Genomic DNA, 71,816 nt, shown 5'->3' with positions numbered 1-71,816 from the left:
TAAGGGATAAAAATATATTTAACTTAAAAAAAATAATTATATAGATTCTTAAATAAAAATATTTTGAAATCATAAAAATTATAAAATAAAAAATACATTTTAAACTGTACAAGTCCAAATTTATTTTTCAATAAACATAAAAAAGAAAATTATCTAATTATTATAGATAGAAAATGATTGGTGTTAATCGAATATTATAATTGGTATATTTCAATTAAACTTTTAATTTTGATTTTGAAAACAAGTAATAATATGTGACCAATCTCCACTCAAAACATCTTCTTAACATTCATTGTTTTTCTTTTCTTTTTTCTTATTAGGTTATATCAATAATTCTCTATCTCCTATTTCTATCTCCTGCATTGTAGTCCAACACGTGTTGTCGTAAATACGAACATGATTCACATAATCGTTAATAACTTAGACATCAAACCTCCAAAACTGCTCCACAAAACAAAACCCATTAGCGTTCCTCTATAATTTTTCCTCGTACAATCCTACCCTTTGGAGCAAAATATTGATAAAAGAAGGTAACATTCTTCAAATTTGATTCTTGCATGTATGTTTCTAATCATGTTGATTCATTCTTATGAGATCCGTTGATTGAATGGTTAAATTCTTAATTTGGAATTCTTTTTCGAGAGACATCCATTGTTGTACGTTTTAGAAGTTGCTATGATGAATGTGAAACCATGGAAATCAAAGGATCAGATTATGATGTCAAATCATGTACCTTTTCAAAAAGTAATGGATCAGGGTCATGTACTGTAAGAAATATTAAGGAAAATTATGATGGAAATGGTGCAAATGCAAAGAAAGTTTTAAGCTTAATGACATGAGTCTTGTTGAATATGTGTGAATGAAGGTAGTGATAGAGATGAAGGTAGCGCTATCAAATTTTGCCACTGCAATGGTAATCTTTTCCAGCATGAATGCGGTGCTTGGGATCAGATTTGTGATTGACAGACGTGAATGTTTCTCTCACAATGTTGAGCACGAAGGGGATAGAGTTCATGCTTCATTTGTTGTCATCAAGATTGATGCATCTTGGCAATTTACTGATGATGGTGTAGACCTTGAGGTAACAACTGTGAAAGAAATTTCGGACCCTTTTCTGTGAAAATGTTTTCCAGATCATGCAGATTCCTCATTTGAAAAAAATGATGGAATCATGTATGATTTGAAAAACTCAAGTCACAGTACAGTACATAGAAATTAGTGAACTCTTAAATAAGTATTATCTAGGATTCTGACATGTTTTTTAAAGTTGCTTTCGATGTGAGAACAAAATTATGAATTCGAAGAAATTATTACATGTCCTGTTACATTATAGTTCTTGAGAAATCAACTGTGGACACAATAGTTTTTGTTGGATTTTCAGGTGAGGGGACCAGCTGGTGAACCAATTCGAGATTTTCTTGACGTGACAAGTGAAATATTCGAATTTGTGGCTCGAAGCACTGGACCCTATCGCTTCTGCTTCAATAACAGGTCTCCCTATCATGAAACAATCGATTTTGATGTCCACAGTAACCACGTTGAGTTTTCTGATCATCATGCAAAAGATGGTGAGACATAAACGATTGATTAATTAATTTCATAGGTTTTTGCAACTGTGGACCCTCCTGAATTGGTGAGTTACTGTTTACATGGTCATCTTTGCAGAGCATTTAGCTCCTTTGTTTGAAGAGATAGTAAAGTTAGAACGAGCTCTTTTCAACATTCAGTATGAACAGCATTGGCTTGAGGCTCAGACAGAACGCCAGGCAATAGGTACATTTCATATCATAATGAGGTTCTGTTGGTTTGATTTCTTGGATTCATATGTCTATAGAACTAAACAAATGTAGTTGAATAAAAATGTGGAAACATAGTGATAGAAGAAGATGAGGACAGGGGCTAAAAGGGATGAGGAGTATGGGTAAACTTATTTTAATAAACTGATATTGTTACCCACGACATTGAGTCTAATAGAAGGGATTAGTCTTTAGTAATAAAGATTAGTATTTTTTAACTTTATGTCCACCTAGTATTCATGTTTTAAACGGGATTGACCTTTTAAGGAAGATATTTGAGAAAAATAATTAGTTTAAGGCTTAGAAAAAATTGTTTTAAACTTGACGTTGAACCACTATTCATTCATATTCAACTCAACTCGTCTACTTAGGTTTTGGAAACATTCAAATTTCCACAGAAACTGAGTTTCATTTTGAATTTGTGGTCTCCTCGCATCTTGCTGCTTAGGAAGACTATAAAACCTTGTTGTAGTTGGACAGGGCACCTAGGACTAGGTTTAAACGAAATTAAGACAACTTTGGCATTTTTTTCTTCGTGCAGAATTTATTTAATATATAATCTTACCAGCCGTAATGTTATATTCACACAAAACATGTTTTGTTTTTTTTTAACATGAGATTTCAGATTCGATGATTATAACTATTCCCTGCAATCTGTGTTGATAATGTTTTCACTGACAGGTTTCATATAAAATATAGAACTGAATAGCATGGATGTAGATAACATGACAAAACATATCTAAGATTTTAATTTATATTGTTCATTGCAATTACAGTGGGCAGTGCAATGAGCTCGAGAACGATTCACAAGGCGCTACTTGAATCAGCAGCACTAATAGGTGCCAGCGCCCTCCAAGTTTATCTTCTTCGTCGCCTCTTTGAACGAAAGCTTACTGTTTAGGATGAATTTTGTTGGCCTTTATATAGGCTACAGTCACATAGCATGCATTGGATGTTGGAACAGAACCACCTCATTGAAGATGGGCATTATTTAGTAGCTTGGCTCTTCTATTTAGGCAGATGGGCATGTTTTGCCCACTAATGCTAGAGTCATGTTGACGTTCCTGCCTCCAAGCTTACTAGTTAGTCCAGTCCTCTTAGATTTTCGCATTCAAAGAGGACGAAATAAATGATAAATAATAGTCAGCTGAATTCTTTGAAAGGAATTTCTGCAAAACTGTCAACTACAAAATGAAGAGAGAAAAAAAAAACACATGCAGAACATATTACTTGTATGATGCACAGGTATATGTCATGTCTTGTAGAGCAAAAGAAAGAAAGCACAAATTTGTCTCATTCATTCTTGTTTTTTAATTCGTCTTTCCCAACTTGGAAGATAACCCAAATTGGTCGAACTGGAAAAGAATAGATTGTTGTAATAAATAGCAAGATAAGCCAAATTGAAAACATGATCGGGGGAACGAAATCAAAGGAATAAAATGAGTTCATAAAATAGGATTTGTTTGATAATACAAGCAATACAATGTGACAAGCAACGCTCTAGCTCATAGCGCAAGACAAGGCAAAACAGGAAGCAACCCCGGCTCCTAATAATAAACCACAACACTGATACACACACAAATAATAGTCTGTCTTCTTCCCTTTACCCCATTGCAGCTCACTTTTACAGCACAAAATATAAATTCCGTAGAATTCGCTCATGGCTCTACAGCTCTTATCTTTGCGAAAATACTGTGAAGCTAGTTACACATAAACATTGTTCTTCTGTTCAGGCTTTTCAAATGAGCAACCATTGCTATCCTATCATTCGGCAGAAGGTTGCATGCAGCAAAACCATTTTTTCTGAAACCACGAAAAATCATTCATCAGGATAAATTAACAAATATATAAACTGACTGGATTATTTTGACTGCTCCACATCTTAATTACATCTCAGTATGACTATCTAAACCTACCACAACCTAATGCAGATCAATTTCTGAGCAATCTGCTCAATCATACTTCATTTCAAAGGTTTACAAATAATCAGCGCTGGCCAACAATAGACAAATTATTAGTCCAAATAAAATCAACTAAAACATATGCACATCTTTTCCTCTTTTGTTTTGGATTTGGACACTCTAATCTTTTTAATTTCATCTAGATCACAGTTTGACACAAGACCAAATATATTTTAAGCAAGAGTGAAATACTAGTAACAACTGAAATTGATAACCCAACCAAGGTTATAACTCAAACTAAAAATCATGGTTTCAATATATCTGGGATTTAGTAGGCCAGAGCTTTGTATTCTTAGTCTAGCACATCTTGTCAACATACATATTGAGTTACTTTGCTGTCCAACAGTTTCTCATTCATGCCAAAAACACAAGCATATATATGAACATGGTGCACACGTATCACAATCAACATTTTTTTGCAAGGTTAAACTTACTCTTGTAGATGGGAAAAACATGCCATGTTTAGATTATGAATAAAAAGGTTGTCTGCGTGTCAGGTTAGTGAGAGAGGTTTAGTAAACAACATCTTACAGTCTGAGTTTTCCCAGGATCTACTGCAGGTTTGCTATGAGGATCAGCGGCAGTCTTTGCTGGTGACTCAGGATTGCCACCTGTTTTCTTTTCATCCCTAGCCTTATTAAATATCACTGTGAACCCCTCAGCCGAGGCTGGATCATTGACATCCCAATCACCAAATTTTGGTAGTGGCCGACCCTTTTCCTGTGTAATAATTAGATTAGCCAACGCAAAACAAAGACTAAAATACATTAAATTAATTCCTTAAGATTCTTTTGGACTTGATGATTATAAAATCTAGACAGAAAGCAGATAATATAATAGGTTTTCTACATACTGTAAATGTTTGATGTGAATACTAGTATAGATTATATGGGTGCGTATTAAGAATAGAAGAACAGAGACCAAACATAACACATAAAAACAGAGAAATTTAAATAAATGCTAGACATGATGCCATGTAAATTGTTCTTCTGAATTCTTATTCAATCTCCCGAAAGAGGATTGGTTCTAATTACAAGACCCTTTTTTGCTTATCCATGATACACCAATTCCACAAGGTCAAGTCATCATTTTGAGTTTGAACAGCTTTCTTGATATAACTAATTACATATGATTTGCAGTTCGTCCACAAACCACATAATGTTCCCTCTACTTTCAGGTTTTTCCGTTCTCTTACTAACAGTCATTCATTACTACGCTGCCCACTGATTTAACACTATGGTTTGCAAACTAGGCATCCATGAGGAATATTGGATTTGTCCTGCTAGTTAGGAAATTGAAACAACTTCTACAATCTATACCTTCTCAAATATTAAGTGAACATAACCAGGGTAGGGCTATATGACATTGTACAATTTGTTAGTTATTTGTCTAGTCTTCCCTAGCTCATTTTCACGTTTTTATGGTAGTTTTTTTAGCACTCTCGTTTCCTTTATTCGGATTACTTATTTTCAAGTTATAAACTTCCCTATCGCCCTTTTTTATAAAATTCTATTATTCGCTAACTAGGAAAAATAAAGTCCTCTGGCCAAGTTGTTAAAGCAACAAGAACAGAGGTTCACATGTCGTAATTCATGAAAAAAAAAGGAGGAAAAAAATACAACAAACCATGAGGCAGTAATTCAGAAAGGCCATGTTGTGCCAGAACAAAACAACTGAAAATACTGTAATTTCACCCCATTCAAAAGAAAAAGGAAATCAACTAGAAATCACAACATATCCGATCTACGAACAATTCCGATACTGATAAACAATAACAGCCTTCACGATTGAGAAGTTAGTAGAAAAGAAATCAACCATAGCACACGGTGTCAAATATAGAAAGAATATAACAGTTAAACCACGTACTCAAACAAAACCTTCGATTAACCACAAAATTAAAGGCAAAACTAAAACATCTAAATTATTTACTTAACCACCACTCAGCAGCAACATCCCAAGACTATTCAATTCTTGCACACAACCTACAAGGACCGAATCGGAAAGGCACACAAGCTCCACTAAAGAATAAAAGCATGCTAATCAGAATAAATCAAAGACACGAAACCAAAACGCAAATAATCGAAGAAGGATCACAGCATCAAAATCCGGAAATGTAAAACAAAAAGGAGAGAACAAACAAAAAATATTGCGAAAAAGGGGTAAAATTAACAACAAAAAAACAATATCGGAAACGCGAATCAACGACTGAGGAATCGCATACAACAGCTCAATACAATAATCAGAGAGAAAATCAAATCAATTGAGAAACCACAAATCATTGCAAACACAACAACAAAAAATAGAGAGAGAACAACACATACCGACATCAATACTAAGAAGAGGTGTTCTCAGGGAAGAGAAGGAGCAAGAAAAATGAAATTAATAGGAGGAATCGGAAAGAGAAGAAAATTCTGAGAGAGAAAAAAGGAGGGTGAGAAAGAAAAAGAGAGAATGTTGGAGAGAGAAAGTGCGCGATGACGATGAAGAAGACAGAAAGAAGCTGTAGCAGTAGAAGAGGAAGAAGACCTTGTTGTGACTTGGGGTTGGGCCGAAAGTGGGCCTTACGGAGTTCGTAACGCCATTGGCGGAACGTCGTTACGTGTTCCGCGGGACGAAACAGATGCCGTTAGAATAAGCGTCACTACTGACGTGGCGTGGGGAAAAAAATGGAAGAGTGAGCTGGCAAACGGTGACGGCGTGAGGTGCCGTTGGGTTCTTTTTTTCGATGCGTTTTCTTTCTTGGAAGGGAGCGACTTGGTTCTGAGTTGGTCACTTTTTTGATGATGAGCGTATAAAGATACCTTTTCAATTAAGCAAATTTATTTGCACTATGTTTCATTCATCTTCATGAGTGTATTTCAATATAAGAAACTCTGATCATCTTAATCATAATTATTAGATACATCCTTTCTAATCTTATTTCTTTTCTTATAATTAAGCTAACTAATACTATATTTTGATATGAATATCATGTTATAACAGCACCACTGTCTCAATTATTATAATTAAACCTTTAAATCCATTTTAAGATTCATTCTTTTTAATGATAAATTTCATCTTAATTTCTTTCACATATTTAGCACTGCCAGCTTTTTTTATTTGGATGTTATGAGGGTTTCTCACATGGACGATTTACTAAATGTATTTTTTTTATTAATGAATACATTACATTAATTTATTTATTTTTTGATGAAGGATATTACTTTATGTTTCGACAGGATTTAGAACCCTAATCTAAAACATTCAAAGTTGTCTGCTCCAATGTCCAGTTGTGATGTCTTCTCTTTTCTCCTTGTCTAAGCCGCGAGGGAGGGTGCCTGCAAAACACACTCCGACGCTCAAGTCAGTGACCTCGCGTAGTAATCTTGTAATCAAGATTAGTTATCAGAGCTCTCAGTTTAGTTCCAGTTTTTAATTTCGTTTGCCAGACAAATATTTATAAATTATAAAGAGCTTACCGTTAGTTCTGACTCAATAACCACCAATGAATAACAATAAATGCCAATTGTTTTCATTAACTCCCCGACAGTTATTACTATTAATTACCTCAACGACTAATTTAACCGATCGGTTCACTGACCTGAGAGGTATCATCGGTCGGGCTGACTTTACCGATCGGTTCATCGACCTGAGAGGTATCATCGGTCGGGCTGATTTTACCGATCGATTCATTGACCTGAGAGGTATCATCGGTCGGCTATGAGCCCATAGTAACATAAGTCTCCCAAGCCCTAGCAAATATTTTGATGTTGCGTTGGGTTTATAACGTTATATCGATCAGTAGAGGATTTTACCTGAGTTTCAATTCATACTAGCATGCGTTCTTTATCATTCGAGCGGGTTTTGCGCTAAGAGTTCCTTTGAAATGTTCCAGACCAAAGCGGGGGTTCACGAAAGAGCTTGCTTTGCCGCTTGATTTAGGCCTTAGGAGCTCTCTAGAAGCGTGCCCTAAGCCCAAAGGTGAGAGTTCACAAAAGAAATTTGCCTCACCCGCTCGATTTAGGTCTTAGGAGCTCTCTAGAAGCGTGCCCTAAGACCAAGGTGAGAGTTTACGAAAGAAATCTGCCTCACCCGCTCGGTTTAGGTCTTAGGAGCTCTTTAGAAGCGTGCCCTAAGACCAAGGTGAGGGTTCACAAAAGAAATCTGCCTCATCTACTCGCTTTAGGTCTTAGGAGCTCTCTAGAAGCGTGCCCTAAGACCAAGGTGAGGGTTCACTAAAGAAATCTGTCTCACCCGCTCGGTTTAGGTCTTAGGAGCTCTTTAGAAGCGTGCCTTAAGACCAAGGTGAGAGTTCACAAAAGAAATCTGCCTCACCCGCTCGGTTTAGGTCTTAGGAGCTCTCTAGAAGCGTGCCCTAAGGCCAAGATGAGAGTTCACGAAAGAAATCTGCCTCACCCGCTCGGTTTAGGTCTTAGGAGCTCTCTAGAAGTGTGCCCTAAGCCCAAGGTGAGAGTTCACGAAAGAAATCTGCCTCACCCGCTCGGTTTAGGTCTTAGGAGCTCTCTAGAAGTGTGCCCTAAGACCAAGGTGAGAGTTCACGAGAGAAATCTGCCTCACCTGCTCGGTTTAGGTCTTAGGAGCTTTCTAGAAGCGTGCCCTAAGACCAAGTTGAGGGTTCACAAAAGAAATCTGCCTCACCCGCTCGGTTTAGGTCTTAGGAGCTCTCTAGAAGTGTGCCCTAAGACCAAGGTGAGGGTTCACAAAAGAAATCTGCCTCACCCGCTCGATTTAGGTCTTAGGAGCTCTCTAGAAGCGTGCCCCAAGACCAAGGTGAGAGTCCACAAAAGAAATTCATCTCACCCGCTCGGTTTAGGTCTTAGGAGCTCTCTAGAAGCGTGCCTTAAGACCAAGGTGAGAGTTCACAAAAGAAATATGTCTCACCCGCTCGGTTTAGGTCTTAGGAGCTCTCTAGAAGCGTTCCCTAAGACCAAGGTGAGAGTTCACGAAAGAAATCTGCCTCACCCGCTCGGTTTAGGTCTTAAGAGCTCTCTAGAAGCATGCCCTAAGACCAAGGTGAGAGTTCACGAAAGAAATCTGGCTCACCCGTTCGGTTTAGGTCTTAGAAGCTCTCTAGAAGCGTGCCCTAAGACCAAGGTGAGAGTTCACGAAAGAAATCTGCCTCACCCGCTCGGTTTAGGTCTTAGGAGCTCTCTAGAAGCGTGCCCTAAGACCAAGGTGAGAGTTCATGAAAGAAATCTGCCTCACCCGCTCGGTTTAGGTCTTAGGAGCTCTCTAAAAGCGTGCCCTAAGACCAAGTTGAGAGTTCACGAAAGAAATCTGCCTCACCTGCTCGGTTTAGGTCTTAGGAGCTCTCTAGAAGCGTGCCCTAAGACCAAGGTGAGAGTTCACGAAATAAATATGCTGCACCCTCTCGGTTTAGGTCTTAGGAGCTCTCTAGAAGCGTGCCCTAAGGCCAAGGTGAAAGTTCACGAAAGAAATCTGCCTCACCCCCTCGGTTTAGGTCTTAGGAGTTCTCTAGAAGCGTGCCCTAAGGCCAAGGTGAGAGTTCACGAAAGAAATCTGCCTCACCCGCTCGGTTTAGGTCTTAGGAGCTCTCTAGAAGCATGCCCTAAGACCAAGGTGAGAGTTCACGAAGGAAATCTACCTCACCCGCTCGGTTTAGGTCTTAGGAGCTCTCTAGAAGCGTGCCCTAAGACCAAGGTGATAGTTCACAAAACAAATTTGTCTCACCCGCTCGATTTAGGTCTTAGGAGCTCTCTACAAGCGTGCCTTAAGACCGAGGTGAGAGTTCACAAAAGAAATCTGCCTCACCCGCTCGGCTGTTAACACATGACAAAAATTCTCTGATAAACAATGTATTATTATTATGAAATAATGAGTACAAAGCTCTTAGCTGAAATAAAATTTTAAATGAGACGCGTTCCATGTATTGGGTATAGCCTTTCCCGTCAGGTGCTCCAGGCGGTATGCTCCATTTTTTCAAATTCTCTACAACCCTAAAGGGGCCCTCCCAATTTGCAGCTAATTTTCCTGCCGATCAGTTTCGTCGGGCTTCTGCTGTTTTTCTCCACACAAGGTCTCCTTCAGCAAATTGTCGCGGCTTGACCTTGGTGTTGTAGCGCCTCGCCAGCAGTCTCTTTTTAGCCTCCGCTCGGATCATAGCTACTTCTCTCCGCTCGTCCAAAGTGTCAAGCTCCACGCGAAGTTCCTCATTGTTATCTTGGAGATTTTGGACTTCCCTTCGAATAGTAGGTTCGCCTACTTCGACTGGTAACATTGCGTCCATTCCGAATGTTAAGTTGAACGGGGTTTCCCCCGTCGTACCGTGCGGCGTGTAGCGATATCCCCACAGGACCTCCTGAAGTTCATCCACCCAGAGGCCTTTGGCTTCTCCCAGCCTTTTTTTCAACTCCGAGACTATTACCTTGTTGACCGCCTCCACTTGACCGTTTGTTTGAGGATGCTCCACCGAGCTCATGACATGCTTAATTCCCAGATTTTTGTAGAATTCACCTAAGCCTTTATCAATGAACTGCCGCCCGTTGTGAGGTCTCGAAAATTTAACCACTGCCACCTGTCAAATCACGTAATTATTACTCTCAAATCCTGTCCAGAAATTTTAATTAAGAAACGAACCCCCACCTCTCGTTCTTGACGCCATTTAACGCACCCTCGTTACACGTGCAGTGCAATTAAAACGCACTCACACTCATTATGCATGCAGCTGCCAAGTGTCACTTTAGAACGTTCGAAAACGTTAGTGGAATCCAAGTGGCACCAGGTGAATGGACGTTCGTCCTACGTGGGGAGAGAAATTACTTTTCTGGAAAACCCTCTCCCATTTCTCTGCATGCTTCATCTTCTTCCCCGAACTTTTGCTTCCAAATTCTCTGCCTTCTCTCTAGAACCTCCATCTTCTCTCTACCATATCTTACCTTCTTCTTCTCCGATCCAATTTCAGAGACCATATAAGCAATCCAGACGCCGTAAGCTTTCCATCAAACCGAACAAGTTCCAGTTTTGAATTCTGGTACGTTCGTCCCTTAGCTGTTCATTATTAGGGTTCATGCAAAAACCAAGTATGGTTACATGCATTCTCTGTCTCTGAATCAAATGTTGATTTCTGGTTTGATTTTAGTTCCAAGAGTTGAGTAGTCTGAGGATAGAAGTGATAGTTGGGCGAACACGGATTTTCACATTAGGACGTTCGTTCACTACTGATCCAAGTAAGGGAAGCTTTAGTAATTTAATTGATACTGTATAATGTGTGTGAAAGCATGAAGTGTACTGGATGTATGAAATGCATGACGTTTAACTGTGATTCAATGAACCCTGTTGTACTGGTTGTGTATGAGTAATATTGTATGAACTGTATGTTGAGACTGAAACATATGAATTGGAAAATGGATGATTTCTGTAAGTTATGTATGATAATATGAATTCTGTAATGTATGAGATTTATGGTGGAAATAAATTATATGATATGAATCGTATGTAAAATGTGAAGTTATTGTAGATGGAAAATCTGTAAAATATAAGAGTCCTTACTTTGATAATGCACGCTCGTCATCGAACGGTCTTCTACCGTTCTGCTTTTCCTGGAAATTGATTTAGAATAAGAGTTCTTTCATTTGGAAAGGATTCGGCTTAAGAACGAGCGTCCTCTGGTGAAAGTCTAGGTTTGAGCGTTCGGCTCATCCTAGTGGTGTCCAATGATTTTAAATAATTGAACTCAGATTCGTAACGCTCGGTCTTATATCGAGCGTTCGTTCTAATTAGTGTTCGGTCATCTACTGAGCGTTCGTCCTAAGTGGCGCTCGGTCTCAGACCGAACGCTCGTCCTTTTCGTAAATTGCAACGAGCGATAATAGCGTTCGTCCTGAATGGAAATAGCGTTCGTCCATAAAGCTAATTAGCGTTCGTCCAAACAGTAACTTTATATCCGCTATCGCATTCGGTCATTGACTGGTGGGTAGTACCTTTTATAAATTCGTATCCGTTTTAAGATCTAAAAGTCTTATGATGTTTTTATTCATTTGGATTCAATCTAATGTCCTTGAAATTAAATTATTCTAAGTATCAGTTAAATCGCTCTAGAGTCAGTCCATTTAGTTGATTCAAGTGGTCACAACGTTCGTCCTCGGAAAGACGTTCATTTTCTTTCTGTCAGAAACGAGTGTCACTCTCTGTATCATATTAACGTTCGTCCTCATTATGAAGGGGGCTGAACGCTCGACTTTTTAGGGAAGTGGAACTAAGAATGAAAATGTGATGTTGAGGGAAGTGTATAATGTGCGAACCATATATGAGATGAAACTATGAGTTTGGAATTTGAACGAGCGTTCAAGGAGGAACGTCTCTCTGATTTGAATATGATGAGTTGTATAGTATGACCATGGTAAAATTACTGATGGTTGTTCATCCTGATATTCCGTGAGTGCTCGTCCTCAAGTAGAGGGGAGTAGGTCATGTGTGGGAATGGCAGGAGGCCCTAGTCCTCTTGAGTACTTTGGACTAGGGTTATCCTCGGGTGGCAGCTGATGAGTGTTTCCAGTTACCACACCACCCGAGTGCAAGAACGCCTGTAGTTACATGGATTCATACAGTCCGGACGGTCGGTCTTATGAGAGTTTGGATGATTTATTTTATGCCTTGATGTATTGTTATATGTTTCGTATGTCAATTGCTTATGTTAAATTGTTATATGGGTTGTATGAATTAAACTACTTAAGCTTACCCTGTGTCTCTTTCCTTGTGTTGTCGTTCGTCCTTGAACGTTCGTCTTGTCTATGCAATGATCATCCGTGTGGATGTGAGCAGACAGGGAGGCGTTGCTTGATGAAGCGCTGGAAGAAGAAAATTTGGAGGACGCCAATCTGGTTGAAGTAGATGTTAAAGCCGAGCCCTAGAGCGCTCGTTAGTTGTAGCTTTCGTTTTCTGTTAGCTTTTGGACGTTCGGTTAAAGTTTGTAAAATCGTTCGTCTTTTAACTTTGGAATACTGCTGTATGGTATTTTACTTCTGTACGTGTGAATGTTCGGTTTTGGAATCTTTGCGCTTAGTATAAAACTGCATGTTTTAACTGTTAATTGTAATTAATTCTAATCTATGGTAATTACTATATTATGGGATGTTACACCCGTTGTCCGTAACTATGACTTTAGGAATTCCAAATCTGCAGATGAGCGTCCACATAAATTTTTGCACCCTCGCGGCCGTGATCGTTGCGAGCGGTTCTCCCTCCACCCACTTAGTGAAATAATCAATTGCCACCAATAGGAATTTCTTTTGCGCTCGGCCCACAGGAAAAGGGTCCAACAATGTCTACTCCCCATTGCGCGAACGGCCACGGCGACACCAAGCTGTGCAACTCGACGGGTGGAAGATTGAGGTTCTTACCATGCTCTGGACACTTCAAGCATTTCTGCACAAATTCTTTGTAGTCTCTCTCCATTGTCGGCCAAAAATAGCCCGCTCGTATGACCTTGGCACGTAACGCTCGCTGCCCTGTATGCATTCCACACACCCCCTCGTGCAACTCCCTCATCACATATTCAGCTTCCTCCACGGATATGCACTTCAACAAGGGTGATGAAAATCCTCGTTTATATAGGTCTTCCCCTATTAACAAATACCGAGCGGTCTTCTTCGCCTTAGCCACTCGGACGTGCAAGCCATTCTCCTGCCTTTGAATGACTTCCCTTATATCTTTCCTCCAGTCAGGCCGATCGGAGACCTCGTGAACGGCCAAACACTCCACTGACGGGTTCACCATGACCTGCCTTATAACCGATGACAAGTGATCCTTCCCTTTGCTGTTGGCGAGTTTGGATAGGAAATCCGCCCTCGCATTCTGCTCCCTTGGCACATGTTTGAATTCCACCGTCCGGAACTGCTTTACCAACTCTTTGATCTTGTGAAAATATCGAAGCAGCTGATCATCCTTGGTCTGGAAGCTCTCAGTGAGCTGCCCTACCACCAATTGGGAATCCGTTCGGCATCTGACCGAGACGGCCCCTAAGTCCTTAGCCAGCTCGAGCCCTGCCAACACTGCTTCATACTCAGCCTGGTTGTTGCTTATCTTGAACCGAAAGACAATAGTCTGCTCCACAACAAAGCCGTCCGGTCCTTCTAATACAATTCCTGCTCCACCCCCAGACTTTTCAGAGGAGCCGTCTACATAGAGGATCCACTCTTGGTGGCCTTCATCTTCCCAAGGTAACTTGACTGCAAAGTCGGCCAAATGTTGCCCTCGGATCGACCCTCTTGGTTCAAACTAGAGTCCAAATTCAGACAACTCCACGGACCATCCTACAATTCTCCCGGCCAAATCTGGTTTGTGCAGGATTTTCACGATCGGGTGGTTCGTTCGGACTACCACCTAATAACTCTGGAAGTATGGCCTTAAGCGCCGTGCTGCTATTACAAGAGCCAAAGCGATCTTCTCGACTCGCTTGTACTTGGTTTCAGCTGGTTGCAGAGTTCGACTGACGAAGTATACAAGCTTGAACTGAGGCTGCTCTTGCACCAAAGCCGAGCTGACCGTGTCCTCCGAGACCGCTAGGAAGAGTTGTAACGCATGCCCTACGTCCGGTCGTCCCATGACAGGTGGGCTGACCAGTATTCGTTTAATTTCATTAAAGGCTTGCTCACACTGGTCGTCCCAATCCGTTCCCGTACTCTTCTTCATAATTCTCATTATCGACTTTATCCGCTCGGCTAACTTTGGAATAAAGCGGGATAATGAGGTTAGTCTTCCCACCAGCCTCTGAACCTCCTTCAGCTTCTGCGGACTCCTCATTTCTAGTATCGTTCGGCACTTATCGGGGTTTACCTCGATGCCTCTAGTTGTTAGCAGGAATCCCAAAAATTTTCTCGCCGACACCCCGAACGTACACTTGGCTGGATTTAGGCGCATGTTGTATTTGCGAACCTGTCGGAAGACTTCTGCAAGATCCTTCACGTGGTCCTCCACCGAGCGGCTTCTCACCACCATATCATTTACGTACACCTCCATGCATCTACCAATCTGGTCAGCAAAGACCCTATCCATCAGCCGTTGGTAAGTGGCTCCTGCGTTCTTCAACCCGAACGACATAACGTCATAGCAATAATTCGCCCGCTCGGTAATGAACACTGTCTTCTCGCTGTCCGGGGGATACATGGGGTTCTGATTGTATCCTGAATACGCGTCCAGGAAACTTAACACATGGAACCCTGAAGCCCCGTCCACTAACGCATCAATACTTGGTAGTGGATAAGAATCTTTAGGGCAGGTCTTATTCAGATCCGTGAAGTCTGTACACATTCTCCACTGCCCGCTCATCTTCTTCACCATTACAACGTTCGCCAGCCACGTTGTGTACTTGATTTCGCGGATGAAATCTGTCTCCAACAACTTCTTTACTTCGACTGCCACTGCCGACCGCTTTTCTTCCCCCAATCTTCTCTTCTTTTGGGCCACCGGTCGGGCTTCTTTAAACAATGCCAGCTTGTGTGACATAACCCTTGGATGGATTCCTGGCATATCAGCTGCAGTCCAAGCAAATAAGTATTGGTTCTTCTTCAACAAAGTGCCAATTAATCTGGCCTGATCCTCATCCAGCTCACTGATAGGTGAAAAGTTTACTTGTTTTTGTTGCTTATATTGAGGGGCTTTTGAGTAAGTTTTAGTGTTAATTCTCATGAAAAGTGTATAATTGTTGATATTAGTATAATTTTCATTGTTTAAATGTTTTTGATGCTTTTGTTGTTTATTTTGATGAAAAATAAGGATTGGATATCATAAAAGACTTGGACCAGGCTTAATGGACGCTGTTTTGCCGAAAGTTTCGCGCCCGGGCGTGAGAAAAAGGACTCTGGGCGCGATTTTACCGAGAGGGTCGCGCCCGGGCGTGAGAAAAAGGGCGCCCGGGCGCCAATTTACAGAGAGATTCGCGCCCGGGCGCGAGATAAAAAGGGGCGCTTGGGCGCCACATAGAAGAAAGAGGACGCTCGTCCAGAGTGAGGACGCTCGTCCAGCGCTCGTCCAACGTTCGTCCAGGACGCTCGTCCAGCATGCAGAGGACGCTCGTCCAGCGCGCAGAAGAGGACGCTCGTCCAGCAGGGGACGCTCGTCCAGCATGGGACGCTCGTCCAGCAGAGGACGCTCGTCCAGCAGGGGACGCTCGTCCAGCATGGGACGTTCGTCTGCAGGAGGGCGCTCGTCCAGCACGCTCGTCCGCGCACTTGTCAAGAAGTTGGAACGCTCGTCCAGAAGTTGGGACGCTCGTTCAGATAGTGGACGCTCGTCCAGTCGTCCAAGACGCTCGCCCAATGTACACGCTCGTCCAAGTGGACGCTCGTCCAGCTCGCGGTCGCTCGTCCAGCTCGCGGTCGCTCGTCCAGAAAATTTGACGTTCGTCTAGCGCGCCCAACGCTCGTCCAGGGTCGCTCGTCCTGGGCCGCTCGTCCAAAAAATTGGACGCTCGTCCAGAATTGGGCCGCTCGTCCAGAATTTGGACGCTCGTCCAGAATTGGCCCGTGACTCAATTATTGTACCCTTCTTTATATCAGAATGCAGAGGCAGTTGCAGGAACGAGATCTGGAACGGGGAGAAGACCAGGGACGCTGCTGCAGCTGCTCCAAGGGGCTTCCATGGTGGAAATTCAACAATTTCCACCATCCAATCCATCATTTCTCTCTTTTATGTTGTATATGTGTAGCTAAAACTCCATTTCACTAGGGTTGAGAGTAACTTTCTGAACTCTTTGTAATTTCTCTATTAATGCATGATCTTGTATGAATTTTGTGTTCTATCCTTATTTTTCATGCTTTTGATGGAAATCTGAGCTATTTGAACGGTTAAATCATTGGAAAATGTATGAGACTGCGGACCTAGGATAGAACTGCTAAAGGATTTCGAGTCCTAGACATAGGAGGGAATTTTTAGTCATCTGTGACATTGTGTTTAAGGCAAATCTGATAATTGAATTAGCTAAGGAATTAGCAATTTAGTTTGAATGATTAAGAACTGTCTCTGAGGAATCAGGACTGCATGCGCCTAGGATGTCGATGCTTAATTTTGAGGAATTGTGTTAGTAGAAAATTACCAGAGTGATGAACTTGAATTTCAACCCCAGTGAACTTTAAGTAGACTGTTTTTACCATTTTAATTTCATCTGCATGCTAAAATTCATCTGTGTTACTAAATTACGTTTATTAATCGATAAATTAGTAAACTTTAACAATTAGTGAAACATAGCAAATCTCTTGGGAAACGATATTCGGACTTACTGATTTATTACTTGAACGATCCGGTACGCTTGCCGAGGTCTCAACACTCACTCCCGATGGTGGTAACTTGTTCTTCCCTCTGCCCGAGGCTAAAGGGCTTGGTCTCTCCCACTGGTTCTATTTGATCGTCAGTATTCGTCCTTGGATCTAAGTCTACCATAGCTACTTCTGATCGTCTCCTCCTTTGCCGGGCGGGTGGATCTGCTGATGATGGCTGAACCTTCAACCCCGCCATGTAACACTCCCGTGCGATCCTCTGATCGCCAAAATGTTTCGATAGGATTTAGAACCATAATCCAAAACATTCAAAGTTGTTTGCTCCAATGTCCAGTTGTGGTGTCTTCTCTTTTCTCCTTGTCCAAGCCGCGAGGGAGGGTGCCTGCAAAAGACACTCCGACGCTCAAGTCAGTGACCTCGCGTAGTAATCTTGTAATCAAGATTAGTTATCAGAGCTCTCAGTTTAGTTCCAGTTTTTAGTTCACTTTGCCAGACAAATATTTATAAATTATAATGAGCTTACCGTTAGGTCTGACTCATTAACCACCAATGAATAACAATAAATGACAATTATTTTCATTAACTCCCCGACAGTTATTACTATTAATTACCTTAACGGCTGATTTAATCGATCGGTTCACTGACCTGAGAGGTATCATCGGTCGAGCTGACTTTACTGATCGGTTCATCGACCTGAGAGGTATCATTGCTCGGGCTGATTTTACCGATCGGTTCATTGACCTTAGAGGTATCATCGGTCGGCTATGAACCCATAGTAACACTTTAAGTATGAGCAAATTTTGAATTCTATTTCTAGTTGTAGTAGTTTATAATGTAAGATTACATATGTTAGGGATATATTTCTTCATAATGAAAAGGTGGAGTAATGAATTAAAGGAAAAGAAGAAAAGTTAATAAATATTTTTCATTGTTGGAGAAAGTTCTCCATATAAACAGAGTATTCTATATTGTTTTTCTTTCTTTTATTTAATTTTGCACATAGAAGTTTTTTTACTAATTATGATTCAAATCGATATAGAAAGTTTAATTAATTTTATAAATCTGTCAATCACAGGGGTGAATTATATTGGCACCGCAAGTAAGTTGTAATTGAATTCTATTTTTTTATTAATGTTAAATCCATATTAATATTTATTACTTATTTAATATTTTATTGGCATCAAAATTAAAAATAATAAAATAACAATTTTGTCCCTAAAAATTCACATAATAATAATTAGAAAATCGGAAATTTATTTTTAATTCATGAATATAATTAAAATAATTGAATTCTCTCAGAAAATACTTCAATAAACTTCCTTTGTTACTTATAAATTAACTTTTTAAGGAAAATAATTATTATAGTTAATGAATAAGTAAATAAAAACCTACGAAAAACCTTTTGAGACCCACAAAAATAGAAGGCGTGACATAATTTGTATGGATAAGAAACCCACTCCAAATTCTAATATAATTTTCCCATAATAAATCACTCCAAACTTTTTTTCATTTTATGATAATCATAAAAAAAACCCATGCCATGTTAAGGCACATAGAAAAAAAAGTTATAAACCCTATTTTAATCATTTAATAAAGTACACAATAAAATAATTTATTTCTTCTTATAATTTAAAAAAACACAGCCCAAAGTAATGGTAATTTGGCACTTAAAATCAGCATTCCCTTTTGCAAGCTTCACCAAAACTTAACAACTAAACTATCAGTGGATGAAAAAAAGGAGTGGAATTAAGCATTGATTTTTCATATTTCGTTGATTATGTTGATCGATTATCCTCTAACCCTCTTTACTTTGTGCTAAATAATGTTCAAATTTTCTTACCTTGTTTAAATTAAGCTATTTTTTTCTAGTTTAAATTATGTTGATTTAAATTAAGCTATTTCTTAGATCAAGTTTATGTTGATTTAAATTATGTTAAGGATCTGACTTAGTTAATTGAACAATAAGTGTAAGTTTAAGTAAACTAATGTTTATGGATAAAAATATATATAATACTAAATTTAGGTTCTTATATGAATTTGTTTGTTTTTAATTATATTATAAGTATATATTGAATTAATATGAGATAATAATTAAAAATATATATTAATTTTTATTAATAGGCTAAAATAATATTTTTAGGTTAAGAATATATGATATAGGTAATTAGTAGTTTAAACTTTCTCCTAATCTTAACTACAAATAGAGTAACACATTTTTGTATTTCTTAATTAACATTAATATGATCAATGGAGTGGGAAAAAGATTATTTGAAATATTTAGTAATAAATTATGTGAAATATAACAAATAGGTTTACATCGAAAATAATAGAAGTGATTAAGACTTCATACAAGAAAGAGATACCTTACCAACTTTTGTATAGGGACAAGAATGCAAGGTGTTGAACATTTAGCTTGTTACTAAATATTGATTCACCTTTCATAACCCATAATACACACAGTCCAAAGAATGGACTAATTCATTATATCCGATAACCTGTTTTAATTGTTTTATTATTTTATTATCATATAGATTTGTGAAATGCATGTGTCCTTTCAAATATGATATTACTAAATATTTTTATTTATGAATATAATAATAACCTAAATACAAGAACACTAATGCAATTGTTTGTTATTTATGCGAGTTTTCTACGTTGAACAACATTGTTACATCTTCTCTCTTTCTTACCTTCCATGACTTTTATCAATTATAATTTCGCCTCCTAATTGTATTTTTCCATAAAATTTATCTTGTTTTAATTTTTATTATTAGACTTATCAAACTCATTATTATTGAACTTTATATAACTGTATAATTTTGCAAGTTTTATTCTAAATATCATTTAGACCTGAATTATATGGGATACACTTGTTTATATGAATTTGTGAAGTGGTTGACCCAAACAAAATTTATTTTATTCATAGCCTTTGTTGTTGATATTAAAATTGCTTATAGGAGAAACAAACTGAATTCCTTTTATTTGTCATCGAGGACCGTTTTATTAGATTTATTTACAACAGATAAAGTTTACTTCAATTCTCTATTTCTTTATCCTATAGTGAAATGCCACGTGTCCTTTCAAATTTGGTTATATCTGAATGATTATTTAATTTAGCTGGATTTTAATTGAATTGAATTAGTTCTATTTTGAAACTGGAAAGTTTATGTGCTAAACTTATAGCTAGTTCATGTTTGTTGGACATTTGAGAAACTTTAAAGATGTAGGTTTTGGAACTGGTAATTTCACAGGAGCAGATGATGCTGGGGATATAGCCTTGGGGACTGGAGATTTCCCAGGAGATGATGTTGGAGATGAAACCTTAGGAACCGGTGATTTCACAGGTATAAATGATGTTGGAGATGAGACCTTGGGAACCGGTGATTTCACAGGTGCGGATGATGTTGGAGATGAAACCTTAAGAATTGGGGATTTTGCAGAACCTAGGGTTCAGGTGAGCGGAGTGAGCGGAGCGAGCGGCCTGCAATCTAAACGAGAAATGAAAGAAGAAGGAGTGAGCGGATGGAATGAAGGCAAAAACTAGGGTTCAGGTGAAATTGAGGGAGAAATTATTAGAAGATTTTTAGAGGAAAATTAACTTTTAGAAAAATAATGTCTTTAGGCAGAGATGGATTTTAGATCTGGAGGGAATAAAATTTTAAAATTGCTAAAATGAAATTTAGTCTAAAATTTTTAGAGGGAAAAATGTAAAAGAATTAGAAGATGATGAATAAAAATATATTTTTATTTGAAGAGGTTATAAACCTCTCTTGAAAGGAATTAAAACCCCCACAAATATTGTCAGTTAGATAATTTAAATTAAACATCTTAAAGTATGTTAATTTGAGGGGGTTTTTTATAACCTCCCCAAAATAACCTCCTCTAAATAAGATTTTTTTTGTAGTGTGTGTTCATTTTCCCAAAGAAAAATATAATGAAAGTTCCAATGGTGACTTTGTTTATTTGCATCTAATGTTAAAGACATATAAGGAAAGAATAAGTGAAATTGAATACATTTGAGTTTCATGTACAATTATGGAAGGAAGTTGTAGATCACTAACAACATAGACCATGAATTATGTTTATTACTCAAGTTACTGTATACGTTCATTTTATTTGTAGCAAGTCCAACCTTAATGTTTCTTGGATCATTGTTGAAATTTGGAAACATCATTGTAAACCATTTTTCAGATGCCTTAAAGGACCATTTTTTTATGTGTTCACTTGCATGTCTTATAATGAGTTTGAGATCATTTACATTAAAGAATAATCATTTTAACTTTGGGATTATAGGAAAATACCACAACACCTTTGTAAGATCATCCTTACTAACATCATATTCAAAATTACTATCTTTATGATTATATCTTGATACCCTCCACCTTATGGATACCGATGTAACTTTTCAATTCTTTTATGTACAACACACAATCATTCAAACATACATGAATCTTTTTGTACTCTATATCCATCAAACACATTTCCTATTCGAATCATAATTGCACTGTGATATTATGTTACCTTGAGGAATCTAAGCCAAAATTTGAATCATGAAACTTTGTTCAAATGCATGCCTTTTTCATATTGGTGGTCCAATCAAGTTAAATAATTTGTTATATTGGAAGCAATGGGATGGATATAATGACACCATCAATGCTAATTAAATCTTTTGCAAGAAAGCATCTTGATGTTGTGATTAACAAACATTTAAGTATATTTGTCTTCAGGGTTATATTTTTGAGAATTTAATTATCACATGTGCTACTAAAACGATATAACATTTGCACAAAGATGGACGTTATAATGATTCACAGGCTAAAAATATTAATAATATTTGACAAAAAAATTAACCACTTATAGAAAACTATTAAATTATAATGGACTAGCAATCAATTGGTATTATACAAGGGTCATCTTCCTCATGGATTACAAATATTTATCACATATAACAAGAAAGAAATCAAAAGTTGATGTCAAACCTAACCCTAAAGTGTTCCTACAACTTTCAAATATTAAGGAATACCATATTTTCATAAAGTAAGAACCCTAACTACATAACCCATTCTTTATTAAATAAAAACTCATTCTCACATAATGTAAGACCCGTATTTTTGGATGGTAGGGGACATGGTGGGGACATGGTGGTCACCCACCTCTTTGACTATTAGGAGTGCATTATTGGAGGTGCAATTACGGGGAAGCTTAGCAAGGGAGGGAATTCATTTTTGGTGGGCATGTGAGAAAGAAAGAGAGAGAGAACAGCCAAGGGAGGAAACCTTCCTTCCTTCCTTCCATTTCCAGCCGTCCGAAGAGCACCCATGGAAACTGTACCAACTTCAGAAGGGCTGAGAGGTAGATCTGGGTTGGGCATCTGGTGAGGGTGGAGTTCTTCCAGCAAGATCGGAAGAGAAAGTGGAGAGCTGATGAATTTGCTAGGAAATCTAGATCTGCATGTATAGGAGGAGATAGATCCCAAAGCTTGCAAGGAAGTCTTCAAGAGGTAAGGGGAGTTTGATTTATTTCATTAATTGTTGGTATAATCTGTATTTTGATGCAAATTTGGGAAGAAGGGGTTGAAAATGGGGTTTTCTGGGTTTCTCTGGAAAATGTGCGATTCTGCAGAATTCTGCAGAATGCGCGTTCGTCCAATTTTGATGAGTCAAAATTGGACGTTCGTCCCAACAGTGCTCGACCAATTAGTGGTTGGCCTAACGTTCGTCCAATTCTGGTGAAATTGGACGTTCGTCCAAATTGCTCAGTGGTGAACGTTCGGTTCTAAACGAACGTCCTTGTAGTGAGCGTTCGTCCTTGTAGTGAGCGTTCGTCCTTGTAGTGAGCGTTCGTCCTTGTAGTGAGCGTTCGTCCTTGTAGTGAGCGTTCGTCCTTGGCGTAGTGAGCGTTCGTCCTTGGCGTAGTGAGCGTTCGTCCTTGGCGTAGTGAGCGTTCGTCCTTGGCGTAGTGAGCGTTCGTCCTTGGCGTAGTGAGCGTTCGTCCTTGGCGTAGTGAGCGTTCGTCCTTGGCGTAGTGAGCGTTCGTCCTTGGCCTTGTGAGCGTTCGTCCTTGGTATTGTGAGCGTTCGTCCTTGGCCTAGTGAGCGTTCGTCCTTGGCGTAGTGAGTGTTCGTCCTTGGCGTTGTGAGCGTTCGTCCTTGGTATTGTGAGCGTTCGTCCTTGGTGTTGTGAGCGTTCGTCCTTGGTGTTGTGAGCGTTCGGCCTTGGTTTGTGAGCGTTGGGCCTGTGATGAAGATTGATTTCAGAACGTTCGTTCAGACAGCATCAGAGTTGGAAATAGCGTTCGGCAATAATGCATAATCCGTGGGTGTATTTTGAAGTAATTATTGAGAATTGTTGGTTATTTCCTTGATCCAATATTGGTTTAGTTATACATATTATTGAGAATATGTATGACTTCGTGATTGAGCACGTTTATTCTATTGGTTTAGTTATACATATTATTGGGAATATGTATGACTTCGTGATTGAGCACGTTTATTCTGTTAGAGGTGGTACATACACTATGTTATTTACTTGTAACTTTGTCTGTCTTTTGAGCATTTTTGCTAGTCTCATGCGTGAGACTGAGATTCGAGTGTCACCTTCTTCTGCGCGAGGAGGTGAATGTCTCGCCCAATGACTTCGGCTCGTGTTGAGTATAGTGCATCGTTACGCGTAGTATCGATGTTTTTACTCGTTAGTCCTTGAGGAGTCGGAGAGATAGGTCTGAAGTCGCGATGGATGACGGCTCGGGTCGCTTGTTATTGAGAGCAGGTTATGACGACGAATTACAAGTAAACGACATCAGTTTATGAAAGACTAGTGTGCAGTGTCATGTGAGTCGATTTATCATGGGAATTGTTATAGTATTTGTAGTGGGTTTATAGTGTGATAATTCTGGTTATTCATCTTGCATGTTGTGGCTGTGGTTTCTAACCGTGATGGTCGTACGGATACGAGAGAGATGGTAGTGTAGATAAAGTTGGATTTGGAGTACTTCTGCGAAAGAGACGGGGAGTAAAACTTGTTGAGTCTATAGGTAGTAACGAGCGTTCTTATTAGTGACGTTCGGTCTTGGTGTTAATTATTTTCAGGTAGCGAGCGTTATTAGATAACAGTTGATCTTGATGTTAGTGGATCTGAGGTAGCTAGCGTCCGATCTTAATTTGGTAACCTGAGGTTTAGTTTGATTACGTTCAGTCAATACTGAGGTGTTCAACAGAGTACTCTAGGCGTTTAACCCAGACTCAAGCGTTCCTTATTATAGTGTTCTGTCTAGTAGCGATGGTTCTCAGGGAATGATCTTTATTGGTGGTGTTGCTTTGAGGTTGTAATCATTTATAGGGAGTGACCGGCTTTGATAGTCGTTGAAGTATCGATCGATTGATAAATAGTGATTAGTCGTGATGATACATGATTCAGGAAATGATCATTCATAGGTAGTGCTCGGGTCGGATGATGCCTGTCTCGGGTAAAGATCATTAATAGTTAGTGGTTGTACGTAGGGAACATTCGGTCTCGATGAGGTTACTCTCAGATAGAATTAAATTCAGTAAAATGATCAATTAAGTGTTCGTCCGAATGGTACTTAATCTGTGGTGTGCGAGATTTGATCTTTGAGCAATCGTTCGAATAGTGTTCGAAATAATAGTAATTGTTTTAGTAGAGTACACTGTCTTAACGTGAAGTCTATGTACTTGATCTTAATTAGCGTTTGATCTTTTGGTATTCGACCTAATGGTATTCGGTATAATAGCGTTTGATGCTCAGTTTCTAGCTTAAGTGATCAATCTTAATGTTCGTGTAATCAGTATCCGATGTAATATAAGTTCGTTGTTTTATCGTTTGATTCAGTAATGTTATGATATCTGGGTATGTATTGAGGTTGAGGGTACTGTAGTAGGATGTTTGATCTGTGGTTGATTGTGGACATATTGAGGAGACTAAGAATGAAATCACAAGTGGGGCACCTTCCGTTGATTTGCTCATCAACGTATCATCCGGATGAGAGTTTATTGTGTATTAGGTTGATTATTAGGTACTTTGGAATGAGTGTCCAACAAGAATTGTGGTACATTGGTTTGAGGATGTCGGACTTAATTATTATATGATATTTGTATTGAAATAACTATGCATGTTTTATAAATGATGTGTTTCAGGTTAGCTCACCCTTACTTTGCTTGTTTGTGCATGTGAATGCGATGATCGTATAATGTGTGATGTTATACGGGAGCAGTTGAAGGATTGTCACGTAATCTTGTGCAAATGGAGGAAGAGATGGAAGATCGAATTAGAAGGATTCAAGGTTATCTTTGTTGTTGCGTTTGAGCTTAAGACTGATGTATAGATTTTAGTTTATGCTCGGGATGTTATGTATTATTACAACATTTAAGTTTTTGAAAAATTTATTTGTTTTAGGGTGATTTTTTTTTGGGATGTTACAATAATGGTATCAGAGCAGTTCATCCTTAGGATGACCTCTGTGTTGTGGGTTTGCTGTGTCTTCGCTGTGAAGAATTTAGTGTAAATGGTATGATTTACCACTTCCTCCGTGTCTATATAGTAAGGTGTGTATCTAACTAGATGTTTTGAGAACAGAAAACGTCTTGATAAGAGTAATGAGGGTGCACACTCATGACTTTTACCATAGATGGTTTTCCTTTCTTAATTCTGAAGGTTAGAGTTAAGAAAGAGTTAGAGTTTTAGTGGTGTTTCCTGTAGTAATTCATGTCTTGTTCTTGCTTTTGTGGTAGTGTAGTGTGCTCGATAGTAGGAGAGGAATGCATATTAAAGGACAACTTGAGTTGTATACCTTTATTAGGATTGGTTGAAGCCTTTGAGACAAGTTCTTGCCGCGAAGATAGGAGTTAGAAGACTTAAAGTTAAGCTTCGGAGGGCGACTGAAGATATTGGAGTTTAGGAATAAGGTTATGAGTGATGAAAATTTCCAGAAATCAAGTCATAAGGTCATATGTTGTACGTTCGCAAGAATTTCAGAGGCTAGATTAAGAGAAGCTTTGGATAAATATGGTTGTAACAAGGTTGGAGAAATGAGTTGGGTTTAGAATATCAGTAACGTTAACAGTCAGAAGAAAAGGACGTGTTGGCGAGAAATGGGGTGACGCTGTGAGAGTTTGGTAACATGAACCTAGGTATTAGTGATGGTTGGAATCTGAATAAGAAAATGGAGGATGACCTAAAATTTAAGTTAAGAAAGGAATAGAAAATTCTATAGCAGACTAGGGGAAATAAGTATCAAGAAAGGAAGTAGAAGGAGAAAATTTCGAGAGGTAGTTAGAAAGGCAGGACATGAGGTATTTGAAAGAGAATGAAGTATTGTTAGGATCTTTTAGTTAAGTGAAAAATTTGAAGGATGAGATGAGAGAAACTTACCTCGACTAGTTCCGATAAGCTTAATTTTCGAGGACGAAAATTTTTGTTGTTGGGGAGAATGTAAGACCCGTATTTTTGGATGGTAGGGGACATGGTGGGGACATGGTGGTCACCCACCTCTTTGACTATTGGGAGTGCATTATTGGAGGTGCAATTACGGGGAAGCTTAGCAAGGGAGGGAATTCATTTTTGGTGGGCATGTGAGAAAGAAAGAGAGAGAGAACAACCAAGGGAGGAAACCTTCCTTCCTTCCTTCCATTTCCAGCCGTCCGAAGAGCACCCATGGAAACTGTACCAACTTCAGAAGGGCTGAGAGGTAGATCTGGGTTGGGCATCTGGTGAGGGTGGAGTTCTTCCAGCAAGATCGGAAGAGAAAGTGGAGAGCTGATGAATTTGCTAGGAAATCTAGAGCTGCATGTATAGGAGGAGATAGATCCCAAAGCTTGCAAGGAAGTCTTCAAGAGGTAAGGGGAGTTTGATTTATTTCATTAATTGTTGGTATAATCTGTATTTTGATGCAAATTTGGGAAGAAGGGGTTGAAAATGGGGTTTTCTGGGTTTCTCTGGAAAATGTGCGATTCTGCAGAATTCTGCAGAATGCGCGTTCGTCCAATTTTGATGAGTCAAAATTGGACGTTCGTCCCAACAGTGCTCGACCAATTAGTGGTCGGCCTAACGTTCGTCCAATTCTGGTGAAATTGGACGTTCGTCCAAATTGCTTAGTGGTGAACGTTCGGTTCTAAACGAACGTCCTTGTAGTGAGCGTTCGTCCTTGTAGTGAGCGTTCGTCCTTGTAGTGAGCGTTCGTCCTTGTAGTGAGCGTTCGTCCTTGTAGTGAGCGTTCGTCCTTGGCGTAGTGAGCGTTCGTCCTTGGCGTAGTGAGCGTTCGTCCTTGGCGTAGTGAGCATTCGTCCTTGGTGTAGTGAGCGTTCATCCTTGGCGTAGTGAGCGTTCGTCCTTGGCGTAGTAAGCGTTCGTCCTTGGCGTAGTGAGCGTTCGTCCTTGGCGTAGTGAGCGTTCGTCCTTGGCCTTGTGAGCGTTCGTCCTTGGTATTGTGAGCGTTCGTCCTTGGCCTAGTGAGCGTTCGTCCTTGGCGTAGTGAGCGTTCGTCCTTGGCGTAGTGAGTGTTCGTCCTTGGCGTTGTGAGCGTTCGTCCTTGGTATTGTGAGCGTTCGTCCTTGGTGTTGTGAGCGTTCGTCCTTGGTGTTGTGAGCGTTCGGCCTTGGTTTGTGAGCGTTGGGCCTGTGATGAAGATTGATTTCAGAACGTTCGTTCAGACAGCATCAGAGTTGGAAATAGCGTTCGGCAATAATGCATAATCCGTGGGTGTATTTTGAAGTAATTATTGAGAATTGTTGGTTATTTCCTTGATCCAATATTGGTTTAGTTATACATATTATTGAGAATATGTATGACTTCGTGATTGAGCACGTTTATTCTATTGGTTTAGTTATACATATTATTGGGAATATGTATGACTTCGTGATTGAGCACGTTTATTCTGTTAGAGGTGGTACATACACTATGTTATTTACTTGTAACTTTGTCTGTCTTTTGAGCATTTTTGCTAGTCTCACGCGTGAGACTGAGATTCGAGTGTCACCTTCTTCTGCGCGAGGAGGTGAATGTCTCGCCCAATGACTTCGGCTCGTGTTGAGTATAGTGCATCGTTACGCGTAGTATCGATGTTTTTACTCGTTAGTCCTTGAGGAGTCGGGGAGATAGGTCTGAAGTCGCGATGGATGACGGCTCGGGTCGCTTGTTATTGAGAGCAGGTTATGACGACGAATTACAAGTAAACGACATCAGTTTATGAAAGACTAGTGTGCAGTGTCATGTGAGTCGATTTATCATGGGAATTGTTATAGTATTTGTAGTGGGTTTATAGTGTGATAATTCTGGTTATTCATCTTGCATGTTGTGGCTGTGGTTTCTAACCGTGATGGTCGTACGGATACGAGAGAGATGGTAGTGTAGATAAAGTTGGATTTGGAGTACTTCTGCGAAAGAGACGGGGAGTAAAACTTGTTGAGTCTATAGGTAGTAACGAGCATTCTTATTAGTGACGTTCGGTCTTGGTGTTAATTATTTTCAGGTAGCGAGCGTTATTAGATAACAGTTGATCTTGATGTTAGTGGATCTGAGGTAGCTAGCGTCCGATCTTAATTTGGTAACCTGAGGTTTAGTTTGATTACGTTCAGTCAATACTGAGGTGTTCAACAGAGTACTCTAGGCGTTTAACCCAGACTCAAGCGTTCCTTATTATAGTGTTCTGTCTAGTAGCGATGGTTCTCAGGGAATGATCTTTATTGGTGGTGTTGCTTTGAGGTTGTAATCATTTATAGGGAGTGACCGGCTTTGATAGTCGTTGAAGTATCGATCGATTGATAAATAGTGATTAGTCGTGATGATACATGATTCAGGAAATGATCATTCATAGGTAGTGCTCGGGTCGGATGATGCCTGTCTCGGGTAAAGATCATTAATAGTTAGTGGTTGTACGTAGGGAACATTCGGTCTCGATGAGGTTACTCTCAGATAGAATTAAATTCAGTAAAGTGATCAATTAAGTGTTCGTCCGAATGGTACTTAATCTGTGGTGTGCGAGATTTGATCTTTGAGCAATCGTTCGAATAGTGTTCGAAATAATAGTAATTGTTTTAGTAGAGTACACTGTCTTAACGTGAAGTCTATGTACTTGATCTTAATTAGCGTTTGATCTTTTGGTATTCGACCTAATGGTATTCGGTATAATAGCGTTTGATGCTCAGTTTCTAGCTTAAGTGATCAATCTTAATGTTCGTGTAATCAGTATCCGATGTAATATAAGTTCGTTGTTTTATCGTTTGATTCAGTAATGTTATGATATCTGGGTATGTATTGAGGTTGAGGGTACTGTAGTAGGATGTTTGATCTGTGGTTGATTGTGGACATATTGAGGAGACTAAGAATGAAATCACAAGTGGGGCACCTTCCGTTGATTTGCTCATCAACGTATCATCCGGATGAGAGTTTATTGTGTATTAGGTTGATTATTAGGTACTTTGGAATGAGTGTCCAACAGGAATTGTGGTACATTGGTTTGAGGATGTCGGACTTAATTATTATATGATATTTGTATTGAAATAACTATGCATGTTTTATAAATGATGTGTTTCAGGTTAGCTCACCCTTACTTTGCTTGTTTGTGCATGTGAATGCGATGATCGTATAATGTGTGATGTTATACGGGAGCAGTTGAAGGATTGTCACGTAATCTTGTGCAAATGGAGGAAGAGATGGAAGATCGAATTAGAAGGATTCAAGGTTATCTTTGTTGTTGCGTTTGAGCTTAAGACTGATGTATAGATTTTAGTTTATGCTCGGGATGTTATGTATTATTACAACATTTAAGTTTTTGAAAAATTTATTTGTTTTAGGGTGATTTTTTTTTGGGATGTTACACATAACCTTCCTTATAATCACTCAAAATAACCTTATATCATTGTTCCAACCTTTTGAACAAAGTCAATGTATCCTCTTATCTTATTTGTAACTTCTTTGTCCTCTACATAACCACTAAAATAGGGCTAAAAACACAAAGTTTCCATAAAACACAAATCATATTAGAAAAAAAAAATCTCGAACATCATGAGAATAGCTTTAGATTGAAATCCATAAGTTAAATCATATGAGAAAAAAAATCACTTAAAAATGAAAAATAAATGTGATAAACTCATAAACATGTAACATTCAAAGTGTGAGACAGAAAAAAGCACAAAACTTGATTTTGGTTTGGGTGATATTAAGTGACGAACACCATGAAAAGACTAAAATGAAGAAGTTGAAGAATAAAAAGATCACCATAACCTAACACGAATTGACTACCACAAAATGTAATTTATGATTCAAAGGCAAGTTTGCTTTTGGAGAGGAGAAAAGACACGAGTGTTTGGAATTCGAGAAGTTTAAGTTAAGTAGGTGTAAAAACTTGAACAACTTATCATGTCACTTTAAATTTGAACCATCAATGGTTCTAAATTGAACTGACATAGTAACTACTTATTTTGTCATTTATATTTCAACCGACATAACAAATTTTATATTTATTACAAAAATGTCACACAATTTTCTATGATAGGTGCATTATATTCATCACAATAAATTTTCATTTTTTTCAATACTAAGCATTTACTAAAGTAAATTAAAGGTTTAAACCCTCAGATGGTCATCATATTTGTAGGAAAATGTCAAGTGGGTCCTGTTGTTGAAAACAATATCAATTGGGTCCTAAATTTTGAAAAATTGAGTCAATTACGCCTTTTCCTTTAAGTGTTGACAGACGACATTAACAAATGTTGAGCCGTAATTTTATTTAGAGGACGTGTTATTGTGTATTAAATTCAGAACATGCCAACTCATCATCCCTGTCACAACAACTGCCACATCAACATCATATTCTCTAAACATAAATCTTTCTCCTTCCTTGTGTCGCCACCCTCATGGCCACCGCTAGCCACCATAGAAAGCACCACATCACAACCTTCAACCACACTCCACCTAGCCCATGTTTTGCCATCAACCATGGCAACCACCGGACCGAAAACCTGCACAAAACCTAAATGGAGCAAATTGTGCCACCCTTGCCATCGCGCCACAACCAACCATAGTAGAGATTGTGACACCCGGGCACGGAGACGAGGGCGGGGAGTGACGCCGGTGCAAGAAGCATGGTGCAGGGGGCACAGACAAGGAGCGGCTCCTGGCAGCTTCGGGTGGAAGGGGTACATGGACGAATCGAACATACACCGGAATGAGAGGGATCTGGAGACTGTGTAGGTATGGGACTATACAGTTGAAGGAAAGCTTAAAGGAATTGATTTGACTACTCATATCACCAAAATGCATTTGCTTTTCGGTAGCCTGACTCATAAGAACTCCATAGTTAAGCGTGCTTAGCTTGGAGTAATTCTGGGATGGGTGACCTTCCGGGAAGTTTTCTCGGAAAGTGTGCGAGTGAGGACAAAGCACACTGGAAAGTCTGGTGGTGATCTGTGGGGGCAGTCGATGGTCCCTGTGAGTTGCCGGGGCGTTACAGATGGTATCAGAGCCTAGCCTCTCCCAGTACGGTGTGGTTCGAGGACGAACCAGAGCAAAAAACTGGTGGGCACAGACAAGGAACGGCTCCTGGCAGCTTCGGGTGGAAGGGGTACATGTTCGGTAGCCTGACTCATAAGAACTCCATAGTTAAGCGTGTTTAGCTTGGAGTAATTCTGGGATGGGTGACCTTCCGGGAAGTTTTCTCGGAAAGTGTGCGAGTGAGGACAAAGCACACTGGAAAGCCTGGTGGTGATCTGTGGGGACAGTCGATGGTCCCTGTGAGTTGTCGGGGCGTTACAGAGATCACCAGAAACCTACAAAGAGGCAAACCCAAAAACCGCACAACACCTAGACCCAAATTGCGAAGCTTCTTCGCGCATCCTCTCCCTTTCCGTCATGACCACTTAGAAAATCAAAACCAGAGACATTTCCTCGCCGCCACCACGTTCCCTACAATCATCAGACCTGCAAATCCAATTTCTTCCATTAACACACCTCCAAAAACCTGCAATCAGAAACACAAGCAACAAAACCTAGTAAACCCCTAAATCTCGATGAACCCTAATTGCGGAAGTAGGTCTCAGGTACCACCAACTACAAAATTACATGCAACCAACGTTCATCTTCAATCACAAAACTTCGAGGGAGAAAACAAATGTAGGAGGTTGTACGTGAATGATGGTGATTATTTTGAGAGGTGTTGCGATGTGATTTTACTGATTCGTCTCTTATTATGCATTGCGATAACTTTAATGCTTTGTCTCTGTTTTGCAAATCTGCATCGCGATGAAGGGTTTGTGGTTGATATGGAGTTGAAAAAGCAGCATAATGACATAGGTGATGGAGGGGCGAAGGTGAAACTCACGGTTCACTTGTGAGGTGGAATGAAGGTGATTGATTATGGTTTCTACGGTGATGGAAGAACGACTCCAAGAAGTGACCGAAGGCGCGATGCGGACTCCTCGAAGCTTCTTCGGTAAAGAAATACGCAACGGAAAGATATATAACTTGGAGGAGAAACCAAACTCAAGAACTAATTGAAGAAGACTCGAGATCGAAGCGGAATCAGAGAAGAACTCAGGAAAAACCCTAGACCTAGGTTTAAACGGTGGAAAACCCTAGAACGGTAAGAAATCACTAAACAGAACCAATTAATTGGTGAGAAACGAAGTTTAATCGGTGGAAATGTGTTAGATCGAAGCAAATGAGGGTTCAATCAGTGGAAAATGAAAAACGATGTGAGGAGAGGTGTTTAATCGGTCAAAATATGAAGAAATGGTGGGAAGAGGCTGTGGCGAGGGAGAAATAAGAGTAACAAAGACGCGAGACGTGGTTCTGCGAGATGTAGAAATGTTCTCGCGAGAGAGAGAATGTGGAGAATGAAGATGTCCGTGTCTGCGAGATGGAAGGAAATGCCAAATGAAGATGTGGCAAGGAGTGATGAAGACGATACGCATGGTTGAAGGAGCGCGCCACGCAGAGGAAGCAGATTGGTGAATAAAGGCGTCATGGAGGAGAGAGAAGCACTATGGAATTTGGAAAATGGAAGTGAGAGAGGTGCTTGGAAGGTGGCTAGAGGGAGTCTTTGGACTCTCTAGCCTGACTTTCAAGAGAGAATAGTTTCTATTTCAGAAAACCTAATTCTCATTAATCTCAAAAGTTCCAATTACAAGAGAGGGGCTGGGTATTTATAGTAACTCATGCTCCTTACAAGCTAAAATACGTACACAATAAAATGTGAAAACTACAAAAAGAGGACACTAAGGAAAGTACATCAAGATTCCATCATATGGAGGCCAATGACTAGTGCCGTGAAGATCTACGATTTTGGGTGTTGGGTTTTGCATTTCCTGGTTCGAGATCTAGGTTAATTCTTTTGTGCAGGTTGCTCAAAGAAGATGATGGGCCTAAAAAAGTGCGAAGATGGCAGAAGGAGGTCTTGGGATTGTAGAACGTTGGTCTCTATTTGCAGGTTTCTATGATTTAGGGTTTAATGGTGGAGATGGCTCGAGGGTCTCTTGAAAATAATTTCTGGTTTTGGGTTTCCTGCAGGTGATTCGTGGTAAAAAAATGTCAAATAATCTTGATAGTGTGCTTGAATGTCGAATTTCGCTAAGGCATCAACAATTTCAAAATACATCATCTCCATGGTTTTTCTTTGCCAATATAATATTGCTTGAACCGACTCAGTTTCAGGTACACCTTTAGGCCACATTAGGTTTAACGAAGAAGCGACGATGAGGGACGACAGTGAGGGAGGGGCATGGTGTTGGGTTTTGAAATTTCATAAACCTTTTTAATTTTTTTTCTTTTACTTTATTAAATTCCATGTCATAATTAAATTATTTTCATGTAATAAAATGATCCACCTTAGCATATTTACTGTGTACCACATCATCATATTTTGACGCCGTCTATCAACACTTAACGGAAATGGCGTAATTGACTCAAATTTTTAAAATTTAGGACCCAATTGAGACCGTTTTCAACAAGATAACCCATTTGAGATTTTTCTACAAATACAAGGATCATCCGAGAATTTAAACCTAAATTAAAATTAAAACTAACATAATAAATAATTTATTATGACAAGTGTACAACACTCGTTATAATAAATTTGACATTCATTATAAAAATATTATTGTACCACTTTTTATAATTGACACATTATACTCATCATAATAAGTATTATTATTTTCTATTCTACTAGTAAGTGTATATATTGAAGATAAATCATTTTAGAAGATCATGAATACTTTTCTATATAACTTAAGAAGTGACTCGAACACCATGACCATTCATTATGCCATGCACTTATTTGTTTAAGTTTCTTGGTTATTATTTTCATTTATATTTGTTGTTGAAACTCCACACATGTTAATTCAATATTATCTTAAGAATACTTGAATTTTATTCTTTTTAAGGATGTTGTCATCAACTTTAGAATATTTTTTGTGTGTTTTTTTTCCTCCAAAAAGTAATGAGACGAGACATTTGAAATGATAAATAATTATTTTATACAAATTGTGACATAGATTTCAGAATTAGACCAATACATAATTTCCAAACAAAAAACAAAATTATAAGCCAAAATTAATGCAATTATAGGCATATAATTAATCACATATCCAACATACAAAAAATAAACAACATATTAGAAAATTATAGGATTAAATTAATAATAAAATTTCAAGATAATAATAGGAACTTGGGAACGTGAAAGGCGAGGTACAATAGAGATGGATGGACACCACGTTTTGGAGAAATATTAATAATCTCACCACAATGCTATAGTACATGGACACAAATATTAACATATTAATCTGATGAACAAACATGAACACAAAAATGTAAAAGAAAAACAACATTCACGCTCACCATAGCAGTAGAGACAAACGAAGCACGATGACAACAACAAGCAACAAATGATGTGTATTCAAGGAGACATAGTCTCCAGCTGCAATGAATTAAATGACGAAACCAACATGGAAGTTGTATGTATTGGTAGTGTTAGAGAAATGACAATCGTTTTAGTGAAAATGCCAATGAATCTTTAACTTTTATGGGACAAGGTTTCGTTAAAACAAGTATCAGGTGCACTTTAGTGAAACCGTTGGAGATAGGGATGTGCAATTTGCAACTGCTTTTGTTGTAACGATTGACAAAACCACTATAGCGAAAGAAGGTGCAAAAGGTCTTACACATGCACTATAGTTATTCACTCCAACAAAACCTAATATAGTTTTAACGAAATTGTTTATAGTAGATGACATACGTTCGACATTAAAATTGTTGCAACGAAGAAGACGTTCATTACAACCAATGACATTGCCTAAAGAATGAAGTCATATTGAATGTTGCTCACCAAAAAAATCATTGTAATACCTCATTTTGACTTTCATAGTTGGATTTATTCAATGAATGTCTTAAGAATCAATGAGTAAGGTTTTCTGTATATACTTCAAATCTTGTCTTATCAAGATTATTACCATTTAATAATAGAGAAAAAAAAAGTACCATTACCAACATGAAAATAAGAAAATAAAAATTAAAGTCATCATCAATCAAAAAAACAATCTCATTGGACTACTAAACTCAATGACATTTTCTAATTTTTTTTTACTCTATCGATTTTGGTAAAAAGAATCTAAGACATAAAATTGTCGTGTTTGACAATTCACTACATAACACCACTAATACTCTTCATGGATTGTAAGGATAAACACTTGAAGAAACCAAAAATTAAATCAACCATAACATAACTTATTTCATAAAATTAAAAGAAGTAATCAATTATGGTACTCACAATATAGTTTGCATTCAACAATTACATTTCATAACCTAAAATATGTCCTATAGTCTCCTACAGTCAATACACATTTCCTTGCCTTTGCATTTCGACTATCCTTGATCACCATAGTTTACATCTCACATTTCACAAATCCTACCGGAATAAAAATGAAAATTTTCTACAATTTATACAAATTAAAAAAAAAAAATATTGTATACAGATGGTTAATATTTGATGATTTATTTCAACATTAACTTGTCTCAAAAGTTAAAAAAGAACATTTAAGCATGGAAATTGAATAGTCTACTTACAATCCAAAACATATATCTTTTAGAATTTGAAGTTACAATTCTCCTGTACAACTTAAACATATCTACATTGGTTCAATAATGAATAGAACTATTGTCATTTCCAGAGGACTGTGCTGAGAAGAAACTTCTGAGAACAAACTTTTTATATCATATGGGATGCCTTGTGGAACAAAATTTCCATTTGGGACATATATGATACCTTATAGAATTATCTTTTAAGAACAAACTTATCTTCATCTTCTTTCTCTCAAAGAGTGCAGCGATTCTAAATAAGGAAGGTGTAGTTGGAAAAAGTGGAAGCGGCAGACGTGGAATGGTACAGCAAGAAGGAACTTTAGTTTTTTTTTGCTATTAGTATGTGGTGTAGGTAGTAATCCTTGGGGTTTACAAAGAAGAACTGAAAGAAATTGTCCTCGATCCAATTAAGCTTGGCCGATCCAACAATTTAGCCCAAGCCCAATAGGCAAATCGTAACCCATCAGAGAAAACGACGACGGTTTAGATCTTCGCCTTCCCTCTATTCTTTTTCATTATCCCTCTTCTAAACCTCTGACCCAAAAAATGCAGGGCAAACAATGAAGCCACACAAACTTCCCTCTCCGTCACTCTCACGTGTGCTTGCACGTGCCCTATCCCCCGCCACCCCCGCCACCTCCGCCACCCCCGCCACCCCCACCATCCCTACGCAATGCGATTTGGCATTTCCTTTGAAGACGGTGACCACTGCAAACTTCGAACCGTCGCTGGCGGAGCTCCGTCGCCACGTCCGGACGTCGGACTTCGTGGCCATCGACCTCGAGATGAGCGGCATCACCAGCGCTCCCTGGCGCGAGTCCTTCGAGTTTGACCGCTCCGACGTGCGCTACCTCAAAGTCCGAGACTCCGCCACCAAGTTCGCCGTCCTTCAATTCGGCGTTTGCCCCTTCCGTTGGGATTCCTCTAATCACTCCTTCGTCGCGTATCCGTATGTTCTTTTATCCATTCTATCTGGACTGTTAATTTTTATACTGTTAGTTCTGTTGGTGATTTTTGGGTGGTATATTTGTAGGCTAAGTATATTTTTATATTATTTTTAAGGCTGGTTTGAATAGAGAATTGCTCCGTGGCAGGCACAGTTTCTATGTTTTTCCTCGACAGGAGCATGCAGGTCTGGGTCCGTGCGATGAATTTCTCTGGCAGACTACTTCGATGGATTTCTTGGCTAAATACCAGTTTGATTTTAATGCTTGCATACACGAAGGTTGCTTAGTTTTCCTTTTATTTCTTGTATTGCATTTGATACTAACTGTTAAGCTAATGGAAGAAAGGACTTTGTCCTTTCATGTTTTATTTCTATACATGGAAAAAGGAAGATATGTGTGTTTCATTTCTTGGTCTGTAACCTAGATGTGTAGTTTTTCAATGGAAAAAGAGGTAATATCCATAGAGCTCTGCGTATTTTGCTTTTTAGCTTATTTGCAAACTGGAAGGACTCTATATATATGGTTTAGAGTTATAGGAAATTATAGAACATGGGGACATTAAAGATGATAAAGGCCTATGATCCTTAACCAGTAACCATAGTTGGAATTGCTGGTGACGTTTTGGTGTTGGTTTATCTTCCATTTCTGTCATTGACTCATAAGATTGGTATTTGGTTGCACGTCTAAACTCATAATGACATTTATGGTTTCTATGGTTTGAGAATTTTCACCCTTGATAACTGTCAGGAATATCTTATTTATCCAGAGAACAAGAAAGGGAAGCCTTAAGGAATTTGAATTCTGCACTTGATAGTGAGTGGTCAGACATTTGTAAATTAAAAGATGTCAGGGACATGCCGTTGCACAGTGCATCAGACATTTTGTTCACTGCACGAATGAAAAACAAATTCCGCCGATGGCACGATGGGTTATTACATGAGCAAAATCTAGAAGACCAAATTCAAGGAATTACAGAAGACTCAAAATTTCAAGAGATATTTTTTGAGATGCATCCAGCTCTTAGGCTTAATGGATTCACCTCTCACCAGCTTAAATTGATTCATTTGGTAATGCTTATATATTTTTGTGCCCTAACTGATACGTTCACATTTATTTTTCTTTTCGTATTGGTATTTGATTGTGTCATTTATCAGATTCTTTGCCTCAGGATATAGCAGTACTATACATCTATTAAGTTTGTACTCACAGTTTTTCTGACTATAAGTTTAAATACTTTCAGGTCATCAGAAAACACTTCAAAGATCTTTCTTATATCAGTGTGAACAGTGAGGCTTCCGGTTTACAGCATTTAGTTGTGTATACAGACTCAAAGGATGAATTGAATTTACTTCTGGTAATAAATCTTGATATTGTTTTGTTCCTTTTAAATTGTGACATGTGATTTTACATTGGAATTGAATATAATTGTTCCTTCTGCACTTTAGAAATGATGATGGTGGTGATCTATGTCTTTTGATTACCATTGAAAGAATGGACCTAATATTATCCTTCATTTCTAGTTCAAACTGTAAAGGGCTAAGCATTTTCTTAAAACAAAGCTTAACCCTAATTATAGTGATATTGCGCACAATTAATATTAAAAAAATAATATGTTTATGCTAAAGTATATTAAAAGAGATAACATTTGTGCTTTGTCAGTATATAATATGGTATGTTATGTCTAGGTCTAACATAAGAGAAAGCTAAAATATAATGTGGTAGCAGAGTTTTATTGATACCACAGCCACCTCATTAAATTCTTCAATTAATCTCAGAAAAAAGTGAAAGAAGAAAATCATGGGGCAGAAAATATGAAAATTCAAGCTGCTGTGGGACTTCGCCATGTTATTGATCTCCTTTCATCGGAACAGAAGTTGATTGTTGGTCACAATTGTTTTCTAGGTAACAACGACATTCTGAATTCTTGAGAAGCTATTTGATTTCACACCACTAAAATGTTATATACCATTCATACAGATATTGCTCATGTCTACAGCAAATTTATAGGCCCTCTTCCTGGTACTCCTGAAGAGTTTGTTACCTCAGTTAACAAGTGCTTTCCACACATTGTTGACACCAAGATACTTCTGAACACTAATTTTATGCTCCAAGAAAAGATGAAAAGATCCAGAAAATCACTGGCAGCTGCATTCACTTCATTTTGCCCTCAAATTGCTGCTGGTTCAGGAACCAGTTATCTAGGTTCACTCCCACATGTGAAAGTGGACGTTGAAGTCGATGAAGTGAGGTTTGTCTCTGCTTTTTTTGAGTCCTGGCCTGGTTATTGTGATTTGAATTTATCAATCTAATGGTGCAATGTCAGCGACTCCTGATTTTGACAGTTGAGTTTATGTTTCAACTACTAGTTTTCAACAGTTTTCATACATGACAGAGTTCTTTCCTTTTTTTCTGTACATTTTCTTTTTTTTGATACATAACTCAAGAATGCAAAGTTTATAGCTATAAAAGTATACACATTTTTTTTTCTCTCTCTTATTTAATTGTAGATAACATTATAAATATTGGTATGGGAAGTATGCTGTTCAATGGTAAGTTACATTTTAATTTCCCTTGTGATTTTTTGTCGTTTACATGTATCTGCACATAGCTTGAGGTGATTTCTCAGAATTTGGGCTGCTAAGTCTAATAATTTAGTGTCCCATTTGTCTTCTTTAAGTATTGTTCTCTTGCATTTCATATGTTGTCCGAGCTGTCTCTTTAGATAAAAGTACTTCCGGTACCAACATTAGACGTGTATTTGCAGATCATCCAGCTGGAACCCTGGAGGCAAGCATGAGGCAGGATATGATGCCTTCATGACTGGATGCATCTTTGCCCAGTTATGCAGTGATTTAGGTATTGATTACAAACTCCATGATTCTTCAAAACAATTAGCCCTTGACGAGAAACTGCAGAATTATATTAATCGTCTATATCTTAGTTGGATGCATGGGGACATTATTGATCTAACTACTGGTAATAAGGTTGCCGATTCTTCACCCAGTCATAGCCTCAGGAAGCGGTACCCAAAAATTTTGTTTGAGAACATTGTCATTATTTGGGGATTTCCTTCTACGCTGAAGGCAAATGAAATAAGAATGTGCATATCTAAAGTATTTGGTCCAACTTCTATAGTTTCTCTCTTCCACCTGGATGCAACTGCAGTATTCGTTCAGTTTAGTGTAATACAACTAGTTTCTGATTTTCTTTCATTGAAGAACACCTTAGAGAGAAGTGATGGTGCACTATTGGTTTTGCATCCACTGTCAAAACTTTTGGAAGGTGGAAATACATGTGCTGCTAATTATGGTACTTATAAAGAAATTTGTGGCTCACCTTTATCAGAATGCCTGTTTGCTGATCAGGCAAAGGCAGTTGGTATAAAGTGGAAGACCAAGTTGCCAGAATACAAGGTAGTATTGGGGGCCGAAGAACATGAAAATTCAAGTGTAAGAGGTAATGTAAATATTGCTATGGAGAATGTGGAAAGGACCAAGCCAAACAAAATTGATCAATTGCGAAATGCTCCATCTCGGAGACAAGTCTCCCCATATGGGGATGAAGATTCTTGTGTTGCAGAAGGCAACTTGTGATTTCTCGCTAATGACTTTTTGTACAAGGTCAGAATGAAGATATAACATATGAAATTAAACTTTTACAAAGCTACCTATGCTTCCGGCCGGTATTGTTTGTACCACAGTAAATTTAACCATTTGACTGTCATAGGAGCATGAATATTGATTAAACTCAAAATTTCTTATATAGTTTTACATGTACGAAAATTCTATACTTTAACCCAGCTTAGATTTCCACCTCAGTGTCTTGGAAGGATAAATGTAGTCAGTGGTCTTATTCTGTCTAATGAAGTGTGACTCCCATGTCTCAAAGACATTAAATTTGTCTATGTTCACATCAAATTATAAAAAAAAATGAATTTTTTTCTTCCCTTCATTTTGTTCAAACTAGGTATAATATCTCCTCATATGTTCATAAATTTGTTTTCAATTAGTACAATTGTTCAATACGGACGGAAAGTAATAGGATAAGGTTCAATCTCCTCCCCTATCATAAGTTAATTTTTTTAGTCTGTTGTTAAAGAATCCAACTTAATAATTTCTGGCAGAATTTTACATTGTAAGAAAATGGCTAGTTAGAAATATCCCATGCTGCTAATTAGATTGATGAACAGTTTGAATAAGAATGTCACACTTACTAGTTGTCAGAGTACTTATACTGAATTTTTGTTTTTTCTATAAATTTCGTTTGATTATTTTGTTAACTAAACTCATGTTTAAGCAACTTATAATGGGCTACTCTTTCAAGCAGCTGAACTAGAGTCATCTAACCACATGGCTTTGAAATGCATGAGATGCATACTAAAATTATGTAGCTCTCGAACATAATGTGTCTCTTCACTTTATTGTTTGCACATGTTCAAGTCAGCTAAACGAATGAATATATTATCTTCCATTTCAAGTTTGAATAAGAACGAAACCTCACCACTCATTTTTAATGATAAAATTTTGTCTATCTTTTTGTTCTTTTCATTCCATCTGTACTGTACAACCACTCAGATAAAATTTGACTATTTTACTGCCAAATTTTGTACATCATTTTAAATAATTAAATAATTCCTACATTTATTACACTTTTTAAATATTTTTTCTTCTATATTATTAGTTAAAAAAATGTTCCTCTCCAATAAAAAAAGATCCTGAATATTTTCTCAAAACTATTATACACAACATTATCCCGTAAATATACTATTCCCTCATTCTTATTTATGAAACTCAATTACCTGATTCATTAGATTAAGCATAGTGATTATTGATTGATGCTAATAAATTTGTCTTAAATTTTAATTTTAAAAATATATGTGACTAATGCTCTTTTTTACTAATTATTTGTTAGTAAACTGTTGTTTTATAGTTAATAATATTTTAATCTAAAATTAAATAATATGAGAGTTTATTTGTTTTTTACCAAAAAAAAAGTGATCGATGAGTGATTATTTTTAATCGTAAATCAATGCTGTGTATTTTTAAAATGTTCATCCCTTTTACTACATTTTTATGAAAACTTCAAGTTACATTTCTTTTTAAAAGAAGTAGAAAATTGCTTCCACCTTTTTAAATAAATTTACTCAAATATATTAAAAAATTATTTTATTTAAAAAAGCTGTTTTTCTTACACCAAAGCTTTTATGGTGCATATTAAAAGTTTGAAAAATGCTTTTTAACATTGACAACAATAGTTTGTGATTTCTCCGTTTGAAATATACGAACCAATAAAATAGTGACACGTAATTTATTATAAAAGAATTGTTAAAAAAATTGTTAAAATATCATAATTCTAAAAGTTTCTGCGTTATACTGCTCTGAAGGAGGAAAAAACTGGTCCAAAATGTTGTAATGCTAATTGAGGAATATGATTGAAAAAATTGAATTATGACATTAAAAATATTTAGCGTGTGCACAATTACAGTAATCGGGTTTGAACTACAACTCTGAGTAAATTATATAAATCTATTGTTAAAATTCTTGTATAAGTTTAACATAATAATATTAAAACTAATAAATATTAATATATCATTATATAATATTAAACATTTTAACAAAAAATATCTCTAGGCTTTATTAATATAGATGATACATCTGGCCCATTACATTTATATAATATGTATATGTGTGATTGAAAAAACTTGGTTACCACAACAAAGGTCATGTGATGGGGTCCATCACACCAATAATTCCATTTACATTCCTTGTTTAGTGACCGTTGCAAAGGATTCATTTGTGACTTTTAACATTATGTGCTTTTAATGTCACATGCTGTGTTTTTTTTCTCCACCTCACATGTTTGATTTATGAAAGCAATACTTACAATATCTATACACATTTCTTCAGTATATAAACAGTATTAAAATTTACCATAAAATTTAACCCTGTTTATACACTAAAGTTACATGTTACAACACATTACAATGATTAATTTTATAAAGTTATTTCAGTCTATTGATTGTTCGCTGAAATTAAGCATCTAATTACGTTAAAAATGAATTGATCACAATTTTATAATTTTTTTTTGTGGGCATTTCTCTGACCACCTACAAACCAAATTAATGGTTTTTTAGGATGTTTCTTTCTTCAGACAGTTTTGTTTTTGTTTTGTTTTTGTGACTTGATTTCTTGTCGTTTTGGTCAATGGTGATGATGATAAGTTTCAGAGTTTGCCTCAAGTAGCCGTTGCATAAGTCAATCCTATATGGTTCCAGTGAATGCTGCCAATAATGCAAATTAACTTATGATTGAATCAGTCAGTTACCAAATGTTCCTAACATACAAAGATATACCTTCTGAACTTAAGATAATCTTCAATAACAAATATATAGTTTTCTACTCAATATTTTGCACACTATGATGATTGAACCATTCAAATACAGATTTTTTACTACATCAAAGTCACAAAAGTCATTTATTACTTCAAAAGATTGTTCAGACTTCTGCACTTAATGCATAGATTCAAGTAACACACACCAACACATGCTGGTGCTTTGGTGTCAGATTCAGAAGCTAAAACATAGGAATGACAAATGTTTTGTTCAATGAACAGATTTCTGTGTGCTCAATAAACATGTTTCACTCCAAAGTTGCAACACCATTCAAGATTTAAGAGAGAATATATTTCACTAGAAAGTGGACAATACAATTGTTTCAGAGTGCAAGCTTGAGAAATACTAATATATGACCAGAAACAAAGTTGATTTCGGTATATATAACACACTTGCTCTGTCTTAATACATTATTTTCACCATGAAGTTCAATGTAATAGCTTGAACTTCAATCAATGAAACCTGAATTTCTCTATATATGTCAGATTACAATCACAAATACAAATGTCATTGGTAAAAAGTGTTCATAAAGAAATAAAGAATCAAATGAATAATAAAAATAATAATACTAACAACAAGAAATTCAGCATCTTCAATCAATTTTAATCTCACACACAACCTGGCCAGAGTTCAACTCTTCCTCAGCATCAGAAACAATGTCTTCAAGACTCAAAGGCAAGCCAGAAGAAAAAGTAAGTGTTGGTTTTTCTTTAGGTACCACAAGAGACACCCCTCCTTCATTGTTGAGAATCTGCAACACTCTTCTCATGGATGGCCTCTGAGCACTGTCAGGGTTAGCACAACTCAATCCCAAGAGCAAAAGCTTCTTCATTTCTCCTTCCTTAAACTCCCCATTTAGCCTTCTGTCAGCAGCTTCAATGATCCTCCCTTGAGAATGCAACCCCCAAACCCAATCCACCAAATTCACCATCTTTTGTCCCTCCCTCTCAATTGGCCTCCTCCCACAAGCCACCTCAAGCACCACCACTCCATAGCTAAACACATCAGTCTTCTCAGTTGCCATTCCACATTGAAGATACTCAGGAGCAAGATACCCCATTGTCCCAGCAGTTAGTGTTGAAACAGGACTCTTGTCATGGTCCATAAGCTTGGCCAACCCAAAATCACCCAATCTTGGATTCATGCTTCCATCTAGCAATATGTTCCCTGTTTTGATGTCCCTGTGAATCACCCTCTGCTCACACTCCTGATGCAGATAACTCAAAACTGACGCCAACCCAACAGCAATGTTAACCCTATGAACCCAACTCAACACACGGTTAGGACTCCCACCTTCACATTCTTGGTAAAGCACCTTGTCCAAGCTTCCATTTGGCATATACTCATACACAAGCAACAACTCACCCTTCTCAACACACCAACCTAGGAGTTGAACCAAATTCTTGTGCCTCAAACTAGCTATAATTGATAATTCTGCCAAAAACTCAGTTTTTCCATCGTACTGTCTTGACCTTTTGATTGCAGCTATTGTCCCAGAAGACTCAAACAAAGCCTTGTACACTGTCCCAAAAGACCCATTCCCAATTACCCTTGAGGCATGAAACCCCTTAGTGGCCAACTTCACCTCCTTGTAACCAAACTCTTTGGGACAACATCCCACTGTTCCAAAACCTTTCTTCTTCCTCAAACCACGCCACTTCAGAAAAGAAACATACCCCAAAACCACAAGCACCAGGCAGAAAAAAGCAGGACCAACAATGGCAACACAAAGACCGAACAAGAATCTCTTACCACGATTCTTACTACCCTGAGTGGAATTAGAAGAAACAGGAATGCCCTCGACAGCAACATTCGAAGGGCTGCTAGAACCATTGATCAGAGGGTGCGAGTTGGACTCAAACTCCAAACTCCAACTCATGACTTGGATAAGCTCGGTGCTTCCTTGGGTGGAACCAGAAAACCCCAAGTAGAGACTGTCCTTAAAGTACTCATAAAGGTCAAGGTCAACGCTCAAGACAGGGTTTTGAGGCTTGGAAGTGGCTGGTGAAGAGTAGTTCAAGAAAACTTGAAGCTTTTTCTTGTCGGTGTGGTGATAATCAACCCAAGAAGTGATCGGAATGTCGGTGCTGAGATCAACCAAAGTGGAGTTGGTAATCGAGGAGTTTGAGGAGACGCTGAGGTCGAGGGTGAGATGGTTTTGGTTGGGGTGGAAATTGAGGGAGAGGAGGGTGTGGGAGGAGTTGAGGAAGAAGGAGAAGGTGGAGGAGGGGGTGGCGGAGGTGGTGGTGTTGGTGATGGAGAAGGTGAAGTTGGTGGAGAGAGAGAAAGAAGGGGTGGTGGTGATGGGATGGTTGAAGAAGAGGGTGCCGGAGGAAGAGGCGGGGACAGTGGTGGAGAGGGTGAGGCCGACGAGGCCGTTGCGAAGGAAGGAATCACCGAGGAGGGTTATGTTGCGGAGGGTGAAGGAGGGAAAGGAGAAGGAGAAGTTTGTGTTGTTCTGAGAAAGGGTTGATGTTGCTGTTGTTGTAAATAAGCAGATTGAGATGATGAAGATGAAGATGATGAAGATGGTGGTGGTTGTTCTTAAGAACATGGTGGTGGTGTTGTAAGATTGAAGATGAATGTGTGAAAATAAAGAAAGTGAGAAAGTGATGATGGGATTTAAATAAGGAATGGGTGGGAATGTGGGAACATAACGGTTGTGCAAATTTGCTAAGTGGGAAAGTGGAAAACAACAACTAAAAGTTATGTAGGAACATGATGTTTTTGGATTATTTAATATTAATTTACTTTAAATTAGAAAATTTGAATATATGTGCAAAAGACTAATAATAGAGATTTTGGATTATGAGAAGTTTGGGATTACTTTTAACATTTTTCAAGTAAATGAATTTGAAGGTTTGAAAAAAAAAGGCATGGAGATGAGGAGTGTTAGTTAGGAAAATTTATTCATTAATGGCTTATTTGATTTTTAAAATTGCTCATTATTGATAAATAAGGTTTTGAAATGAAAACATTAAATAAGCCTTTGAATTTTTTCTTAAAAAGTAGGATCTTAAATGTATATTATTATAATAATCAAATAACTGCAGATGGTATTATTAATTTTGATGGTATAGTTAAATGAAATCTTAAAGGTTTCGTAAATTTATTTAATTTTTCTTAACTTCAGAAACTGGTTTAATAATGGGGTATAATCTGAAAGATTAAATGTTATTTTTTGTAATATAATTTTTCATGAGTGAAATATTTAAGCATGGTATGAATGAGATTGATAAAAAAAATGAGACTTTAGGGTTTACATTTCTCGAAACCTTTATTTTTCAACAAACAGGTGGTGGTCAAAGGAGGGATTGAAAATCTTATAAACGTGTGAAGTGACAGGAGCAAAATCCAACACTTTCCTAGGTGAAATCATTGAAATTTGATGCCCATGTGAGTCACTCTGTTTTCTGACCCACCAATTCATCAAAGTACAGCATGTTAATGCAAGCTACTTCATACATAGCCGTTATAAATTTGAGATTCATCATCATTAAAGTAAACAAAATATATATGTATACAGCATGTTAATGCAGCTCAAATATATATACTCAATCTAAAATCATTTGATCCAAAATGGGCCTATAATGTATATGTCACCTTGAACTGGAGATTCAAGAAATAAAGCTTGAAACTTTAGTTTTCTCATAATAAACATTCATAGTTCTATCCCTAATTGAACAATGGGAATGACAATTCAACCATATTGCCTTTGATTTTAAACAAACGACTTATTCTTTGTGATCATTTTCATCTCAGAGCTGATCCTGTTGGAAGAGAGAAAAAGGATCAAAGTTGATAAAAGCATTGTTTGAGCAACCAACACCATCTAGGTATCCGCTCACATCATTTGGGTCAAATATTGTGTTTTGCTGCATGGAAAAGTCTAACCCAGATGAACAAACCACCGGGGGTGGCGGAGGTGGTGGCGGAGGTGGTAGAGGAGGGTGGGGCATTTCCAGAGGGTTAAGGTCAGGCCCAAAAGTAGGCCCAAAAGCAGGCCCATTAGCACTAGCTCCTTCAAAGTGACGACAACGTTGGAGAAAAGTACTGAGAGGCCCAATGTATTCATCAAAGCCCACATTTTCAATGGCCCATAACAAGTCATCTGCATTCATAATCTTTCTGTACTCACTCTGACACTTCTCCTTGGCTTTTCTTGTTACATGGGTTATGTAGTTTGTAGCACTTAGTTGAATCATCTCTTTGGCTCCATCAGAGACTTTTGCAGTGTTTGGAAGAAATTTTCTCATGATTTTTGTCACATTTGTAATTGGCATCTTGCTCTTATCTCTCCCAATCAAATTAGGGATTTCAACTCCATCTGCTGCAGTTTCTGTGTTCGCATAGTTGTTTTCTTGCTGCATAGGCACTGTTAAACCTGAACCAATAAAAAAGATAATTACATAATTCAAAACTTCAATTAGATTTATTTGGAGGTGCAAACTAAAAATTACAATTTTAGAATAAAACTTAAGAAAATGAATCTAATTTATTAAACAACTAGTTAATAAATATGTGTAGAATTAGAATTTTGAAATAGTAATTTAAACTTTAAGTTTTAATTCAACTATACAGGATAGTTATATGTAAAGTTTGCATTCATATGCATAGACTTTCAAAACACATCCTTATATAAATCTTAAACTTAGGATTAAACATTAATGGATTGTTTGATAATAATCCAATAACAGATGAATCGATGGATTCAACAAACAACAAATTTTATTACGATAGATTTTAATTAATAATTATAATATTATAAATATAACTCAACCTCACAAGATCAACTTATGAGATTTGCATTACTCTAAATAGTTTTATCTTTTATTCATATGAAACTTTCAATATTATTATAAAAAAAAATTAAGGATTATGCTTTTTGACAATTTTTCTTACCAGCAATTCAACATATCTCTTAGATTAGTTTTATGTAGTGAGCAAATAAAAAAGGGTGCAATTAGTTTGAGAGATCAAATTTTTACTATTTGTATAAATTAATTACAAAATATTACTTATTATACCATAAAATTGAAATAAAAAGTCTTCCCCAAAAGTCAATTACACATTGAAATCATATTTCAAGTGCAAAAGCCAAAATAGTTTATAAATAGAATAATAAGAAGAAGAAAAATGAAAAAAAAGTTCCATCCTTCATGAGAAACAAACTCAATAGTTTATGTGGTACAATTATGATTAGGGATGACAATTTTACCCGCGGGGCACGGGTATCTGCGAGTAAAATCCGTGGCGGGTAGTAACTATTCGCGGATATTTACTATCCGCGGGTAACGGGTAGTGAGTATTTTAATACCCGCTTTTAAACGGGTCGAGTACGGGTAGTATACTACCCGCCCCGCGAGTATCTGTTACCCGCAAAAAATTAAAAAAAAATAATTTATATATTTTTTAATTAAATTTAATTAAATATAAAATAAAATTATATTTTATTAGTTTAAATTTAATTAAAATTAAATTTTAATTTACATTTAATTTAATTTATATTATATATATATATATATATATATATTTTGTATTTTTATTTAAATTTTATTTTTAAAATGTATTAAATATTTTTTTTTGCGGGTATCCGCGGGTACCCGCATGTTTTAAAATACCCGCGAGTAGTTTTTAAATGGGTACCCGACGGATAATGGGTACGATTTTATCCGACGGATCGGATTGCGGATAGACACTATCCGTACCCGACCCAACCCATTGTCATCCCTAACTATGACATTAGATGAACACATAAAAAAACAAGTACTATAGTTGAATTAGAACTTTATTTAAACTGAAATTTTAAAATAAAATAACACAACCATGACATGACCATTTAAACCGATTTTGACTAGAATAATTATGAATTTAGTTTGGCAAAAATGTCCCACTTGATTTTAAATTACTTTGTGTATAGACCATTACATATAGTTAAACCAATTCTTCAAGTTAGAAATTGACCAATGCAAACATTAATTATTTAAATAACTATATCCTAAATATACATTTATCATTATCACTTCAATAACAAAATTTGCAATAATCAAGGTAACATAAATAAAAATATAAGTATACATATATGTTAAAACTAAATAATACGAGACATTGTACATGCTTATCACACAATCCCTATAGTTTCAACACAAAAGTATAAAAATAAAATGTAGGATATGGAATAGGAAATTAGAAATTCTATACAATTATTAGTACTATATGATAATGTAGTATTTAAAGGGCCATTTAACTCAAATAAGTGAAAAATGGTGTAACAATTCATAATTAATAAGACATAGTTATATATTGAAAAAATATATGATATAAAACATTTTACAATTATTAGTATCAATCTCACGTTTTTTACTTTTTATAGTTTGTATTCTTTCTTAACGAATCAACATTGACACTAATATATCACTGAAACCGAAATATAATTAATATTCACATGGTAACATGAGTAATATATATATATATATATATATATATATATATATATATATATATATATATATATATATATATATATATATATATAATTAACATGATACAAATCTCAAATGAAACTAAAAAATCTATATAATTCACACTGTAAAAACATTTTTTTTTAATTTTTACATTTTTCTCTACAATAAGACACTCTACAATAAGACACTCACAATAAAATTTAAGAAATATATTAATAATAATTAAAAATTGGTTGATGATGCTTGTAAAAAAAACACCATAAAAGTGTCAAGATATAACAAAATTTATAAAAAGAGTTGTTTTTTTTTTGTGTGTGTAAGTTTCTTCTTATTTTTGGTAGGATAATAATGTATAAGAAAATCTAGTTAAAAATAACAATTAGACTTCCTTTCTTTACTCAAGTTCAAATTAGTTTAGAAAAAAGTCTAATATATATAATGACAATGCTTTAGAATGTTAAACTATATTAAACTTGTATTAAAAAAGTATTACACACTATTCTATAATAAAAATATTAAACAAGTATAGAAAAACGTGTTAAAAGAGTGTCCAACAAACAATACACTGTTTAATAATAATAATAATAATACGAATATATAAAACTATCAAACATGTGTCAAAAGGGTCTTTTAAAATGTTGAAAAAAATAATACACTATTCTACAATAACAAAATATAATTAAAATAATGAGTATATAAAACTATGAAACATGTGTTTAAAAAAAGTGTAACAAAATTCTACAATATTGTCAATATATATATATATATATATATATATATATATATATATATATATATATATATATATATATATATATAATATGACATGATAAATTATAGAAGTAATAGTTTTACATCCTCAAAATTTTATCAACAATTTCCCTCTACCGGGTCTCATCTTCTATTCCTCACAATCACAAATAATTATATAATAATTTGTTTTATTAAACATCTAATATTAAAATAAATTTAAAATGAAAAACCTCTTTTTTATCATAGTTGTTTTTATTTGAACAAGTAATATCAGAAGACAAATCTCCATAACTATTGTTTTTAATTTAACTTGTGTGTTTTCTTTAAAAATTAGATATTTTAACAAGTCATGCATATATTTTTTATGTGTTTTAGATAATCCAAAATTGCAACATTTTAGACTACTCTTTTTAAAAAAAATAACAAACAGCATGTATTAACATAAGTATACTTCAAGAAAAAAAATAGGATTTAGTTTCTTAAATAATTTTTTTCATGAAATACTAAATCATATGATAACATCTTAATAATCATGTTCTTAAATTTCTTTGATATCATCACAATAAAATTTAAAACATATATCTCATAATAATTAAAATAATTAGTTAAGTCTTATGAAAATAAGCATCATAAAAATATTAAAAGCTTAAGTTTATAGTATGAATTTAATGTTTTAATTTCTTCTTACTTTATTAATATAACAATGTTTAAAAATTGTTTAGTAAAAAATAAGAGTTTATTTATTCACTTCAAACATATTCATATAAGATTAAATATACATGTGTAATATTTATCTGAATCCTGTAAATGTCAGACATGTGTCAGAAGCCTATTTAAAAATTGTAGAATAATGATATAATACATAAATTTTCATCAACCATTTTCTTCTCTCATAACTCATCTTTTGTTCTTCACAATCACAAATAATTACATATAATAATTTTTTATTAAACATCAAAGATTAAAAAAAAAATTGGAAAATCTCTTTATTACATAGTTGTTTTCATTTGAAAACATCAAAGAAAAATCTCCATAACTATTATTTTTAATTTACACTCATTTGTTTTCTTTAAAAAATAAATACATTTTAATAAATTATATTTTTTATGTGTTTTAGATAATACGAAATTATACAATATTAGAATACTCTTTAAAAATAAACAAAATAAAGAGCATATATTAACATAAGTTTACTTCAAGAACAAAAGGTTTATTTTCTTAAATACTTTTTACAAATTTAACCATTAAATCATACATAGCATATTAATTATCATACTCTTAAAGTTTCTTAATAACCTCAAATAAAATTTAAAACATATATGTCTCATAATAATTAAAATAATTGGTTAAGTCTTATGAAAATAAGCATCATAAAAAGTATTAAAAGCCTAAGTTTATAGTATAAGCTATTTTGTTTTTAATTTCTTCTTACTTTATTAGGATAACAATGTTAGGAAATAATGTTTAGTAAAAAATAAAAGTTGTTTATTCTTTTTAAACATATTCAAATAAAGTTGAATAAATATCTAATATTTGTTTGAATCCTCTGAATGTCAAACACTTGTCAGAAATATATTTAAAAGTTGTCCAATAATTACATGATATTTTATAAAAGTAGTATAATTTCATTACTCAAAATCTCATCAACCATTTCTTTTTCTCACATCTCTTATATTCCTCACAATCATATATATAATAATTCGTTTTATCAAACACCTAAAACTAAAAAGAAAAATTTAAAATTGAAAAACCTCTTTGTTATTATACTTGATTTTAATTTAAACAACTAAGATTGAAAAGATAAATCTGAATAACCATTATTTTTAACGTGAATGAACTCGTTTTTTTTAAATGTATTTTAACAAGTTCTATTTTTTGTGTTTTAGATAATCAAAAGAATAACATGTTAACATACTCCTTCCAAAAAAATAAACTAGTTTAGTTTAAATCAACAAGTACACATATCTCAAGAATAAAATTTTACTTTTATTTTCTTAAATAATATTTCATACCCACAAACCAAACCAATAAAATTTTAATGATCATGGACTCAAACTCTTACATAAACTGAAAATATGCAAATACATGCATTTAATGAACATGAAAATAGATCATTAGAAGAAGAAAAAGGAATTATATGATTATTTCCTTAACTTCAACAAGCCAATCCCTTGGTATACAAAAACTATGCACATCAATAGTAGAAATATATGATAACAAAACTATATGAATTTTGATGGAAAAAAGAAAAAGAAATATTAGAATGGCATCTCATAAGGTTGCAAACATAGATACAAAAAAAAAAAAGAAGAAAAAAACTAAAATTTATTTGTAATAAGAACTTGTGTTGAGAACTTACCAGAAGTTGATTTGACATGTTGATCAATGTGAAAGAAGGAAGCTTCATGCTCCATAGCCTTTGAAAACACTAAACTTTTTCTTCCTTAAAAACTACAAAAAAAGGGGTCAGATTTTGAGGTTGAATGCTTCAATCTGACACAATGGAAGTTCAACTACTGAATATTTATAAGTGCATAGTTATCAGAAACACATCATTTGGTTGTATTAAGAGTTACCTTGTAGGGTTTTTATGATTAATGCAATATAAATAGTGCTAAATTTATTTTCACCCTAATATTTTTTTGGTCGAATTTATTACCTGAGTAAACAAATTAGACAATTTTCGTGTTTACTTCTTCGTAGGCTTTTATTGTTCTTATATATTCATAAAAAGTAATTAATTAATTTCTTACTTTGTTTCTCGATTAGTATTGCAAAATAAAGATTAATTGACATACCAAGTTTTGCCTTGTCTAAATTTGTAAAGTTCTACACGTATTCCTAATTAAATTAAATTTTATATTTAATGCTCATCTAAGAAAAAAAAGTTTTTTTGTTTTTGATGGATGAATTTGACTGATTTAAAGTGTTGGGATTTTTCTTTTTTATAGAATTAAGTTTTGACTAATTTGACGCATTTAAAGGAATACTGAAAAATTTTAATTATTGAAAGACAAAAAAATAGCTTAATAACTTCACTATTTATTACTTTAAAAAACTTACCATTTATTATATTTACATGTATTTTATAATTAGAATATTTTTTCTTGTTCTATAATGCTTTGGAAATAGCTTTTTTTTTCTCTAAGATCATAAAATTTGTTTCCTTTTTTACCATTGGGAGAATGGTTAAATGCAAGTGATGACTCAACTAATGTTATTTTAACACATTTTGTGAGAACAAACTGAATGATGAAGGAATTTCTCTTTTTTGTTTAGTTTATTTACTTTTGTTAAATCTAAGAACTTGTTATATATGATTTATATCTATCTTTATATTGAAAAAGAAAAAAAATGCATAATCAAAATAAATATTAAGTTTTGTCGTTTGGTACCTATTGAAAAAAAAAAGAAAAAGAAGAAAAGGCCAACAAAAGTAAAAAAATAATAAGTTTGAAAAATAAGAAAAATAAAATAAAATAAGGCGTTTGGGTTATATGGGAAGACATAAATTTACACGTTGGATTCACTAAAAAAGATTCCACGTTGAATACTGTAACATCCCAAAAATTCACCCTATCAAATTCAAACTCAACAAAAAAAATATTATAATAATACATTTACAGTAACACCCCGTAACCTCACACTTAACCCTATACATATATTTTAAACTCAAATTTAACTACAAATATAAAACATTTAATCTTTCTAATTTGGTCTTCCATCTCTTTCTTCATTCGCACCAGATCACGCGACAATCCTTCATCTGCTCCCGTACAACAAAAACGTTATACGATCATCGCAAAAATAAGATTTTTTCGATACATGCACAAATAAATAAGGGTTAGCTAACATACAACACAAAAATTATAAAACATGCATAAATGCTTTGATATAAACATCATATAAAATTTATCTCAGATATCCTCATATACCATCATACCACAATTCTTACTATACATTCATCCGGATGATACGTTGATGAGCGGTCACGGAAGGTTATGCACTTGTGATGACTCCTACTTTTTTTTCTTACAAATACACTTCCAAGATACTTCATACCATTCACAAGGTTAGTCCCCTCACTATGTCCAACACCGGCACATAGACCAGGACCTCCTGCTCCTCTCACCACATAATTCATCCTTCTCTACATGAGACTGGATGAATTATTAGAGTATCAGGATAACCTCCAACTACGGGACCCTCAACATCAACATATACACTAACAACATAACTTTTCAGAATCTCTCCATGAGATTCATACCATACTCGTTCCTCAACTCACATTATACCATTACAAAACCTCCCCACAATACTCATATCATGAGTAAATGCATGATCTCATATCAATGTCATAGAATACATACATCACAATAATTATCATACCTCATGCATTCACACATATCACATTACATCCTATATTCCAAACATTTATACTCATAGTTTCATCCAACTTAGAATCCAATACTAAAAGTAGAATACATTTGAACGAGCACTGTTCACCAAACTCAACTGGACGAATGCTACTGGACGATCGCTATCTGCCAAACGTTATTCACTGAACACCGTTTGATTAGATCCTATTTGAATGAACGCTATAAATTACTAATCACATAATAATATCGGACGCTTAAGATTGGAACTTAAGACTATCAAATTAATACCGAACGTTCACTATGGACAATTTCTATCTGGGAATGAACATAAATGAAATCGAACTACCTATCATTAATACAGAACGCTTACGAGAATACAAGTCCAACATTGGAGGATGCTCGTCCAACAGTGGAGGACGCTCGTCCAACAGTGGAGGACGCTCGTCCAACAGTGGAGGACGCTCGTTCAGCCAGGCCGGGGACGCTCGCTCAGCCTGAGGACGTTCGTTCAGCCAGGACGCTCGACAGCCAGGACGCTCGACAGCCAGGACGCTCGTCATCCAGGACGCTCGTCATCCAGGACGCTCGACACCAGGACGCTCGTTCAGCCTGAGGACGCTCGTTCGGCCAGGACGCTCGTTTACTTTGGCCGGCCACTATTTGGTCGAGCATAAATTGGACGAACGCTCAGTGTGATACCGAGCACTATAAGGACGAACGCTCGAGACCGAGCACTATTTGGACGAACGTTCGGTATGAGACCGAACTCCAATTTAAACGAACGTTCAACAGGCCGAACGCTTCTCATGACGAGCGCGAACACTCGTCAAACTACGAAGAACGAACGCTCAAAATTGGGTGACAACTTGGACGAACGCGCGCCGAACGCAGGACGAACGCCAACTCAGGACGAACGCGAAGTCAGGACGAACGCTCACTCAAAAGTAGAACGAACGCTAATCTCAAACGAACGCGAACGATCGTCAACTGAAAACCGAACGCTCAGCGTATTAAAAACCGGACGTTCAGACTTTGGCTATGTTGGACGAACGGTCAGAAAATACCGAACGTTCACTCGAACGAAATAACTTGGACGAACGTCCCCTAAGACGAACGCTCGAATATTTTGGACGAACGTTCAGAAATTTGTCTATTTGGACGAACGTTCAGCAAAATAACCGAACGTTCAAAAATTGGCTAAGCCATTTTGGGACGAACGTCCAATTTGAAACCAAATTGGACGAACGGTTTTGCAGAATTTCTGCAGAATTGCAGATTTCCAGAAACATCAAATTCAACCCTTTCTTCGTAGATTTTACCCAGATTTGCATTATACAAAGCATATACAATCAATCAAACAAAATATCTAGCTCCCCTTACCTCTTGAAGACTTCCTTTGTGAATCTTGAACCTAGAAATACAAGTGTCTGGATTTCCTTCCAACTCCAAAGCTCTTTACTTCTTCTCTCCCAGCAAGCCTTGCACTCCTCCAGATGTAGTACCGAACACCTTTCAATCTCCTCCAAGACTTGCAGAACTAAGCTTCTTTCCTCTCCAACAACTTTGAATTTCACGTTCTTCACTAAAATAAAGCAGCAAAACCTCCCCAGTGCAGAACCTCTTCCCCAAATTTATTCTCCTACGCGTTTGAATGGTGCCAAAATGAGAGAAATCACGGAGAGCAAACCTGTTGCTGCTCTTCCTAATTTCTCAATACAACCAAAACGCTACAACACTAATTGTCCTCCACTCCTAATAAAATAAAAAATAAAATAATAAAAGCATAAAGGACACGGTCCTTACAAATACAGTTTAAATTCGACGTTCTATTTAAATAAAACGACGAAGTCCCAAACCATTCGACGTTTTATAGCGCACCTTCCTTTTATTCTTTTTCTTTTAAATTGCAAAGGTTGCGTCGAATTTGAAGGGGCTTAGACCTACTATTGGAAGCCAAAAGTTTCTACCTTTTTAATTCTTTTTTCTTTTTTCTTTTAAACTGCATTAATGGTGTACGAGAGCATTAATAAAACATCGAAGTCTATGGGACTTCGACGTTTTCTTCTTCCGCCAGTATCAAAAAGTAGCGCACTTTTTGATCTTTTCCTTTTTCCCCTCCCATAGAACGTCGAAGTCTGTGGGCTAGGACGTGAAGGGAATTGAAGTACTTGGGAGCATTAATGATGTGCTCTTACCATAACATTAATAGAATGTCGTATTCGATGGGGCTTCGACGTTTTCTTCTTCCACCAGTAGCAAAAGGTGGTGCTCTTATGATTCTTTTTTCTTTAAACTCAGTGTTGTACTGAAATTTGCACTTTTAAAGTTTTTTCTTTAAAATCAGACATGAAATTTTTTCTGTTTACTTCTTCCTTAATCGATTCAAGTTAGAAGTGTACTGAAATTTGCACTTTTAAACCAGTGATCAGTTTTTGATCAATATCAGAACTGCATAATCTTCTCTTCTCAACTAGATTGACGGTTAGTCCACATACAATACAATCAACATTCACAATTCACAGATCGTTTACAAAAGTAAATCTTCATTTCATTTCATTTATATTATACCGAAAGCAGTACATAAAACGAGAGGTGGCTTAATAGCCATGATTACAAAATAAAAAAAAAACTTTGAAAAGTAGTCCCTATTCTTATCAAGATGATTCCATTGAATCTTCATCAGTTGACTCATCATCAGAATCTTCAGTTTTCGAGCCAATGCCATTCTTGTTTAGCACATCTCCCTTCTTCTCCAGTCTGAAAAGAGTCTTTTCAACTCTCTCAACCCTTTCAAACGTCTTCCTAAATTCATTAACAACATATTTCTCAAAATCAGTTTGTTGATTGAAGGCAATTTGCTCATCTGTGAAGAACTATCCATTCACAGTCCTTTTCAGCCTAATAGAAAACAAACTTCTTATACCAATTTCTTGTGACTTTTTGAACAAAAGTTTTTCTTCTTCTGATACATCTACTCCTTGGAGTACTAGCACCTTGCTGATAAATACTCCATATGGAAATTTGTGTGCAATTTCTCCTGCACCGATCATGTGGCCTTTTAGTACCACAACCCAGTTGGTTAGGATTCTAGTCTTGATAGCATTCAACAAAAATACATCTTATGTTGATATTCTATCCTCGAAAAATCTTCTAGGCAGCAGTAGCCAAGCTAGGACATAAGCAATAATTTTCTCCTCCTTGTTTAAGCCATCATGTAGGTACAACTTATCCCTATTGTACCTTCCTGGATATCTTAAGCAGTTTATATATAGCGCTCTTTGATAGCCAGATGTTTGAGTTAGAATCACGGATATGAGAATCCAAACCTTCAGCTTTCAGTTCATCAATATTTGACCAAACATTATTGTCAATAGTAATGTTAACACCTTTTACCCTTGAGTGAATGACCCCATTTAGAACCCTTATGTTTGTGTAGAAAACCTGTACCAAATTTGGATAACAATCTCCTTTCATCTGGAAAAAATAATAAGCCCTTGATATGCAATCCATTCTTGAAAAAGGAACCCTTCTTTCTTGAACAATTGTAGGTCTAGAATAAAAACTTTCCTCGGGTCTCTTCATCACTTATCCATCTAGATGGGTTTGCGTTTCTTGTAACCTGAGCAACCTTCCCTTTTCTTCTTGATGATGTGATGAAGAAGACATGGCTGAATAGAATTCTTGAAACGTTTTTCACAAAGTAGAGTTTTTAACCTCTCACTTTTAAAAATGACAAACGATACGTCAAATTCTGTTGGGCTTCGACGTACTAATTGTCAGCTAGAAGACAAAGAGTTTCAAAAAAGACAAAGGATACGTCGAACTCTACGGATGATTGAAAAGTACACAATCCGCGCCTTTCCCTGCAACTGAACACAACTAAATGATTTGATTCCCTTAACATCATGTTTGAAAAAGTTGTACAAGATTGTCGAAAAAGTTGTACAAGATTGTGGAAGAAAATAAAAGATTTTTTTTTATTTCCATGCAATAAATATACCAACTAATTTATTTAATAAATATAAGACATGAAATGAAATGTAAATAAAAAAAGAAAACATATTATTATTTTATTGTGTGAGATAAAAAGGGTTGAAAAAAAAGGAAGTTTAAACATTATGGATATGGTATGAAAAAAGAAATGATAGAAAAACATAAAACTTGGAAAAAATGCATATCCAATAGCTGGGTTGGTATTTTTATCCACCTCGACCCTAGTTGTCATTCAACATACCAAATCAGTGCAAATTACCTCGTGGAAATGGCAGTAATATTACGTCGAAGTCTTTGGGGCTTCGACGTTTTTTCTTCAGCCATAAGCCAAAGGTTGCGTCCTTTTTATTCTTTTTTCTTTTTAATCATTCAATAGAACGTCCAAGTCTGTGGGGCTTCGACGTGATGGAAATTGGAGTAGTTGGGAGCATTAATGATGTGCTGTTACCAATGATGTTTTTTACGTCGATTTTTGGGGGGCTGGACGTCAATTAATTCTTATCTGAATCAAAAAAGATTTATTAATTTTTCACTAAATGATGTTTGAACGTCGAATTCGGCTAGGTTTCGACGTTCATATGAGATGGTGTACTATAGTAGTTACTAAGCATAATTACACGATGAACTGCTATTTCATGATATAATGTATGTCTATTTCTTAGCCAGTTTGATGTCATCGTTTCATCTATAATCCCTTGCCTCCTATTTCCCTGTTGAACATATTAGGATTCATGTTTTTTTATTTCCTTTGTATTTTCTTTTCCTTAGATTTTGAAGTATTTTTGTTCTTCAAATTGCAATTTGCTAACTTGAATTTGAAAAGTGGCGCATTCATCGTCATTTCATATGAAGGTGCCCTTTCAAATTCAAGTCAACAAAATGTTTTTTATAATACAGAAATGGTTAAGATATCTTACTGAATGGGAAGTGCTTAGGAAAAAGAAATATGGTTCACAATATGTTTAATGCTGAAACAATTTAAGATCTAAAATAATTATATAAGATTTAATGTACATCTATCTCTTAGCCAGTTGACGTCATCGGTTCATTTATAAATATAACTTGCATTTCACGTACCCCCTTGTCTCCTATTTCCCTATTGAACATATTAGGATTCATGTTTTTATCTCCTTGGCATTTTCTTTTCCATACATTTCGAAACATGTCTGTTCTTTAAATTGAAATTTGCCGACTTGAATTTCAAAGTGCCGCATTCATCCTCAGTTCATATGAAGGTGGCCTTTGAAATTCAAGTAACCAAAATGTTTTTTATAGTACAAAAATGATTAAGTTATCTATCTTACTGAAAGGGAAGTGCTAAGAAAAAAGAAATATGGTTCACAATATATTTAATGCTGAAACAATTTTGAGAACTAAAATAAATTTATAAAAAAGTTGTTCAACTTCATCATTTGGGAATGTATGATTCTTTTTTTAAATTGTCTTAGAGTTGTTTTGTACAATTAGATTTCAAAGCTATCTGATTTTTTAGAGTGGAAACAACTTCAAGATAATTAAAAATAAGATCATTTGACGTCAAACTCTCGTATCGTTCGATGTAGAGAAATGTTGAATGTTTTTGAAATTCACAAGCGTTAACATTTTCCTCTGGTTTTCCACCATTCCTTGAATGTTAACAAAGAAATGTCTTTGTTTAGTGGGGGAATGAATGGAAAACCAAAAGAAAAAGTTTTCAAATTGTACTACTTGAAACGAAAGCCAAATCTGTTAACTTATTTCTTTGGATTTCTATAGCTCCTTCATGCATCACCCAAACTTTTGTGACCTTGAAAGAGATATGAGAAAACCAAAGAAAAAAATGTCAACAGAGTAACAAGTTAGGGAAGTTATGTGGTGTAAGTTTTCAAAAACTTGACACGAAATTCAAATCTGTTAACTTATTTCTTTTGTTTTCTATAGCTCCTTCATGCATCACCCAAACTTTTGTGTCCTTGAAAGAGCTATGAGAAAACAAAAGAAAAAAAAGAAAAAATGTTAACAGAGTGACAAGTTATGCCACAATTTTATAAGTGGAGGTCTATATCAAGGATTCGTAATTGTATTTAAAGAAATGAGCTTGATCTTTGACGTTAACTTTTTCACTATTCAACGTAACATTCTTTTTTTCTTATATTTTTATGTTTTAAAATGTCGACGTTTTTGAGAGTTCGACGTAAAAAAAATTCAAGGATTTAAAAAAAAATCCATAATAACACTAAACATAGGAAAAATATGAAAATATAACCACAAAAAGTATATACTAAAATTTCAAATACAGTTCAAAAATAAAAAAATATACTAAAATATATTAAAATATTACATTAATTTCATAAAAATAAACTAAAATGGACTCTTCTTCCTAATTTGAGTCAGATGTCTCCATAGACTCATCTTCTGTTGTGTCGTCTTCATCATTAGATTCACTTGCTGAGGGAGTTCTAAGAGCATTGTCTTCATCTAATTTCTTGTGAATCATGATCACACATTTTTTAACTTTTGAAATTCTTGTTGAAAGCCTTCGAAATTGATCTACAACAAATCTTTCAAACTCAGTATGTGGAGTTTCATCAACATCCTTGAACACCCAACCATCTTCTGTTTTCTTTAGACCATTAAAGTTCAATGTCGCTTTTCCTATTTCATTTGATTTGGTGCACCCAATTTTTTTTTCACCAGTAAGATCAACTTGATGATGCTTCAATACACTGATGATAAAAACACCATAGGGCAGATTATGTCCACGACGACTTGCAATTTCAATCATGTGATCACTCATAACAGCAACCCAGTTGATTGGTATCCGGGTTTTTATGGCATGAACCAAAAATAAATCTTCAGTAGTTAGACAATCACATCTACCTCTTCCAGGTAGTATTACCCAAGAAAGTACAAAAGCACACATTTTTTCTTCCATTTTAAAACCACCAAGAAGATACGACTTGTATACCTTTAGCCTTTTTGGATATGTAAGAAATTCCTTGTAAATATTCTTCTTGTGGGTCCATTGGTTGAGTTCAGAAGTTTTTTCATGAGACATGAAGCCTTTTGCTTTGAGACCAATAAAAGATAGCCATATTTCATCATCATTTTTAATATCGACACCTTTCACCCGAGACCATATAACACCATTGACAACCTTCAGATTGTGGTAGAAGACTTCTACTAGGTCAGGGTAGCAATCACCGATCATTTGAACAAATTTTGCAAGACCCCCATCTGTAAGCGATTCTTGAAAGAGAAACCCTTCCCTTCTGAATAATTCCAGATCCAAGAATTTGTGAGGAACCACCTGGAAGAGTTTTCTATAACATCCAAATTTGTATCGTTCTTCGTCATCACTGATCCACCCATTTGGACTAGCATTTCTTACAAATTGTGCAGCCTTCTTTCCACGCCGTGAAGATGAAGAAGCCATTTGAGAACAAGATTTAGAGATTTACAGGAAGGGTTTAAAAATCTAATTTCTGACACTGATACATGATAGATTTACCGATTAAATATAAGTTCAGAAAAACACGTCCAATATCATGACAACATGACCTTCTGTGGTGGTAATTATTCAAACCACCGCGCCACTATGTATTTGTTTTTCTTTTAATCAAACTATATGACGACTAATATTGTTGAGACTTCGACGTTTTATTTGCCTGCATAAAGACATGAACGTCGAATTTTGACAATAACCGACGTCATCTTTAAAAGTATTCATTCTAAAACCTTAAAGTTTATTAACTTTTAAGTTCCCTGTTAAAGGTTGTCGTCGAATTCGATTTCTATTCGACGTCCTATATCATAGAGGATTTCAAAAAGAAATCCCCCTTTACAAAACATAGCGTCAAACATGAACATGAAACAACATTAAAAAAAACACAAGTAGTAAATAAAAAAAACCAGAAAAACAACGAATGTTTTTTAAATTCATAAGTGTTAACATTTTCCTCTGGTTTTCCACCATGCCTTCATCGTTAACAAAGAAATGTCTTTGTTTAGTAGAGGAATTGACGGAGAACCAAAGAAAAAAGTTAACATGAATTTGGTTACGGAAGCTCTATAGTGTAGGTTTTCAAATGGGTAGTTCCAAAGGATCCGAAGCTGTATTTAAAGAAAATGGACGTGTACTTTGAAGGAGTAGTTACGATAAATTTTATAAATAGAGGTGTAAAGGTTATCGAAGGCTCCAGAACTGTATTTATAGAAAAAAAGAATAACTATTGGGAGCCACTAATGCTCCCAAGTACTCCGTGCCCATCACATCAAAGCCCCCAAGAGTTCGATGTGTTAGCGGTACAAGGACGTTTTATAAGTTGGATTAAAAGAAAAAATAAAAAGAATATAATTGCTGGAAAAATAAAACGTAAGTCATATAAGATGTTGGTTTAAAAGAAAAAAGAAAAAAATAATAAAAGATAACTCCATTTTATTATTATTTTCTTTTTTATTAAGCCAAAGGGGCAAACGCTTTTTTATTACTTTATTCATTTTCTTTTCAACCAACCTGAAAACGTCTAATGGTTTTGCGACATCGACGTGTTATATGGGAAAATGCAGTTGGCTGGACATGATGAGAAATGTTGTTAGTAAGAACCGAAGAGATTCACGTCATTCATTGGCACCGCCTGACGTCGACATTATATGGGAAAATGCAGTTGGTTGGGATTGATACATGTTGTGTTTGAAACGAAGAGATCCACATCATATACTGACACCACTCAACGTCCATGTATATGGGAAAATGTTGTTGGCAGGGCATGATAAATGTTATGTTAAAACTGTTAGATATGATCTGTTATAAAATAATTTGTTATTATTTTGAGTAAAGGTTAGCCTCAATTATAGCTTGTCAGTTATAATGACAACCTAAATTATAGGTTACAATTTGTATATATTCCTTATCAATGAATATGCAAAGTACGAATGATTTCCTCCATGGTATCAGATTAGGTTACCTTCCTCCAATCCTAAAAACCTAGCCCTAGCTGTCACCAACGTGAAGCATCTTATTCCAATCACCTTGGACATGGAAACCGGCCAATATCACTCATGGGCAACCTTATTTAAGGTCCAAGCTAAAGTTCATTCCGTGCTTGAACATATCATCCCACCGACGGATGCCGCAGCCATAACAGCATATCAAACAGCCAAGGTCGCTGATCTCCCACTATGGAACCGTCTTGATGCTGTTGTTCTTCAATGGATTTATGCGACTATATCTCCTGATATTCTCACATCGATCCTCGTGGCTGATGATTCGGCTGAAAGAGCCTGGCAGCGTGTCGCTGATTTATTCCAAGATAACAAAAACTCTAGGGCGATGTATCTTGAAACTCAGTTCACAAACACGTGCTTGACTGATTTCTCCTCAACCTCCGCCTATTGCAACCACCTCAAATCTCTTGCTGACCAATTATCTAATGTCGGGGCTCCTGTTTCAGATCAACGTCTTGTGCTCCGCTTGCTCGCTGGATTAACCGAAGCCTATGCTAGTTTTGTCACGGTTATGCAACAGAAAGATGAATCACCCAATTTTGCCACAACATGTTCTCGCTTAAAGATGGAAGATACCACAATTAAGGAGCGAGCAACCCGTGAATCTGGTTCCACTGCCTTCTTAACCGTGGATGAAGGTTTCTCTTCATAGCCGCAACACCATAACAGCAACATCACTTCATCACAGGGTCGTAATAATTCTAATCGAGGCAAGAAAAACAACCGCGGTAGAGGCAAAAACAACCGCGGTGGCAAAGGCGGACATGGTGGTGCCTGGGCTGCAGGCACTGGAAAGGGCGGTGCACCACAACAACAGCAATACCAAACCTACCCACCGTACCAGCATCCCTTCTTTAATCCTTGGGCAGGGTGGGCCCAACCTCCCTGTCCTTATCCAACAGCCTCATGGCAACCTAGACCTCAACGCAAAGCTGGTATTCTTGGATCAAGACCACCACAACAAGCATACAATGCATCTGTAGCACCATCCAATGTTGGTTATACACCTACAGATATTCATGCGGCCATACATAGCCTTTCACTATCTCAACCAGATGAGAACTGGTATATGGACACTGGTGCTACCTCTCATATGACGGCGGACCAAGGTACACTCTCATCTTATTTTTATTCAAGCAAAGATCATAATATTATTGTTGGTAATGGTCATTTGATTCCTATTCATGGTCATGGAAGCACTACACTATCCCCACCCCACCCTCCTTTAAACCTAAAAAATGTGTTGCATGCCCCAAAACTCATTAAAAACCTAATATCTGTTCGTAAATTTACTACTGACAATTTGGTTTCTGTTGAGTTTGATCCATTTGGATTTTCTGTTAAGGACTTGCAGACGGGGAACCATCTAATGAGGTGTAACAGCTCCGGAGATCTCTACCCCATCCCTTCCAAAAATCCGGCCATATCTTCCCCAACATTTCCTTCAGCCTTAACTGTCTTGTCTCCTAATTTGTGGCACAATCGCTTAGGCCACCCAGGACCTACTATTCTCCGTTCTCTTTGTCGTCAAAATTTTATCCATTATAATAAAGGCAGTAATGATTTTTGCACCTCTTGTCCTCTTGGTAAACATGTGAAATTGCCATTTAATGCGTCTTGTTCGTTCACTGAATTTCCTTTTGATATTATTCATAGTGATATTTGGACATCACCTTTATCTAGCTCTTCTGGCCATCGATATTATGTATTGTTTCTTGACGACTTTAGCAAATTCTTGTGGACTTTTCCCATTTCTAAAAAAATCACAAGTTTTTCCCCTCTTTCAATCGTTCAAAACTCTAATTAAAACACAATTTGAGAATTTCCAATGTGATAATGGCAAGGAATTTGCTAATAGTCAATTTCAAAAATTATGCCAACAAAGTGGAATGCAATTTCGATTCTCCTGTCCTCACACCTCTCCTCAAAATGGCAAAGCTGAAAGGCAAATTAAATCAATCAATAACATTATGCGGACCTTATTAGTACACTCATCCATGCCACCTTCTTTTTGGCACCATGCTCTTCAAATGGCCACTTATCTTCTAAACATTCTTCCCACCAAAGTCCTCGGATATTGTTCCCCAACGCAAGTCCTCTATCGAAAAGATCCCATCTATTCCCATCTTCGTGTCTTTGGTTGTCTATGCTACCCACTCTTTCCAGCCACTACAATTCATAAGTTGCAAGCAAGGTCAACCCCATGTGCTTTTCTTGGCTACCCATCACATCATAGAGGTTACAAGTGCTATGATCTTTCGAGTGGAAAAATTATTATTTCCCGTCATGTAATTTTTGATGAGACACAATTTCCTTTCTCAAAAATCCATGATCCATCCCCAAGTGTGTATGACCATTTAGGTGAAGACACCTCTCCACATTTAACTCATCACCTATGGCCCACTCTCCCTGTTACAAACCCCACCACACATCCAGGCCAAGACTCTCGACCACCTTCTCCTCAACCAACCCCACCCGCTCCCACCATTCAAATCTTAGCCTCACCAAATACTCCTCTTTCTTCTCTGACCACTAGCCATCAGCCCCTAGTACCCAATCCCAGGCCTCACCAAATGACCACTCGTAGTCAACATGCCATAGTTAAACCAAACCCCAAATATGCCCATAATTTGAGTACTTCCACCACCACCTCTATTTCCCCTTTACCTAAAAATCCGGTGAGTGCTCTTCATGACTTAAATTGGAAAAATGCCATGACTGATGAATACAATGCTCTAATTAAAAATAAGACATGGGAGTTGGTACCCCGACCTCTTGATGTGAATGTAATTCGGTCTATGTGGATTTTTCGACATAAACACAACTCTGATGGTTCTTTTGAGAGGCATAAAGCCCGTCTTGTAGGTGATGGCAGGTCACAAAAGAAAGGAGTAGATTGTGATGAAACATTGATGTGTCAATATTTTATTGACTTCACTTAGCTTATTGTACCAGATTTAATCAAGGAATTGTGTTTTAATGTTCAGTATTATCCTATTTTTCTTAATTGTGTTTAATTTGTCCAGAAATTCTTATTTTAATTAATTTGAATTATTTGAGGCTAATTATTTGCATTATTATTTGTAAGGAATTATTGGATAATAATTTTGGACATTTGGAAGGTTGCCAAATAATTAAAGACTCTCCATTAAAAAGTGTGTACAAAGAATGAGGACATTATGGTCATTTTACTCTTTGGAAAGGGTGCTTCATTTATTGGAAAAGGGTTACATTCAGCAAAGTAAAAGTGCTGTAACCAAATAATACAAGATGCACACGGGTTTGGCTTCAAGAGGACTCTCAGTTTCCATCCAGCAGCAAGCCTTCACTTGGGCAGCAGCTCATCACCTTCCAGCAACACCTGTCAAAGGGTTTCCAACCAACAGCTGTTACAGGTTTGGATTCACGCAGAGAACACAAGAAGCATGTGGAGAGGAGCTCACGGCCAACCTTCAAACTCCAGCAAAGTGCAGAATGGGTCACGGATGATGACAACAGTGGAAGAACATTCAGCAGCTCACGGTCCATGCAATCCAGCAAGGCTTGGGAGAAGCTTGGTTCTTGGCCAGAAAAAAACGCTGCAGCACGTTGATCTTAGTAGGCTGTGCTGCATGCTTCCAACTGATTCACGTGGCACAGCAGCTTCACATTCTAGCTTCTAATAACAGCAGTAGTGGAAAGAAGAAGTGGCGTTCCAGCTTAGCAGAAGAGAGGTACATAAGGGAAGATAACACGCTGCACTCATTTGCTTGAGAAGAAGAGGTGCTCCACGGAAGACCAAGGAGATGGCACATGCGGTATTAGATACAGCAGTAGGACCATCCAGCTAAAGAAGGGAAATGTCACGGCCTTACACCAACATCCAGAGGCTGTAACGGAAATGAGAGAATGGTAGCAGTAAGGTGGTGGTGTGGAGTTCTTCTTTCATTTGGTGAGCACAGTGATGATGCTGGAAGGAGATAAGCCTTTGTGGGATTATTTTATTCATTAGCAAGTGAAGAGAAATGGGAGGCCCCTCCATTTCCTTGTTGGAACGTCCATAAGGAAGAATTGAATGAAGAAAATTTGCTAAAGACAAAACTTAATAATGAAGAAGTGGGCCGGCCTAGCACCATGTTTTGTTTCTTTTAATTGATGTATGGTGAGATGGGGAAGAGTAGTGCACGGAAGTTGGGAATTATATGAGGAAAAAGAGGTGCATACAGACACACATTGGAGGGACCACAAGCCACAATTAATTATTTTGGAATGTAATGCACATAAGCAAACAACATAATGCATGACCAACAATAAAAGGCAGCAAGGACTTCTACCAGGAGAGGCGGTGAAGGGCTGCATGGGAGATAAGTCCAGCAGCAGCTGGACAGTGGAGAGAGGGCTGAAAATTCACGGTGTAGGGGCTGGAACGGTGTAGGAGCTGGAAGAATCACAGTACACAAAGTTGATGCACTCGTCTAGTAATGTTGAATTTCTAATTTACTTTTCCTTTTATTTTGTTGTAATAAACTTATCTACAATTTTAATTCAATGTATTTACTGTTTCTGAAATTTAATTTATGCTTTACTATTTTTTTTTACTGCTGTAAATTAAATTATGTGGTACTTTAATTTCAGTTGTTGTTTCTACAATTTAATTTCTACTCTTCTTTATTTTTGCATGCTGATCATTTACTATAATTTTATTCTCTTTATTTTACTGTTGTAATTTTGTTTCTGTTTTCATATTTTACAATTTACTGTTTTTCATATTTTACTGTTTTATTGTATTTCTGTATTCCGTTTTTACTGTTTCTGTATTACTGTTATTTAGATTCTACAATTCTGTAATTATTATTTTGCTATTATTAATTACTGTTATAATTTTATTTTCTAAAATTTACTGATTTATTGTTTTACTGTTTTGACTGTTTTCTGTATTTTTGTTTTCTGTATTTTCAATTATGGTACTGCAGTTTTTCTATTTCAGATTTACTGTTTTTGTTGTAAAAATTTACTGCTGTAATTTATTTTCTAATTCTACTATTTTCTGTATTTACTATGTACTGTATTTTCGTTTTTCTGTATTTTCATTTTCTGTATTTTAGTTTTCTGTTCCAGATTTATTTTTTACTGTTTCACCTTGCTGTATTTTCGTTTTTACTGTAGCAAAATCGTTTTTACTGTTTAAATTTCGTTTTACTGTTTTAATTACAGTTTTACCGTTTTTAGTTTTATGTTTATGGTTTGTTTTTATTGATGTTTTTATTTTTGTGTTTAACGTTTTACGTTTTTTTATTAACGTTTAGTGTTCTCGCGTTAATTTTATATCTTTTACCGTTTGGTTTTAATGTTTTGAATTTTACTTCACTGTTTTCACGTTTACTGTTTTAAAGTTAATTTTCAGTTTAATTTCATTTTACTGCATAAAAACCAAAAACATTCACAAAACCCCCCACCATTCGTGTTTAAAAATCTAAAACTGAACCACAATATTGGTCCTTGAGAGACGACCTAGGAGTCACATCCTAGTAATTATACTGCATAAATTTTTGTATCAAATTTGTATGACCGCGCGACAGTCGTATCAAACATTCAGCCCGGTAGTGAAGCCGGCGACCATTCGCACAGTGTTGAGCATTGCTTTATCAAAGTCATGGCCCATTCATCAGTTGGACGTCAAAAATGCCTTTTTACATGGTACTCTCAATGAAGCAGTTTATATGCATCAACCCATGGGTTTTAAAGATTCATCTCATCCTGATTATGTTTGCTTGTTAAAGAAATCACTCTATGGTCTAAAGCAAGCCCCTCGTGCTTGGTACAAGCGTTTTGCAGATCATGTGGCCACAATCGGTTTCAATCATAGTAAATCTGATCACTCACTTTTCATATATCATAAGGAATCTGACATTGCATATATTCTGTTGTATGTTGATGATATTATCCTAATAGCCTCCTCTGACTCTCTTAGAAATTCAATTATGTCATTATTAAGTGCAGAGTTCGCTATGAAGGACCTTGGTCCACTGAGCTATTTTTTAGGGATTGTAGTTACCCGTAATGCAACCGGTATGTTTCTCTCGCAGAAAAAGTATGCGGAAGAAATTCTTGAAAGAGCGGGGATGACTAATTATAAAACTTGTCCCACACCAGTTGATACAAAGCCCAAACTTGGTACCTCTAATGACATTCCCTATGAGGATCCTACTAAGTATAGACGTCTTACAGGTGCATTACAATATCTTACTCTTACAAGGCCTGACATCTCTTATGCGGTGCAACAAGTATGTCTACATATGCATGATCCCAAGGAAAATCACATGAATGCTCTCAAGCGTATTTTACGTTACATTCAAGGTACTATTGATTTTGGCCTGCATCTGTATAAATCCACCATTGGCAACCTCCTCTCCTACACAGATGCCGATTGGGGTGAATGTCCGGATACTAGACGATCTACCTCTGGATATTGTATTTTCTTCGGTGATAATTTGATTTCATGGTCATCCAAACGACAACCTACATTATCCCGCTCTAGTGCCGAGGCCGAATACCGAGGAGTTGCTAATGTTGTTTTTGAATCTTGTTGGATTCGAAACCTCCTTCTTGAGCTTCATTGCCCAATTCACAAAGCTACAATGGTGTATTGTGACAATATGAGTGCCATTTATCTATCAGGTAATCCAATTCAGCATCAACGCACAAAACACATTGAAATGGACATTCACTTTGTACGTGAAAAAGTTGCGCGTGGCGAAGTCTGTGTCCTTCATGTTCCGTCCCGCTATCAAATTGCTGATATCTTCACCAAAGGCCTTCCGCGCATACTCTTTGATGATTTTCGGGCCAGTCTAAGCGTTTGTAAACCTTCCGCTTCGACTGCGGGGGTGTGTTAGATATGATCTGTTATAAAATAATTTGTTATTATTTTGAGTAAAGGTTAGCCTCAATTATAGCTGGTCAGTTATAATGACAACCTAAATTATAGGTTACAATTTGTATATATTCCTTATCAATGAATATGCAAAGTACGGATGATTTCCTCCAAAAACGAAGAGATACACGTCCAATATTGAAGGAGTTCTTACGAGAAATTTTATAAATGGAGGTGTAGAGGTTATCCAAGGCTCCGAAACTGTATTTATATAAAAAAGGATAACTGTTGCGAGCCCATCACGTCCTATCTCCACATAATGCGATGTAATATGCGATGACCCTTCGGATTCAACTGCTTAATAAAACATCTAGGCCACCAGTAGAAGGATGTTTTATCTGTTGGTTTAAAAGAACAATTTACAACATAATTTTTGGCAAATAAAACGTCGAATGCATGAAATAATTCGACGTTTTGTGGTTGGTTTAAAAGAAAAGGAAAAAATAATAAAAAAGGGACTAAATAAGAAAACGTCGAAGCCAATATTTGTTCGACGTTTTATGGGTTGATTTAAAAGAAAAATAAAAAAATAACTGTTGGCTGTAATATGCAACGTCAATCTTTTCTTACGGTTGTAGTCATATTAAGTAAATCAATATTAAGTATTTATTTATTTTGTATTGGACGTCAGTTGTTTCCTTAGATGACGTTATGTGATTACTAAGGTTAATGTTTTACGTCGTACTCGTTGTACGTTTGACGTTATTTCCTCTAAAACGACGATTGTAAAATCCAACCGACATGGAGCGAATTAATTTATTTACAACAATGCCACCGATCATGGTTAACGTTGGCTTTTCTATTATTGGACGTTGAACGCGTGACGTTATACGCTATTTTTGTACTAGTGCACTTATAGATATAATACTAATACAATTATCCATAATAAAATAACCATAGTAATAATTATATCTATAAG

General features: G+C 36.3%; 6 protein-coding genes across 10 annotated transcripts; 3 read left to right on the top strand and 3 right to left on the bottom strand.

Annotated features, from left to right (window-relative positions):
- Positions 1-422: 422 nt before the first annotated feature.
- On the top strand, positions 423-2,958 carry LOC108343260 (transmembrane emp24 domain-containing protein p24beta2). 2 transcript variants are annotated; one of them, XM_017581433.2, is made up of 5 exons: positions 423-530; positions 866-1,081; positions 1,382-1,568; positions 1,666-1,773; positions 2,573-2,958. In XM_017581433.2, the coding sequence occupies exons 2-5, from the start codon at positions 878-880 to the stop codon at positions 2,695-2,697; spliced, it is 624 nt and encodes a 207-aa protein (XP_017436922.1). In that variant the 5' UTR covers positions 423-530; positions 866-877; the 3' UTR covers positions 2,698-2,958. The 2 variants fall into 2 exon arrangements, with proteins under 2 accessions (XP_017436922.1, XP_017436921.1); XM_017581432.2 differs by lacking the exon at positions 423-530 and having other exon boundaries at positions 791-1,081.
- A 264-nt stretch (positions 2,959-3,222) lies between these two features.
- LOC108343261 (protein NOI4) lies at positions 3,223-6,528 on the bottom strand. Its single transcript, XM_017581434.2, has 3 exons — positions 6,079-6,528; positions 4,289-4,477; positions 3,223-3,599 (listed from the first exon to the last, which is right to left on the bottom strand). The coding sequence occupies exons 1-3, from the start codon at positions 6,082-6,084 to the stop codon at positions 3,561-3,563; spliced, it is 234 nt and encodes a 77-aa protein (XP_017436923.1). The 5' UTR covers positions 6,085-6,528; the 3' UTR covers positions 3,223-3,560.
- Positions 6,529-36,610: 30,082 nt separating this feature from the next.
- LOC108340987 (poly(A)-specific ribonuclease PARN) lies at positions 36,611-40,908 on the top strand. Of its 4 annotated transcripts, none has more exons than XM_017578577.2 (7): positions 36,611-37,020; positions 37,172-37,296; positions 37,766-38,085; positions 38,259-38,372; positions 38,794-38,920; positions 38,996-39,266; positions 39,783-40,908. In XM_017578577.2, exons 1-7 carry the CDS (start codon positions 36,632-36,634, stop codon positions 40,609-40,611), a joined length of 2,175 nt encoding a protein of 724 aa, XP_017434066.2. In that variant the 5' UTR covers positions 36,611-36,631; the 3' UTR covers positions 40,612-40,908. The 4 variants fall into 4 exon arrangements, with proteins under 4 accessions (XP_017434066.2, XP_017434068.2, XP_017434067.1 ...); XM_017578579.2 differs by having other exon boundaries at positions 37,166-37,296; XM_017578578.2 differs by having other exon boundaries at positions 36,884-37,020; positions 37,134-37,296.
- Positions 40,909-43,678: 2,770 nt separating this feature from the next.
- LOC108341425 (probable L-type lectin-domain containing receptor kinase S.7) lies at positions 43,679-46,051 on the bottom strand. The gene has a single exon (XM_017579112.2). The coding sequence runs from the start codon at positions 45,961-45,963 to the stop codon at positions 44,002-44,004; it is 1,962 nt and encodes a 653-aa protein (XP_017434601.1). The 5' UTR covers positions 45,964-46,051; the 3' UTR covers positions 43,679-44,001.
- Positions 46,052-47,167: 1,116 nt separating this feature from the next.
- LOC108341426 (nuclear transcription factor Y subunit B-1) lies at positions 47,168-53,040 on the bottom strand. Its single transcript, XM_017579113.1, has 2 exons — positions 52,986-53,040; positions 47,168-47,793 (listed from the first exon to the last, which is right to left on the bottom strand). Exons 1-2 carry the CDS (start codon positions 53,038-53,040, stop codon positions 47,168-47,170), a joined length of 681 nt encoding a protein of 226 aa, XP_017434602.1.
- A 16,202-nt stretch (positions 53,041-69,242) lies between these two features.
- LOC128197346 (uncharacterized mitochondrial protein AtMg00810-like) lies at positions 69,243-71,000 on the top strand. The gene has a single exon (XM_052878791.1). The coding sequence runs from the start codon at positions 69,528-69,530 to the stop codon at positions 70,857-70,859; it is 1,332 nt and encodes a 443-aa protein (XP_052734751.1). The 5' UTR covers positions 69,243-69,527; the 3' UTR covers positions 70,860-71,000.
- Positions 71,001-71,816: the final 816 nt, after the last annotated feature.

This window comes from Vigna angularis, chromosome 6 (assembly GCF_016808095.1).
Source record: "Vigna angularis cultivar LongXiaoDou No.4 chromosome 6, ASM1680809v1, whole genome shotgun sequence".
NCBI classification, from domain to species: domain Eukaryota; kingdom Viridiplantae; phylum Streptophyta; class Magnoliopsida; order Fabales; family Fabaceae; genus Vigna; species Vigna angularis.
The sequence above is the reverse complement of the archived record's forward strand: the minus strand, read 5'-3'. Positions and strand labels throughout refer to the sequence as shown.

What these genes read in the sequence shown, in the direction of transcription:
- LOC108341425 (XM_017579112.2), bottom strand. Translation starts at nt 45,963, where the DNA reads ATGTTCTTAAGAACAACCACCACCATCTTCATCATCTTCATCTTCATC.
- LOC108343260 (XM_017581432.2), top strand. Translation starts at nt 860, where the DNA reads ATGAAGGTAGTGATAGAGATGAAGGTAGCGCTATCAAATTTTGCCACT. An exon ending in ATGATGGTGTAGACCTTGAG is followed by an intron (nt 1,082 to 1,381) that starts GTAACAACTGTG and finishes TTGGATTTTCAG; the next exon opens with GTGAGGGGACCAGCTGGTGA. An exon ending in TGATCATCATGCAAAAGATG is followed by an intron (nt 1,569 to 1,665) that starts GTGAGACATAAA and finishes TCATCTTTGCAG; the next exon opens with AGCATTTAGCTCCTTTGTTT.
- LOC108340987 (XM_017578579.2), top strand. Translation starts at nt 36,632, where the DNA reads ATGAAGCCACACAAACTTCCCTCTCCGTCACTCTCACGTGTGCTTGCA. An exon ending in AGCTTAAATTGATTCATTTG is followed by an intron (nt 38,086 to 38,258) that starts GTAATGCTTATA and finishes AAATACTTTCAG; the next exon opens with GTCATCAGAAAACACTTCAA. An exon ending in GTTGAAGTCGATGAAGTGAG is followed by an intron (nt 39,267 to 39,782) that starts GTTTGTCTCTGC and finishes GTGTATTTGCAG; the next exon opens with ATCATCCAGCTGGAACCCTG.
- LOC108343261 (XM_017581434.2), bottom strand. An exon ending in ATCCTGGGAAAACTCAGACT is followed by an intron (nt 3,600 to 4,288) that starts GTAAGATGTTGT and finishes TCGTGGTTTCAG; the next exon opens with AAAAAATGGTTTTGCTGCAT.
- LOC108341426 (XM_017579113.1), bottom strand. Translation starts at nt 53,040, where the DNA reads ATGGAGCATGAAGCTTCCTTCTTTCACATTGATCAACATGTCAAATCA. An exon ending in ACATGTCAAATCAACTTCTG is followed by an intron (nt 47,794 to 52,985) that starts GTAAGTTCTCAA and finishes TTATTGGTTCAG; the next exon opens with GTTTAACAGTGCCTATGCAG.
- LOC128197346 (XM_052878791.1), top strand. Translation starts at nt 69,528, where the DNA reads ATGACCGCGCGACAGTCGTATCAAACATTCAGCCCGGTAGTGAAGCCG.